Source organism: Pinus tabuliformis, chromosome 7 (assembly GCF_031772625.1).
Source record: "Pinus tabuliformis cultivar Carrire ecotype Pingquan chromosome 7, CPIR1, whole genome shotgun sequence".
Taxonomy (NCBI): Eukaryota; Viridiplantae; Streptophyta; class Pinopsida; order Pinales; family Pinaceae; genus Pinus; species Pinus tabuliformis.
The window spans coordinates 1,042,876,863-1,042,948,951 of NC_142293.1; positions in this window are offsets into that span (position 1 = coordinate 1,042,876,863).

Here is a 72,089-nt window from a genome sequence, read left to right on the forward strand (position 1 = left end):
CATGGTTTGAAGTTACCCTAGATCCTACCTTTCTCAGCCTGAGGTAGATTTAGACCCTAATAGTTGGGATGCTTTGAGATTGTTCCAATTAGTAATTGGTATCAAACATCATATTTTTGGAGATAAGACATTTTGATGAAAAGAGCATGATCACAGGGGGAGAACGCTCAGTTTTCAAGTGCTCAATAATTGGTATTAGTCAAATAAATTAGTTTCATTTATCTCAGAGGTATTAACAGTTGGCATCAAGCCTTATCAATTGGTATTAATTGTCATTAGTTTTTTGTCATAGTGTGGCATTCATGATGTTAGTATGAGATTGTAAGTCAAAGTGATGGTGAAAGAGTCATGATTTATATGTTATTGTTTATGATCAGTCAAATGTATCATGGTGAGTCTTCTATCATTATAAATATATTAAGTCAATTATATGCTGAGTTATTGGTTTAAGCATGCATTGGTGGGAGTTCTTCTATGTTTTTCATATAATCAGTTCTAAATGTTATACCTTATTGTTCATCAGTTGACATGTCAATGGTTTCAATCATGAATAGGATAGGTTTCTATTATTGTCAGTGGTTAGGTGTATGTGTCCAGGGAGGTATTACTATGAATGTAAGCCTAGCAAAGGCTTAGACCAACAAGAATAATTTTTCTCATGGCTCAATTTTACAAGCGTGTGGTTTTTTAGCAAAATATCCCTCTTGACTACTTGAGGCTGAGATTTGGAGTAATTTCTCCTCTCCTTTCGACTCAATATTCTCCATAGGACAGAAAGGAAGCTACTTAGGTCAGATTAGAGATCATTGAAGTTTCCAACATCAGAAGAAGTAGTTGACAGGTTCACAGGATCAACAAGACAAGGGAAGATTGTTGAAAACGAGAGGATGTTGGTATATTTTCCATTAATGTAAAAGGGGGATAAGTATAACAAACAAACAAAAAACAAAATGGAGGGAGTAGTATTGGTGATTAATCAAAAGGAGAATTCCACCTAGAAAATTACACTAGAGTAGCAACACATAAAAGTGAAGCACATCATAAGCGAAGAAAAATCTACAAAGGAGACAATAAAATAAGAGAATTACACTTATCTTTTCTTGTTTCTTTATGATGTTTTTTTGTTTGATCATGGTGTTTCCATCAATTCCAAAGGGGTAGATTGTTGGAAATATGTTGTCATTGATGGCAAGGCAAAGAAGATGAGGAGATATTGTTAGAATATGATTTCAAAGATGGTGCTCATTGATGTCATGTTTTGATGTGTTGTTACTATCAAAGGTGTTGTTTATGTAATAGGTGTCAATGATGGTGTAACTAGATCAAAGTTAATATAATGGAAAACCAGAGAAGATGTAAGGAAAAGGAAGATCAACACATGTATGGAAGAGTTGTTGCAAGGCTCAAATGTTTCCAAGTAGATTGGTGAACTATAATGGTGGAGCTATTTGGTAAAGGTACATGATATTTAGAGCCATTTATTATATGGAAAATCACCTTAAATGTAGTCAAGACCCACTTAGATGGAATGAACTCTAAAATATCTTTCTAGTGGTATGTGGAAGATCAAGAATGTCCTTCTGGATTGAAAGTTATTTCCAGTCAAAGACATAACCCCAAAAGTCAAAGTTTGTAGTGCTATTGTTGCTTAGAGGATCTTTGGAGCATGTTAAGTTTGGAATTTAGCCAAACAATGATCTGGAATTTATCCAGGACAAAGAATTAAAGGTATTAAAGACTCATGTGCATGGATGTGCCTATGTTACTTTATGCAATGGATCGATAAGATTGCAAAATACACAGACACTGAGGTAATTAGAGAAAACATAACAAGAAAATATGTAAGACAACAAGTTTAATAAGGAGTTCACCCAATGCTCCTAGGCTACGTCTCCTAGACCATCTCTCAGTGGTGGCCTCTCTATTATGTTTTCAAGCAGGGTTTTTACAACAGTGAGCTCAATTCAAGTCTCACTAACAGATAAAAGTCAGTAGGAATGGAGTGCACAGACTCTCCTTACTGAAATTCGACCTCTGATGGTCACAGTAGTATGACAGGACTATGCCGAGGAGTTCACTTGAACCTCTCAAGCCTTCTATGGAGTACACAGACTCTCTAAATCTCTCTGGCTCTGTCTGGCTCAACGTTGCCTTCAAGTCAGCTTCGCTTCTACTCTCTATTTTCTACTCTTAGCTATCTACCTTCTTGCATTTTTTTCTACTTCTGTCAGATCATGGCTTTAAATCCAGTCTATTATTTTGACTGTTCATTTCCACTTACCGGCCTTCTAGTTTCCTTACCTCTGTCCATTCGAATTCCTCTGATATGCATCATCATCATTGAGTAACACCTCGCAGGGAGGTGGCCACCTGTTTCCTAACGAACTGGGTGTCAGATTCCTTGAATCATTTTTGAATGGTCATTAATTCCGTTTGCTTCAAGATCGCCCACGAAACATGAATCGTTTGCCAACTCATCGTCCACGTCGGACTTCAAATCCCTTGTAATCTTGCTTTTTGACTTGTTAAATCTGTTCATTTATCAGGACACGCCCCAGTCGTTGATCTAGGCCCCCAAGATCCGACAGTCATCATTTGTATCGAGTAGGCAAGCTGCATGACGTTTACCCGTCTGATGTGGGCGGTTTTCTCTCTCTCCTCCCGGACGCGTGTCACTTGATGTGTGGCATTAGGCGGGACTCAGTCAAAACTGCTTACCGCCTCGAGGCCTTCTGATATCCTGCCAGTTTTTGGAATCCCATGCTGCGGAACTGAACGCATTACTTTTCCGCATTTCGTAGCATTTTCAGGTCCAGGTGCTTCGGGGCTTTCCTTCACTGAGGGAGATGCCCTGTGATACGCGATTAGTGCCTTACCACTAATCGCGTATCAGAAACCACCCTCGTTTCTTGATTTTGCCTCATGTTTTGCCAGTTTGGGCTAGCGCGCACTACCATTGGCCAACGGTCTGTGCACTTGACCAAGGGTCCTCGTTGCTCCGCTCTAGCCACAATTGTAATTGTTATGAGGATTCCTTCTGATAGCTTTGATTTTTCTAAGACTTGAATCTTTTGGCATAATTTGAAATAGTCATGAAAAGTTAGAGAGTGTTTAGGATTCGATTCGGATCACGACCTTCCCACTGAAAAAGATTTTAGACCACCAAAAGTTGGTTTTATTTTAAGCATCAATCAAGTGAGGGTATTGATTCCTCGCTTGCTCAATTTTTATCCATTTCGCACTGCTTGGCTTTGAACTTTTGAGTCCAATCTTGAGGTACTCAACATCTCCTCTATGCGTAGTTCTTACCTTCCTGTCCAGAACTGTATCTTCTTGTAACTCATTAAGATATTCAGGCAACAAATCATCAATAGAAAGCAATTGACTCTGCTCTTCGGGATCTTCAATTAATGAAGGTTCAAATAGTCTCAAGCTGTTTGCATTAACAACTGAGTAGATGTGCATATAAGCTGGTAGATCAAGGCAAAAAGCATTCTCACCAATTTTCTCAAGTATCTTGAAAGGTCTATATCTTATTGGCTTCAGATTCTTACCTTCACCTTGCATTTTTTCTTTGCTGATATAGAATGAGACTTGATCACCAACTTGGAAACTATGCTCCATCTGATGCTTGTCATGCCTTGCCTTGTACTTGTCTTTGATATTTTCCAGTTGTTCCTGTACTGCATGGTGAATCTCTTGGATTTGTTCAATGAACTTGGTTGCCTTGTCCACATCACTGTGTCCATCAAATGCTATGTCTTTACCAAAGACAAAATCCAAGGGAGGCCTTGATGTGAAACCAAAATAGGTCTAAAAGGAGATCTATGTGTAGAAGAATGTTTAACTCGGCTGTAAGCATGTTGCACATAACATAAATGTTCATCCCAAAGTTTGGGATTCTTGTTGTAATAGCCCCTGAGCAACTAGATCACTATCCTATTGACCACTTCTGTTTGGCCATCTGTTTGCGGATAAAAAGTTGTGCTCTTCTTCAGCCTAGTGTCCATCAATTCCCACAAACTTGACCAAAATTTCCCAACAAATCAGGTATCTCGATCAGATATTATGGATGTGGGTAATCCAAAATGAACCCATACATGATAAAAGAACAACTTTGTAGTTTGTTCAACTGTAATCTGTTTGTTACAAGGTATTAAAACACACATTTTTCTGAACCTATCCACAAAAACATACAAATAGTCATGAACTTTCCTAGATTTAGGCAGTCCTCCAACAAAGTCCATGGAAGCACTTTCCCAAGGATGAGAAGGAACTGGTAGTCGAGTGTACAAGCCTAGTTTTCTATTACTGGGCTTGCTTTTAGCACACATGGTACACCCTCTTACATATCTAGAAACTATCTCATTCATTTTTGGCCAATAAAAAAATCATTTCAGCTGTGCAACTATTTTACTTACACCAAAGTGACCTAATATTAGAGAAGTGTGTGCTTCTCGAATTATCTTTACTCTTTCAGTTTGTGGAATGCATAGCTTCCCAAAATGATACAAGAGTTGGTCCTTAACATGATAATCCAATTCCTCTACTCGTTTTCCTTGAATTAAAGTTGCATATACATCCTTAAAATCTATATCTTGAGCATATTGTTCAATGTAGCTCTCATGCAATACTGAATTAAGCTTAAGTATAGTAGATGCATTTATAATTGGTCTAGACAACATATCTACAACTTTATTGTGTATGCCCTTTTTATATCTAATGACTAAATGAAACTGTTGTAGAAAACCCATCCATCTATAGTGTCTTGATTGCTGCAACTTAGTTTGGGAGTGTAGATATTGAAGTGGTTGAGGATTGGTATGTATAACTATCTCTTTGCCCATTAAGTAACATTTCCACTTTTTCACACTCTGTACTAATGCATACAATTCTTTATCATATGTGGGATAGTTAATTACTACAGAATTAAATGTCTCGGAATGATAACATATGGGTTTACTGTGCTACATCAACACTGCTCCCGTGGCATAGTCACTAGCATCTGTTTCAATCTCAAATGGTCTTTGAAGATCAGGCAGTGCTAGTACTGGTGTTGTACTAATATTTTATTTCAAGTTGTCGAAAGCTTTCTGCTATTTTCCTCCCCACTGAAACACCTTGTTCAATCCTGTTAAAGCATGTAAGGGAGATGCAATTAAGGAAAAGTTAGAAATAAGCTTTCTCCAATATTGTGCTGCTCCTAAGAAGATTCTAACTTATGTAGCAGATTTGGGTTTAGGCTAGTTTACAATGACTGCAACCTTAGAGGGATCTATCTTCAATCCACCACCCCCTACAATATGTCCCAAATAATTCAAAGATGTTTTGCCAAATTCACATTTTGAGAGTTTAACATAAAGATTTTCTCTTTGCAAAACATCCAGAGTCTTCTTAACATGCTTTAAATGTTCTTCCCGTGTTTTGATGAATATAAGAATGTCATCCAAATATACAATAACAAAATTATCAAGAAAATGTCTAAGTACATCATTCATTACTCTCATGAAAGTAGCAGGAGCATTAGTTAAGCCAAAACGCATAACCAGCCACTCATACAATCCCTACTTTGTTTTGAAAGTAGTCTTACATGCATCTTGCTCTGCAACTCTGACCTGATGATAGCCACTATGCAAGTCTAACTACGAAAAATAAACAACATTTTTCAACTGATCTAATAGATCAAGTATGAGAGGAAGGGGATAACTATTTTTTATCGTTATCTTAATCAATGCTCGATAATCAATGCACATTCTCCATGAGCCATCTTTCTTTCTCACCAAAACAATTGGAGACCCACATGGTGATGTGCTAGGTCTGATGAACCCCTTCTCGAGAAACTCCTATACCTGCTTCTTGATTTCTGCATTCTCTAAAGCAAACAACCTGTACATTTCGATGTTAGGAAATGGAGCATCTTGCTGCCAATTAATATCATGCACTATTTCCTTTTTGGGTGGCAGATCTTTAGGTTCTTGAAACAATATATCATATTCTGAAACAACTTTTTCTAAATTAGCTTGTTGTTTAGCATCACAGCCCTCAAATACATTGGTTTCATCAGGTTTATTTTCCTTTACAACCATTAGTAAAAATTGTTTTTATGAATTTACAATTCGTTTCATCTGCCCTGAGTTTATGAGAGTATAATTATTCTTGAGCTTATGAGCTCTTACAATATATTTGATTCCATATTTAACGAGTAGATACTTGTTCTCAGCTCTATAGAAAATAGCTTTTCTATCATACAAGTAAGGACTTCCTAAAACAATTCCACATATATCCAAAGGAACTATATCTAACTCAACCTCATCTACAAATGTTGACCCAAAAGAAAAATTAAGTTTACATTGTCTAGTCACTTGTCGCTTTGCTTTATCACATAACCAACCTAATGGACATGGTTTCTTGTGAGGTGTGGTTAGTAATCCCAACTTCTTTACAATTGCTTCAGAAATTAAATTTACTTGTGAGCCACTATCAAACAAAGTATCAATCTTTTGATGATGAAAATAACTCGAATATGGAAAATCTCATGTCTTTTCCTCTCATTTTCTTCATTATGTGTAGAATTACTAGTAGATGCTTCAGAATTTTTACCTTTTATACCTTTGGCTGCGATTGTTGCTTCATCTCTTGAGTCTGATCCCAAATCCTTTTGAATAATTGCAGCAATCTTCTTCTTCTTACCCTCGAACTTCTTAGGTTTCAGCTCCGGATGCAAAATCCAACAATGTTCATCATCTTGCCCATCCTTCTTACAGTGAGTGCATGAAGACTTGCTTTTCTGTACAGTGTTTGTCTTCTTCTCTTTCCATTTCTATTTTCTTTTCTACTTATTTTTGCTTGCAGTGGGTTTGGATGATCCCCCAACTTCTAGGTTCCCATTCTTACCTCTAGCTTCTAGATGCATAGTCTGAATAGATACCTCATCTATGCTAGTGGGATAAAACATGAGGATAGTGTGCCTCATGTAGCTATGTAGACCACCTATATACTTCAACAAAGTCTCAGGTGAGTCTAAAGAAATTCCTAGAATCAAAGCTCCTTTCCTAAATTCTTATGTGTAACCTTGTACACTTTTCCCTTTTAGTTGTCGAAGAGTTTTCCAGCTCATCATGGCTTGCTGCATGTAGGCTAGTGGATAGAATTTCTTTTTAATTACAGAAACAAATTCACTCTAGACAGAAAGAATCTTACCATGTTTCTTCATGTCAACTTATGTCCTACCTTCCCACCATACCAATGCAGTGCCTCCAAGGCATAGGCTGGCCAGCTGAATCTTACTCTTGTCTGAATCAATGCTCTGCACTCTGTAATAAACATCAATCTGTCTGATCCAATTATCTAGCTTTTCTGCATTCAACTCTCCATCATATATTGGTAAATCAAATTTAACATCTAATTTAATCAAATATGTCTTCTTTTTATTTTCAGGGCTATTAGGAGGTGTGATAAATTTTTCTTCTTTCCCTTTGCCTTTTGAGTGGTCATGGAGGAGAGATTCTTCTACTCCTTTATCTTGTTTAGAGTTTGCTGAATATTCATCTCTATTTTTCTTAAATTCCCTATACATTTCCTCCACCATGGATCTCATGGTCATAAAATTATCCATGAACTGGGGGTTTGATTCTAGGGGACTTTCTTCTAACATTTTCCTCTTAGAATAAACTCTTCCAATTTCTGGGTTAGTTTCAACCAACTCTCCTTCTCCTAATTTAAGCTTTGATCTAGTTAGCATTCAACAAAAAAATCCAACACAAGCTTGTCTAACCTTAGTAACCTAGAGATCTGATACCACTTGATTTGGAATTTATCCAGGACAAAGAATTAAAGGTATTACAGACTCATGTGCATGGATGTGCCTATGTTACTTTATGCAATGGATCGATAAGATTGCAAAATAAACAGACACTGAGGCAGTTAGATAAAACATAACAGGAAAATATGTAAGACAACAAATTTAATAAGGAGTTCACCCAATGCTCCTGGGCTACATCTCCTGGTCCAGATCTCAGTGGTGGCCTCTCTATCATGTTTACAAGTAGGGTTTTTACAACAGTGAGCTCAATTCGAGTCTCACTAACAGATAAAAGTCAGTAGGAATGGAATGCATAGACTTTCCTTACTGAAATTCGACCTCTGATGGTCACAGTGGTATGACAGGCCTATGCCAAGGAGTTTGCTTGAACCTCTCAAGCCTTATATGGAGTACACAGACTCTCTGATTCTCTTTGGCTCTGTCTGGCTCGACATTGCCTTCAGGTCAGCTCGGCTTATACTCTATGTTTTCTGCTTTTAGATATCTTCCTTCTTGCATTTTTCTCTGCTTCTGTCAGAAGATGGCTTTAAAGCTAGTCTGTTCTTTTGACTGTTCGTTTCCACTTCCCAGCATTTTGGTTTCCTTACCTCTGTCTGTTCGAATTCCTCTGCTTTGCGTCATCATCACTGGGTAATGCCTCACAGGGAGGTGGCCACCTGTTTCCTAACGAACTGGGTGTCAGATTCCTTGAATCATTTTTGAATGACCATTAATTCTGTTTGTTTCAAGATCGCCCGCGAAACATGAATCGTTTTCCAACTCATCATCCACGTCAAAATTCAAATCCCATGTAATCTTTCTTTTTGACTTGTCAAATCCAGTCATTTATCGGGACGTGCCTCAGCCATTGATATGGGCCCCCCAGATCCGACGGTCGTCATTCGTATCAGGCGGGCAAGCTGCATGATGTTTACCTGTCTGATGCAGGCGGTTTTCTCTCTCTCCCGCCCGACACATGTAGCATCAGGCGGGACTCAGTCAAAATTTCTTACCGCCTTAAGGCCTTCAAATATCCTGCGAGTTTGTGGAATCCGCGCTATAGAACCGAATGCATTACTTTTCTGCATTTCATAGTGTTTTCGGGTCTGGGCACTTTGGGGCTTTCCTTCACTAAGGGGGATGCCCTGCGATATGTGATTAGTGATTTAGCTCTAATCGCGTATCAGAAACTACCCCCGTTTCGTGATTTGGCCTCCAGTTTTTCCAGTTTGCACCAGTGCGTGTTACCATGGGCCAACGGTCTGCGCGCTCGACCAAGGGTCCTCGTTGCTCCACTCTGACCACCACTGCAACTGTTACGAGGATTCCTTCTGATAGCTTTAATTTTTCTAAGGCTTTAATCTTTTGGCATATTTTGAAACAATCATGAAAACTTAGAGAGTGTTTAGGATCCGATTCAGATCAAACAAGGTGAAGAAGTTAGTGGTGCAGTCAAATAGAGAGTTGGGAAGACATGACTCTACCAACAATGGAACAGGAGGGAATTCCATTCGTCTAATGGTGAGGCCCATTAGCACATCATCCCTATGGGTAATACCCCTGAAGGATTAAAGGTGTGAACAATAGGGAAGTGTGGGACGATGTAGCTCTGTGCATAGTCAGTAGAAGTGGAAAGCATTATTATTGGTGCAAGTTTAAAGTGGGGGTATCCCTTGATAAATAAGTCCATGACACTAACACAGGAATGTTAAAGGTATCCCAGAAGTTTAAAGGTGCATGTAGAAGATAGAGGTTTGGGATGGTAAAACAACCTCAAAACGTGGTAGTAGGGAAATGTTAATAAAATGGTTAGGACCCTTATAATAATTTAATAAAGGAAATTGGTGTAGAACCAAGGTTTGGGACCCACTTTTTATCTCCTCTTTGATAAGACGCATGGTAGCATTTTAGTGGTAGTGATGATGTTAACATGATGTCAGTACAAAGGACATATGGTAGGTAGATTCAATGTTTCATTAAACAAATTTTGAGGTAAAAAATGGACCTCCTAATGAATATTGAAAAATAATAATGGAAATGATAAAATAAGATTAGATTACCTCACCAAGTTTTGGAGGGAAAAGATAAAAAAATACTTTTTCAACTTATCTCCCTACGATTTTACTCAAGTTTCAAGCGGGACCACTCGTTGGATGAAAATTTTAATTTAGCGTCCAATGAGTACCCATGTTGCATACTTTCGATGGACCATACTACATGGAAAAAGTGAAATACATGAAAAAACATAATTCCAATCATGTTTTTTCATGTATTTCACATTTTTCATGTAGTAGGGTTCATCAAAAGTATGCAACATGGGAACTCCTTGGATGTAAAATTAAGTTATTCATCCAAGAAGTGCCCCTGTTCGAAATTTGAGAAACATGGTAGGGAGATAAGTTGAAAGTACAAATTCAAAAAGTAATTTTTTATTTTTTTTTATCTTTTTACCTTTTAACCCCAAAAATGAGAATCATCCCCCATGGTTGACATCATGATATTGAATCCTATATGTTCTTATAAAGTTGATTTTTGTTGTACATTTTTATTTTGATGCCCATTTTTGAGCTCACAATTTCTGTAATGTTGGGTGCCCTAGTGCGCTAAATTTGGGTGACATGTGTCACAATTTGGAGACGCCATGTGGTAGAGGTGAATTAAGCATGACATCATTCTATAGGCTTTATCTCGAAAGGATTTAAGTGGTGCACAGAGGAATATCTGTGGGATGAATGGGCATTGAGCGAATGTGGCAATTTTCAAAGACAACACAACTTGACTTGCAGTTGATTTATGCGTAGGTGCAATAGGAAGACCCACCTTGACACATCATCCCTGTATGGATTTCTTGGAGGAAAAATAAAAGGTGCACAAAGAATAATGACGGGCTGACAGAGCACAAGTATGACTCAACAACTGAGAACAACAGAGCATAACCAATGAGAATGGGCGCAAGGCGGCCCCATACAACAAGTAAACCTGCAAGCCAAGTCTCAGAGGGAAAACAAATGCATAAATGAGAAATGGTTAGAATAATAGAGATGGGAGACAAAAATAATTACCAACATCTACTATTTCGTCAAATGACAGAAAGCGCTCTAGGACAGGTTTTGCGGTGATCTTGTGTGTTATTGTGATCAAGATATTTGAGGCTAATTACAATGAAAAATGCCACATGTAAGTTAAAAAGGGCTTAGCGCATTATTCATGAGCAGGCCAATAACTAATCAAAAGAACCATAAATATAGATATAAAGTGCCTAGGCCAAGATTTATATGGTATCAAAGCATATGGCATAGACATTATATTTTGGAACACTTTTATTAGAGCCTTAGGGCTTGCATGAACGGTTCGACAACAAAATGTTGACATATATGTGGCACACATTTAATAAAATTAGTAGAGTTTTATAGGCATTTTGGCTATGGGGCGATGGGCCCGCAATATATATCTATATCTATATCTATATATATATATATATATATATATATATATATATATATATATATATATATATATATATATATATATATATATATATATATATATATATATATATATATATATATATATATATGGCAGTGTTTGTGCATGGAACGAGTTGACAACATATTAAATTCGTGTTATGTGAAATATATAACAACGCACCCCTAAATGCTCAAAAATAGGAATGAATGGGGATAGAGGAATAATTTAGTGGTAAGGAAAGTTAAAAAGGAAGTGCTAGCAGAAATGCTAAGTTTGGAGATTTTCAAGAATTAGATGGAGCACTGATAAATCCTGTAAATATTCAAGGACAACAAATTTATGCAGTTAAGCTTAGTTGTTCTAATAGAAATAGGTAAGGAGAGTTTGATAACTTGGAGAGCACATTCAAAAGACTTAATCGAACAAGGACAAAGACAAAAGTAAAATATTCATGCAAACATTCAAGTGTAAGAGAACTAAAGTTCAATCCAAAAATATCTGTCCAATTTCCTTTATAAGTATAATCAAATTTGCAAGAAGGAAAATTGTGAGTGCAACCGTGTTGGTTGTGAGTGTGTGTTAGAGGTTGTTGGTGCAACTTGATGCATAATGTGAGTATGCATCAAGGGTGAATCAAATATCAAACTTGAAACACGAAGAGGTGAAATTTGTGATATGGCTCAAATAATGTTTTGATGAAGAGGATTTTATGGTGATGATGTTCGTATAGTTGATGATTTGTTCAATAATGAGAGAATTTCTTAAAGTGTTGTAATGATGTTTATGGTGAGAAGTTGAGGTGAGAAATTTACTTGTTTATGAAAAGAAGTGGCCTATCGATTTGAGTTTTAAAATGGATGAAATATGGATGAGTAGGGCTAACAAGTGGTAGCTTTCATTCCAGGGGCAAGAGTCCCTTTCACTAGAGGATTATAATTGAGTATGGAAAAGATTCCCTTTCACTAGTGGATGATAAACAAGAAGGGGAAATAATTTGTTTCAGTAGAGGTTGATAAACGAGTAGGGTAAGTAGTCCCTTTTAGTGAAAGTTGATAAACAAGTAGGGATAGAAGTTCCTTTTAGTAGCAGCTGATAAACCTACAAGTAGTAGCTTGTGGGGAAAATGTGTAATCAAGTTGAAGCTTGTATTTTCCAAAGAAATGAAAGGAATATTTATGTCTTGTGTATGTGTTTCTCATGTTCTTGATGACGGTAATGATGTTATGTTTTACATGATTGAATTGTGTTTCTAATTCATGAGTGATTGCTAAAGTGATTGAAAAGTATAATTTATCAAGAGTTGTATAATTTGGTCAAACTATTGATTCACCCCCCCTCTTAGTAGTGCCTTGGTTTCCATTGTTTCTAACACATTCAGCATCAAATACAAATTTAACAACAATTAGACATATAAAAGCATCACAATATGAAACTTTACATCACAATAAACAAGTGGCAACACATGTGTGCATAACTTCTTCTTTATACATTTAATTTTGAAACTATGCACATTTGAATTGCTACATGGCCTAATCTCATATTACATAGCACAAAAATAGAACACAAGACCCTTGGCTTATTAACTAATTTCCCCCACGTAAACTAACTACAAAAGTCTCATCTCTATTCTAAGTCACCCATGCATAGTTTGGTTGTTTATATCATTATGATCATTCCAAGAACCGTTTTGTATAGTTCAACCATTCTACAAGACACACATGGTTCAGTTGCTCCAAAATACCTTCACATGATTCAATCATTCCAAAGGACCTTCACATGGTTTGGTTGTTCCATAATACCTTCACACGGTTCATTTTTTTCACAAGGGCTTTGCACGGTTTTCTCATTCCATAAGGCCTTCGCATGGTTTATTCATTCCACAAAGCCCTCACAAAATTTGGTCATTCCACAAGGCTTTTGCATGACGCACACAAATCTACACAATTATGCACGACCTTATTGGAAATATTGAGAGGCGAGGTGAATTAGTATTTCTTTTTCAATTTTTAGTTTTATGCTATTTAATATCAATTAATAAATTATAACACAAAAATGTATAATAAAAGAGTAATTTTATTAACAAGAATGGAGAGGACTCCAATCCTATTTTTACAATAAATGAAGTACAATAACACTTTAGGTTCCTAACCCTAGATGAAGTCTCCAATCTTCAATCAAATTAGGCTCCAACTTGGTCTACATGAGGACTCTAATCCTTTAGGGCTCCAACCGTCTTATCTATCTTAGGCTCCAACCTAGTCTTCTTGAGGACTTCAATCCTCTAGGGCTCAAACCCTCTTCTTATATTAATTAAGGTATGTTTAATAATTATTCAAGGATTCCAATATCTTCTACAAAAAACCCTGATAATACGATAATACCTCCAATATTTCCTTCAACAATTCCCTCAAATAATCATGAAAATACTTATTCCGTGAAGTTCAACCTTAGTAATCATAGTAGATGTCTTGAAATATCTTTATCTGCACAAATAATATTCTTCAAAGACTACTTCATAGGGGCTTCAATAATATTACTTCAAGTGATGACATCAGTGGTGCTCTTGAGAGGTGGTCTCCAAAAAGTGCTCCAAACAAGTTTTTTATATCATGTCTAATTTGGATTTGTTGGGTGTGTGTTATATTATTTCCATGACTAGTTGCACGTGCAAACCTGTCGATGGTTTTGTTCATGGATTTCGCACATGGTTTTGGGCATGATGGTTTTCTTCCCATGGTATTTTGAAGATCCGGTCAAGGGAACTACGGTTATGTTCTAACCTATGGTTAATAGATTGAGTTTATGAATGCTTCGACATGTATATATATGTATTGTAACATTGGAAGGAATGTAATGAAAAATCAATCTGGTAGTCCTAGTTTTGGGATCAAGGAGAAAATCTTTGTGTATATCTATTTTATGTTTTATACTCTCACCATTGTTTATTCTATTTTTGGAATTCATATGCAGGTAGTTTATGTACAAGATTAAAACCTTCATTTGGTATCAAAGTTGTTTTGGCTTCAAGGGGACGCCTTTGTTGCTAAGGGGTTTTGCTCGGGCCTGTGGTAGACTCTCTTCAGTGGGAGATCTACGAGATCGATTCTTGCGGTGAAAGAAGATGACAAGCAATGGAAAGATAGAGATCAAGAAATTTAATGGTCAGAGTTTTGCATTGTGGAAACTAAATATGGAGGATATGCTCATGGATAAAGATCAATGGATCACAGTAAATCTGGGTACTAAACTAATGACAATGTCAGATGAAGACTAGGGGAAGTTGGATCAGAAAGAAAAGAGCACAATATAGTTGTGTATCTCAGATTTAGTATTGTTGAATGTATTAGGGGAAGCTATGGCGAAGCATTTGTGGGACAAGTTAGGGACTTTGTACCAATCTAAGTCTCTTGTGAACAAACTGTTACTACGGAAAAATTTGTATAACCTAAAGATGAAGGATGAAGATTCGATATAGAGCATATGAACTCCTTTAATACTATGGTAAGTTAGTTTTTATCTATTGATATTAAAAATTTAGATGAAGATAAGTGCATCAGTTTGTTGTGTTCTCTACCAGATTCATGGGATTGAAGTTTGATGAAATAGGCTCATCCTTTCTATTGGAGGAGATGAGATGGGAAAATGTGGAGAACCAGAATGGAGATATCTTGTTTGTATGAGGACGGTCCTAGAACATAAACAAAAATAAGTCCTCAAGTGGGAGATCTAAATATCTAGGAAAACATGTAAAGGTGTGCTAGAAATGTGCAAAGGAAACACACTTCAAAAAGGATTATAGATGTAAATATCATGAGAAAGGAAAGGGTTCTAATGATGCTCCTTCTGCAGAGGTGAAAACCACCTCATATGAATTTGGAGATGTGCACTTGTCTTCTTATTCAAGTACACATGTAGATCATGAGGCATGGTTGATTGACTCAGGTGCGTCCTTTCACTTCACTCCCCATAGGGAGTGGTCCAACGAATATGAGAAATATGATGTTGGTGATGTCTTCTTAGGGGACGAAAGGAGGGGTAGAATCATTAGACATGGAAAAGTCAAGTTGAAGTTGCAAGTAGGAAGGATTAGAACACTTCTGGGTGTTCTGCATATTCCTGCATTGGCTAGAAATTTGATTTCTATAAGAAAGATGTACGATGCAGGTGTAAAAACAATGTCTAAGAAATATACCTACAAGATGGTTTGGGGAGCATTGGTATTGATGTGGGGAGTTTGGACTAGAAATTTGTTCAAGCTTTTGGGTAGTATTATTATTGATGGGTGTAACAATTATGTGGTTCCTCAAAGTGGAGCCAAAAATATAGTGGTCTTTGGAGAAAATACCATGCTATGGCATCAAAGGCTTGGACATATTGGAGAGAAGGGCATTCAAATACTTCATGGTAGTGGTATGGTATAAGGTATGTTTAATTTCTCTTTGGATTTAGATTTCTGTGAACATTTTGTATATGGGAAGTCAAATCAAGTGAGTTTCCCCTCTGGCTCTAAGAGGGGCAAAGGAATATTAGAGCTTGTGCACAGTGATGTGTTTGGACCTGTGTTGGTTCCATCACTGGGTACGTCTATGTACTATGTATCATTTATGGACTAACTCTAAAGGAATACATGGATATATTTCCTCGGGAAGAAATATAAAGTCCTTGATGGGTTTAAAGAATTTAAAGCTCTGGTGGAAAACCATACAGAAAAGAAGATAAAGGTGTTGAGGGTAGATAATGGTGGAGAGTTTTACAGGAAGGAATTTGAAGAGTTTTGTAAGAAGTGTGGTATAGCACGGCATAAGACTACTCCATAAACACCTCAAAAAAATGGAGTTGTAGAGAGAATGAACAATATGTTGATGGAAAAGGCAAGAAGCATGCTCAGTGGTGTCGGGTTAGGACAAGAATTCTTGGCAGAGGTGTTGGGGATTGCATGTTACCTACTTAACAGATCACCTTCATCAACATTGGAGGTGTTAGTGTTTTCCAATCATGTCAGTCACTAGTGATCAAATATGCTCTTACAAGGTGTTGTTAGGATGTCAAGTCAAATTTTTGTCATTTCAGTGAGTCTTCAAATAAAATTTTGGTCACTGGTTGGATGTCTAGGGTTATTTTCACTTTCTCAAGAATTTTTACATGCCAGTCACTTTCATCGTTCAACTAAGTGTATCATCATTAAGACAATATACTCATCATGTTAGTTATCACCATCATTATTTCAGTCAGTCTAGTGTCTCCATTAGATCATTAGGCTTTTAATGTCACCAACACTTTCATTTCATGCATAAAATCTGACATAGGATGAGTTGTGATAAGCAAGTCTTTTCAATAAATTTTGATTTCAGATGTAATTTCATGTTTCTATATGTAATAAGTACTTCATAGCTGTAGTTTGAAAGTTCCAAAAAGAAGGTACATTGTTCAAAAGAAGATACAAAGTCCAGGGTACAAATGTCCAAGGTTGCCAGGTTCAAAAGAATGAAAGTCATGTTTAAAAAATACATGTGGGGCCCATTATCACTTAAAAGCATATTATGCTATGTCTATAAAAGCCCAAAGGGATTCATACACATTTCATTTACATTCTTATCTTATCTTGTCATCGAGCTAATTCCTCCTTAGGCGAGAAAACATGGGTTTTTCAGTCAAATATGAAAATTTTTCTTAGCATCGTGCTTACAGACAAGGAAATCCGTTATTGGAGGTGGCGTTGCGCACTGGTGAACTGTGTTGCACACGGGATACGTTCTCCTAGAATTGTAACAAATCACTCAAATTCAAGCTTTCAAGCCTCTAAATCCAGTTTTTTATATCCTCTAAGCTTCATAATAGGTAACTATACTCCTTTGCATCCGCTCTTCCTTGGGCAAAACAAACAAAATAATTGTGAGTTTAGTCCTCTAGGGTTTTCTATGAGTTTCATGTTTTGAGCTTGAAAATTATCAGTTGGAGCTTTGAAACCCTAAAATAACTATCCCTATACCTCTATTTGCATGGAACACATCATCCCAATTCACCAACAAACCATTTCCCTTCATTCCACTTCACCTCCCTACAAACCCTAGCCCTAAGCTGTCAAATTGGGTAGTTTCCCTAGCTAAGATTATGTTTAAATTTCCTAGCTTATCTCCCTCATTCATTTCCATTCATTTAACTTCGTAAGGATTCCTAAAACCCTTATCCATCTCCCAAAATTTCCCTACTCCCATCTCCCTTCCCTAACTCCCTCATTTCACCATTTCAATCAATTTTCACTAATTTTTTCCTCTTTCCTATCATCTAGGGTTTTAAAAATGGAAGGAGACTCTCCACCATAAAAGAGAAGGATTCCTAGATCATGGAGCTCCAAGACAATTTGGCAAGGGCCAAATTTCTCATTTCATTCCTTGAGCAAGAAAACAATCAACTCAAGGTCAAACAACTAATGATGGAAAAAGAGAAATTTAGGATGTTGAGGCAAGACGTCAAAGGTAAAGAAGTCCTAGAGAATGATAGGCATGATGAACATGAGAAGTAGGTTGGAAGGAAGAAGCCTAGGACAATGGGTCTCAAAAAGACATTCCATAACAAAAGAAACCAAAACCTACTAGTAAGGGATTTGAGAAGTGAAGAAAAAATTGCTATGGAAATCAATGAAGACAGGGAATATTGGATAGATAAAGTAAATGGCCATATAGAGAAGCTTATTGAAAAGGCTAACAGGGATAACCATATGTTGAGGCACATCGTCCACCATTACCAAACCAGAAACAAGATTTGCAACATCAAGGTCAATCAAATGAAAAATAAGCTGAAGGAAACCCTAAAAGGAAAAGATGAGAATTAAAACATGTAGATGCTTTTTGAGGCATCCATGATAGCATAGTACACCCCATTTGGCACTTCTAGACCAACTTTGGGAGTTTTTTGAGCATTTTTTTTCTTTTGGTGAAAGTTGGTGCGAATTCAAGAAAATGGACTAGTTTCAGAAACACAGTGCCTTAACATTGCACTTTTTCCCCAAAGCTCTATATGAAAAATGGTTTGCAATTTTGGAAATATTATGGTCTCCTCCCAAAACCCATTTCCTCATATTTTTCAAATAGGGTTCAAATTTTGAGAAAAATGAGAAAAATGGGTCAAAAATCAACATTTTGTCCCTCTTTTTGACAAGCGTTGCGCTTTTAGAGACACCTTGGGAGAATGATTTTTGGAGGCTTTCCCATGGGTAATTTTGAAATATTAAAGAGGTTCTTGAAACTATATAGACGGGGCTAGTTTACCATTATTTCATATTTTAATTTTGACTTTAGGAAGGCACATAAAAATGGCCTCAAACTTGATGTTGTGCTTTTGCAATTTTCTGAGATTTTAATTAAAAATTTCATTATGTAATTTATCTGAGTTTCTAGTTCGATTTGGGTAAAGGTAAAATTGGTGAAGTAAATGAATTATAGAGTGAAAGGAAATGTAAATATGATACATTAATGTATGGATAGTCTTTGTTTTGATGTAAATTGAGCATCATTTATGAGGGAAGTTGTAGTCAAAGCTAATTGTAGAATTTGTTTCAACCTCCATAGACATTAGGGTTTGGTTAAAACCACTCATGTAACCACTCATAGAGTCATGTATTCGACCCCTGAGCCTAAGGAGAATTTGTTTCTAGTATTTATATATCATTTTCTCAGTAATTTGATTGGTTGGACTTGAGAGGAGAGAACTATTATAGCTTGTACTTGGACATTTTCTGGAAATCAAAGGATACAATTTGTAGCTATTATTTAGGAATTCATGTGTAGTAAGTTTATGATGTTTTTTTCCCTTTGTTATTAATTTATATGAATGATATTTATCTTCCCTTTCCATGAATCATATCTTCAGTAGTTTTCCTTACATTTTATAAACAAAATTATTTTTACTAAGCTCTATTTTGATGGAAAATGAATTCATGTTTTATGCTCATTAAGACCCTTATGCTTCATCTGAACACCATACGACATCGAAAAAACCTAATATCCATCACAAAAGTGCTGCTACATTGCTCCTTCATATCTTTGTTGTTATAACCCTTTGACCCTCTAACATAGCTACTTGGTTTTTCTCCATTATCTAACAACAAAACTCTAAATTTTCCAAAACCTACCTAAGCCTAGATATCTAGCCTAAAATTCTTTACAACTCAGTCATATGTTGGTTTTTATTTCATAGAGAGATCCCTCTCTAGTTTGGTAGGGCTAGCTACGAAATTAAAATCTTGGTCTATGGTTACCTCCTTCAATTCGTCTCACCCTGGGACATTGTGGGGGATAACAGGAGGATAAGACTCCACATGAGGTATGGACTGGTAATAAACCCTCTCTTTCACATCTGAGGGTATTTTTCTATGATGCATATGTACATTTTCCAAAGGGAAAAATAACCATGTTGGATACTAAATCAGAAAGGTGCATCTTGATTGGGTATGAGGATGGTTTAAAAGGTTATAAGCTTTGGAACCCAGAAACAAGGAAGGTTGTGTACAACTGAGATGTGTTGTTTAGAGAGGTGAAATATGTTATTAAACATGAATTCGTACCAAAGGAAATTGAGAATATAGAGTTTGAGATAGAGGAAGAATTAGACTCTACAACAGAAAAAGAATCTGAATATTAAGGGCCACAAACTCCAGTTGTGAGAAGAGCAGTTCGAGAAAGAAGGCAATTATAAAGGTATAGTCCATCTACTTTCTGTTCAAATTTTTCTTTATATATTACTAATGATGATCCTAGAGTTGTTAGGGAGGCAGTAGATTCAGAGGATGAAAAACTTTGGAAAGAGGCCATGGTTGATGAAATGGCACCTTTGGACAGAAAAGAGGTTTTGGATCTCATGGAGTTGTCGGCTGGAAGGAAACCCATTGGAAGAAAATGGTTGTTTAAGAATAATATGAACTCATAAGGCAAGGTGGAGAAATACAAGTCTCAATTGGTAGAAAAAGGTTATTCCCAGGTGGCGGGAATTGATTTTGGTGATACTTTTTCTCCTGTTGCAAAGGTAGCTTCTATTAGATTACTTTTATCTATTGTTGCTCCTTTTGATTTTGAGGTAGAACAAATGTGAAGACAAGATTTATTCACAAGGATCTAGAAGAAGATATTTACATGAAGCAACCTGAAGGCTTTGCAATGAATGGAAAGAAAGAACCAGTATGCGGGTTAAAAAATTCTCTTTATGGGTTAAAACAATCACCAAGGATGTGGTATCAAAAATTTGGTACATTTATACAGGGACTTGGCTTCACCAAAAGCAAAGAGGATCGTTGTGTGTATTTTAAATTAAATAGTGGCCGTGTTATTTATCTGGTCTTATATGTGGATGATGTGCTGCTAATTGGAAATGACAAAGAAATTATCTAGGATTTGAAGACCCAATTATCCTCCAAATTCGACATGAAGGATCTCAGTGTTGCGAAATATATTTTGGGCACAGAAATTAAATGAGATCTGGAAAATAGGAAGTTCTGGTTAAACCAGAGGAAGTATGTCGAGACAATATTACAGAGCTTTAATATGTAGGATAGTAAACCAGTGAAGGTTCATATTCTTGTAGGTGTACATTTATCTGTTGAACAGTGTCCCAAGACACAAGAAGTGGAAGAGGACATACCACGTGTTCCATACGCAAGTGTAGTCGGTAGCCTGATGTATGCAATGGTCTATACTAGACCTGACATTGCTCATGTAGTGGGAGTATTGACCATGTTTATGTCAAAACCAAGGAAGGAGCATTGGACAGTAGTGAAGCGAGTTTTCAGGTATTTTCATGGCACTAATGATTATGGATGTGCTACCAAGGAAGACCAATATTGGATAGAGTTTTGGACATCTGTGGCTTTGTTGATGTAGACTGGGCTAGACATCTAGATAAAATAGGATCTACAAGTGGGTATTTGTTTAACCTATTTGGAGGTGAAGTTAGCTGGATGAGAAAGAGAGAGTTTGTAGTGGCACTTTCAACTACAGAGGCAGAATACATGGCCACCACTCATGCACTCAAGTAAGAAATTTGGTTACAAAGATTGTGTTAAAGTGTGTGGTTAGTACAACGAGCTATAAGGACAGACTATGAGAGCCAAAGTGAAATTTTCTTGGCAAAGAACCCTTCTTATCATTCAAAGACAAAGCACATTGATGTTCAATATCACTTTGTGAGGGATATGGTTGAGGACAAAAAGGTGTTGCTGGTAAATGTGGACACTTTGAAGAATGATGCAGATGCATTGACGAAGTCTATGAGAACTGAGAAGTTTTCTTGGTGTAGAGAAACAATGGGTGTTACAAGGTTGAACCAATGACTAAGCTCTCTTGTGTCGCCCTGTTTGGAAACAAAACAATAAGTGGGAGAATGTTGGGTGTGTGTTATATTCTTTCCGTGACTAGAAGCACGCACGAATCTACCTATGGTTTTTTGCATGGATTCCGTACATGGTTTTGGGAATGATGGTTTTCTGCCCATGGTATTTTGTAGATCAGGTCAAGGGAACTACAACTATGTTCTAATCCAGAGTTAATGGATTGGGGTTTATGAATGATTCAATATGTATATATATATATATATGTATTGTAACATTGAAAGGAACATAATGAAAAATCAATCTAGTAGTCCCTATTTGGGATCCAAGGGAAAATCTTTATGTATATCTATTTTATGTTTTATTATCTCACAGTTGTTTATTTTTGGTTTTTAGAATTCATATGCAGGTAATTTTTGTACAAGATTAAAAGCCTCAGGATCCTATAAGTGTCTTTGACAAGATATTCTAACCATGTTTTCAACAATGGCTCAAAGATGACTCCTTTAGCATAGATAACTCTTCAAGTCCTGGTCTCTAAGATGTCTTCAAGATGTTTCTATAAGTCTTCTAAAGAGGCTTCAACAATGTTTCCAAAGACTTTAGATCTGTTTTTTCATGGATCACTCCTCAACAACATTCTTTGAAACAACTCAAATTCCACAAGGGAGAGGGGCTCCAAATGACTCCAAATAACTCCAATGTCTACCTCCAAAAGTTATGTTTAACACTTCTTCATATTTCCAACTAAGGTATACTAAACAATGCTTGTTGTCTTCATTGATCAATGCTTCAAGTTCTTCATTTTTAAAGGATCCTTAGCAGTGAAGTCTTAACTATTATTTAAATCTAAGGACTTATATAAATATGTCTCTAAGAATCAAATTTGTCTTCGAAAAAATAGAGTTGCCACCACATGTGACAAATTTTAAAAGTTGCCACTACGTCTCAAATCCCAAGAGCTGTCACTATAGGTATGTATACAAGACTAGACTCCTCGGATCATAAAACAAATAATATCCTTAGGTTTGGAGTATAAACCTTCTTCGTAGATCCAAAATAAGGTATTAACATATGTCGAAAATGTGGCACTACAAATCAGCCACTACAGATCCAAAACATGTCTGAATATAGGTGTGCATTCTTGTCTGAATTCTAGTCTTTCACATTGATCTAGGCTACAGGTCTGAAGTGTAGAGAAAAATGTCACCATAATTACCACATAAACAAATTTTTACTCTCCTTATTTCTTTAGAAATAATAGATTCATTCAGTTAGAGATCTCCACCAATCCGTTGTCGAAACAATGATCCATAGGTTTTGTTTTGCACTTTTTGTTCTCCTATCCAAAATTGGATGCCTAATCAAACTGCACATGGTTTATATAAATATTTATTTTCCATTTGAAGGGGCACTACATTCTACATTAGAGCCAACCAGTAAGTATTGAAGCTACCTTTAGTGGGCTTAACAAATGGTGTTTTCTTGACTTCAAAAACTAATTTCTCTGCAATGATAAAGTGTTTGATGGAATATGAGTAATCATTATAAAGGTCTCGGAACCCTCTATAGGTTGGTGTAATTATATCCCCAAGAAATTGTTGAGTTGTGTTATATTCTTTCCATGACTACGGTAGCCCCTCTCTATGGGGTCTCAGGGAGCGCCCCAAGAATTATTTTTTGGACCTTATATTAGGTGGACAAACCTACCTATGGTTTTGTGCATGGATTTCACACATGGTTTTGGGCACAATGGTTTTCAGTCCATGGTATTTTGTAGATCTGGTCAAGGGAACTACAATTATGTTCTAATCCAGGGTTAATGGATTGGGGTTTATGGATGCTTCGGCATGTGTATATATATATGTATTGTAACATTGAAAGGAACATAATGAAAAATCAATCTGGTAGTCCCGATTTTGGGATCCAGGGGAAAATATCTGTGTATATTTTTTTTATGTCTTATGCTTTCGCCATTGTTTATTTTATGCTTTTAGAATTCGTATGCAGGTAATTTCTGTATGGGGTTAAAACCTACATTTGGTATCAGAGTTGTTTTGGCTTCAAGGGGACGCCTTTTCTACTAAGGGGTTTTTCTCGGGCCTGTGGTAGACCCTATTGAGTGGGAGATCTATGGGATCGATTCTTGTGGTGAAAGAAGATGGTGAATAGTGGAAAGATAGAGATCGAGAAATTTAATGGTCAGAGTTTTTAGTTGTGGAAACTCAAGATAGAGGGTCTTTTGGTGGATAAAGATCAGTGGATCATAGTAGATCCATGTACTAAACCAACATCAATGTCCACTGAAGACTAGAAGAATTTGGATCAAAAGGAAAAAATCACAATACAAATGTGTGCCTCAGATTCAGTATTGTTGAATGTATCATGGGAAGCTATGGTGAAGGCTTTATGGGACAAGTTAGGGACTTTGTACCAATCTAAGTCTCTGGAAAATAAATTGTTCCTACAGAAAAAGTTGTATAACTTGAGGATGAAAGATGGAGACTCGATAACATAGCATCTGAATGCATTTAATACTATGGTAATCCAGTTATTGTTGGGATGGGGTCCCCTGGGTTAGTTTTGGGGTTAAAATAACCCAAGTTTTGATGTATTTCTTGTAAATGATGTAAAGTCTCCATGATTTGTGGATTCAGAGCACGTAGATGTTTAAGAGTCAAAGGGGTTCTAGCCCCTTGTTATGTAAAGGTTTAATCTGCTCTGAGATCCACCCATGGTCTGCAGACCATGGGATTGTATAAACAGGTGTGTCTTAGAGAGTCTAAGGGAGATATCTAAGATAATGATGGATCTAATGGGTCAATAGAAGAGAATTATTAGTGCAATAAAGTGGGTTAGATAGGAGAATAAAGGCTCTACAACTAAGTGTGTAGAGGCCTAGGTAGAGTCCACAACTGAGTGCACGAAACCCTACAGATCAGTGTGCGGGGTAGTTTTGAGTCTACAAATCTGAATTGAAGAAAAATAAAGAAGATTATCGAAGAAATATTGTGTATATCTTTTTATATATGTTTACTTTTGTTTACGATATATGTCATGAATGAATAATGTGTTTATGAAATATTGATCTAATGGTGCGCGATTCTAGTGAATAAATGTTAAATGATGTACGCAAGTATGTTTATGTAATTTCACGAAGACTCTGATGAATTATCTAATGTTTATTAATAACACAATATTATCTATGTGAACACTAATTTAGGATTTTTCTCTAATGCACATAAGTTGATAAATTGATTGTTAAAGGTCCACAAAGGTTGATCGTAGACCTTTGCGAAGGTTTGAAGGCTTCCTTAGTAGAGTTGCAGTACCGAGCCCTTGGGGCTTATAGATCTATGCAGAGGTAGATCTAGGACACTAAAAGACGTCACACTAATATCTAGATGTGGAAACTTGGTTCCAACATCCCCCCATACTGCTTCGGGTGAGACTACAACTTGCTCTATGTGGGTTGTTGCTAAAAGGGCCAGTAGTGTAGGGTTTTTTTGGTTGTCGCAACTAACTCTAGACCTGGTTCAAGATCCCTAAGCCAAAAAATGGTTCCATTGATGGGACCGAGATCTACTTAAAGGGGATGTGTGATGTCACATAATTGGAATATGACCAAGAAAGAAATTGAAAATTGGTTGAATCAAAAGATTCACGAGTTCATGGCAGAAGAAACTAGGAATCTGCGCTTGTCGAAGGAATAGTGGTTGAACATGTACCTGTACATAAAGATACATGAGATCTTCGTCTGAACTTTTTCCATTGAAATGTACGAGTGGTTAGCCAAATTGGCAACTAGCCAAGGAAGGTGGAAGCTTGCTAATTCTATAATGTGGACTCTTGAATTAGTGCGATGATTAGAAGCCTCTGAAAATAAGATCATGTGGGTTGTTTATCACTGGCTCAATTGAATTATAGGAGTATTTGTTACAAAGTTCACAGTTGATACCTTGGTCAGATATAGTGAAGTGGAGAGAAGGTTTTTCAAGGGACCGTGAGGTAAGTATCTAAGATCTTTGAATACCTAGATTAAAATGTTGATGTGTGAAAAATGGGTGATGCCATTAACTTGATGTTCGGATCTATGCGAAGTGGATGATTCTTTAGAGAACAAGAAAGAGAAAGATCAGAGTACAGTCCTCTAATTGGACCTCCCGTAAGTGATGACGAATAGGGAATGGGCTCCGTCGTGAACCTCTATTTAGCTACTAACTTGGGGGTTCCCTCGAATAAGTCATTCATCCACTCCACCTTCGCCTCCACCCCCACTACATACACCTTTGCCCACACCTCCACCTCCACCTCCACCTCCACCACCACCATCTGCCATGGAAAATATGATAAAGCTGCCAATCTTCAAAGGCATTGGGAGTGAAGATACAAAGAAGTTCTGGTTTGTTGCAGATGCTATTTATATTGTGCAATAGATCACTAATGATAATATAAAGAAAGTGCAGCTGGTTACTGCTTTGCAGGATCGTGTGTTGACTTGGTATATCCATTTTTGTTCTGATCAACCTCTTGCATCGATAGCAGATACTAAGGCTACTTTAAACAAGGAATTTAATAAGCCTAAGTCTGACTCAGAGTCAATAGTTGGAGTTAAGGAAATCATGATGAGGGTTGATGAGATGACTTGGGAATTAGATCAAAGGTAGAAATGTTTAATTCGAGAAGCTAACATGCAAACTCATAGATGGTCAACATCACAAGTGGTTTATAGCTTCACTTCTGCCCCACCTGAGGATTGATCTGTCACAACAGAAGATAGGAACATAGGAGGTATCTTTGGAAATCGCGATGAGGTTGCATGCAACACCCATTCAGGATGTAACCTTGTGGGTACAACAGATTCACTCCTAGTTATAGAGCCTCTGCTTAGAATTGTAAAGTTTGAAGAAAGACAATGAGGCTAAACCAGAGGTGCACTCATACGTCTAGTTTTTGAAGTGTAAAAGCTAGGGGAACGATAAAGACCATTGTCTCGTATTCGTGAATTATATCACATGAGGGGGATCAATCCCCTTGAAGCCAGAAGCCCTAGTAGGGCCGAAGATGGGGGCTACACTATGGTGCACTATTTTTCATGTTGTTGGAAAAGATGCAACGGATAATTTTCGTTTGCTTCAAAAGTTCATTCAGACACCCCAATAGTTGTTCTGTGACTTTTGTAAATTTGTGGGCCGTGATGAGTGCCATTGTCGTAGCTATGAGTTGATGATGGAAAGAACACCTAAAAACTATATGAAAATAGAAACTCAGCCTCTAGATCAAGGCACCGGAGGAACGTACGAATGTTATCAGGGAAGAGGACGAGGCCGTGGAGAAGGAGGACCTGGTAGAGGTTGCAGACAGGTTATATGCTACAACTGCATAACACCAGGGCACTACATGTAGGAGTGTCAGAATTAGACATGCCCATCATGTCAATACTACAGTTAGTTTGACCATACCATAGCAGAGTGTCCGATGCTGATAGCTAAGATGTAGGAAAAGAAGGCGCAGCCTTATCAGCCTACACAGAACTTACAAATGATGAGAAATGAGCTCTGCAAAGAGGATCAGAGCATGAATATAGTGCTGAGGAGAAAAATAAATACTGGCAATGACAAGGGAAAATAGCCAAAAGAGAATGGATGGGTCCGAAAGGCCCCAGAAGAGGAAGTTGGTTATGATCTCTAGCACATGAAGGAAACATTTATGGAGGCGAAGAAAGGCTTCGCTGAGGCATCCACCCCAAGAAGTCGGGACAATATGCAAGACACAAGCGTGCTTATAGAGCTTGATCCCTTTGTGCTTACCACGTTCTTGGAGACCTAGATGAAACTATTGCATGACACCAAAGTTGTGAAAGGCCCGCAGGAGTTAATAAACAAATGCACCAAAAAAGAGAATTCCCTTTATGGACACTGCGTAGTTAGAAAAATTGGTGAACACAAGGCAAGAGCAGGGCACGAGATGAGGCTCACTACGCAGATAGGCAATTATGAGATAGACCAAGTCATCTTGTATCTAGGGTCTGATGCAAATGTTTTCCCAAAGAAAACATCAAAAAGAATGGGGAGACATGTGCTACAATGGTCTCCGATTCAGCTCAGAATCAAGAACCAATAGAAGATCATCCCTATGGGATGATTATACGGAGTCATAGTTGATATAGAAGGTGCGAGCGCGATGGCTGACTCTGAAGAGATAGAGATCATTGATGACAGTAATCCATACCCTGCGCTCTTGGGATTCGATTGGGCCATTGACATGAATGGGGTCATCAACTTGAAGAAGAGGACAATGTCGTTTTAATGAAATCGCTATGGGTTGTAGTACTGTTGGACCCTGTAGAACGGGTGTGCTACACTGAACCAGTCCAAAATTATGAGGAAAGTGATGATGCACTGGATCAAATATATAAAATAACAGTGCGAGATCAAGATTGGGTCAATCTGATAGAAGATGGGAGGATCGCATGGGATCGAGAGAGTTCCTACACCTCTGATTTAGATGAAGAGTTGGAACATTGTAGAATCGGTTGCATGAAGTATCTACACTACACTGCAATATGATGTTGAAATTGCAGTGCTATGTTTTTTCGGACGTAAGGAATTTACCCTATTATGATGGTTTAACTAACATAGATAAGTTTTTTGATGCATTTGAACATGAAGTCCCTGAGGATCACTACTTCCAAGCATTCTATTTAGCACTGCCCGCTATGCCCACACGATGGTGGGATATGCACAAGAATAGCTTTGATGTATGGTGGGATTACGGAAGAATGATGAGATTATGGTTTGGATGTCCTAACACTAGATTGGCTAAGAAATATAGCAGGAAGGATGATTCACGTGATCACCTAGAGAAATGGACTAAAGCTTATGGAACAGAGTCGCGGCCGAAGTGGATACACCTATTTTTCCATACTTTGGATACAATTCCCATGAATTGGTATCTAGAAACAGAGCTCTACCATGGCACCATGGAGTGGGATATTTTGAGAGAAGGGTTCTTGTTGACCTTCAGTTTTGAAGACGAATTCACAAGAATCGATGAAGCCCTACAGGAGATTAAGGCAGATATCTTCAGAATGCCGCAAGAACCATTGGAGTGGGTCAAACCAGATTGGAGCACCCAGTTGTGCCATGCACTGGAATGATATAATGTGACCACCAAAGAAGATGATGAGGATATAAGGAACATTAATATCTCAAAAGTAGAATGGTATTGCGAAGTTGAGGACCCACAAATAGAAAACTCGAACATCACTACACCGTTGAAGACAAAGTAGTAAAAATTGGTACTGAAGTAGAACCGAAGTTTGCAAATATTGGGGATCATTGGGACGATGCCACTATGGATAAATTTGTTGAGCTACTCCACGAGTACCGAGATCTCTTTCCTACCAAGTTTTTGGACCTGAAGGGAATAATAGGCAACTTGGGTGTCATGAAGATTACTCTGAAACTAGACGTGAATCCTATTAAACAAAGGCCATATTGTCTTAATCCCAAATACAAGGAAAAGGTTCATCAAGAGTTGGATAAGATGCTAGAGGTGGGCATCATAGAACCTGTAGAGGAATCTAATTGGGTGAACTCAATGGTGGTTCAGGAGAATAAATAGAAGGGTGAGATAAGGATTTGCGTATATCTGAGGAAGATCAATGATGCCTATGTCCATGATCCATTCTTGACACCATTTAACGATGAATTATTAGACAATGTTGGAGGGCAGGAGGCCTACTCATTCATTGACGAGTTTTTAGGGTATCATCAGATCAACATTGCACCAAAGGATAGGAGCAAAAAAACCTTTGCAACAGAATGGGGTTGTCTCCAGTATAGTGTGATGTCATTTGGACTCAAGAATGCACCTGGGATATTCTCTCGCTTAGTTATAGAAATGTTTAAGGAGTTCATCCATAAGTTATTGGAAGTATACTTTGATGATTGGATGATGTTCAGTTTAGTGAAGCACCATGTAGCAAGTTTGCACTTGATGTTGGATAGGTGTCGTAGATATCAGATCGCAGTGAATTTGAAGAAGTGCTTATTATGTGTTCCCTTTGGAATTTTGTTGGGTCACGTGGTGTGCAAGCAAGGGTTGATGGTGGACCCTGAAAAGATTGCAATGATAGTGAATCTAAAGGCCCTAAGAAGTGTTAAGTAGCTACGCGTGACGTTGGGACATACAGGATATTACAGGAAGTTCATCAAAGCTTATGCTCAGATTACTGCACCCATGGATAAACTGCTGAAAAAGGATGCAACATTCTATTGGGATGAAGAATGTCAATGCATCTTAGATGTTTTGAAAGAAAAAATGGTCACTGCACCGATCTTAGTATTCCTGGATTGGAAGAAGAAATTTCATGTACATGTGGATGCCTCTTGAATTGTGTTGGGCGTAGTGTTAATGAAAACCATTGAAGGAGAAATGGACCATCCTATAGCCTTCGTAGGTAGGAAATTATCTAAGGCCAAGAAGAATTACTCAATGATTGAGTGGGAAGGATTGGCCATGGTATACGCGCTGCAAAAATTCAGGCACTATCTGTTAGGAGGGTGTTACACAGTAATTTGTCACTGTCTTCACTCCAGGCTTCCTACTGTGTCATGTGTCCAAGTTGTACATGCTCATGTTAAACAAGTGCTCTCTAATGTTGCCAAATGACCCACTTTTCCAAAGGTTTCTACCTCATCACGTCTATTAGCTAAAGAAAGGCGCTGATGGGCGCTCCAAAATAGTCCAGAAGTGCTGCCATCATGGAAGTACACATGATTCCCGTGATGGTCGAATTTCATGTGACAGCACAACTATCTCCTATATTTTCCCGTGATCACATGACTAGCTACATTATTCAATAGCGATGTCAGCATGGCAGACCAGTTATGTGCCCGCGATGATCCAGATTGGGCTAATTTGTTCCAACAGTCAGCTTTCCAGATGACTCCAGACTTGGTTGTTGGCCTTGTTTATGTCGCCCTCCTTTCTCTAGCATGGTTGTTCCGTCATTTGTGCTACCTTCCTTGGAGATAAGCTCATCCTCCCACCTTTCATGGAGACTCCTTCTCCTATTTAAGCTCTCACTATTGCTATGTGCTGCTACTTTTTGTAGTTTTGGAATTCTTAGTCTTTGGAGTGTTGCTGATAGTATTGTGAGCATGTTAGATAGCTGGTGTGAGTGTGACAAGTGTGGGATTATTTGAGAGCTTGAGGAAGGTTGTGAAGTGCCTTTGATCTTGTGTGAAACTTGTGAGTGAGAGAGACTTGTAATTTGGGAGATCCATCTCCAAGAGTGAATGCTTGAGGAACCTGCTGGCTAGACCCTCCTAAGAAGTCTTGTAATGTCAAGACTTTGGTTGTAAGCTTACTCTTATTTCATAATTAATGCATTCAATGATGTTTTCCTATGTCTTGTATGTAATGTACTAGATAGCTCATGACTTCTTGACTTTATGAGTAAATAGATTATTGTTGTATTCGGTTACGTGCTTTGTTGTATTTCCTTTGCTTTGTTTCAGGTTAATCACTCATTAGGAGAAGGAAGCGGAAGCTGGAGCAGCGCAATGGAACTCCATCAACCACCGGTCGAGGTAGGCCTCCAACTTGACCTATTTGAGGAAAATTATTTTTGATTTGTCATTGTTTGTGACTAGACCCACTCTAGGGCTAGAGGGGTTGCCTCTGTCCGCAGAGGGAACACTTTCCTGCATCACAAATTGGTGACTCCGCTGGGGAGCTGGCCTTTGTTCTTTTCTTGTTCACTCTTGCCTTGAGGTTTTGTTTCGGTCTGTTTTCAAGTTTTTGGGGATTAGTTGTCTGATTTTTGAGCTTTCCTGGTCTGGCCTGGGAAATGCTTTATTTGCCTAAAGATTGATTGTTTTTGATTTGGGTGTTTTTGGTTCGCCTGTTGCTGTTTTTGAACATCATCGCGTTTTTTAACTTAACAGTCGCGCTGTCATCGCGTCACCCTTTTTGTAATTTCCTGTCCATCGCATTATTACACCTAGCAATCGTGACGGTTCTGTAAATCGGACCATCGTGGAAAAGGCGTGTACTTCCGTGCTGTCATCGCTTTGTTGCTGCGTGTTGTTCTTTATCAGCACTTTATTGCCAGTATATTGCCCGCGCTGATTGCTATAGATTGAATTTTTTCAATTCTACCTCCTGAATCCGTCAGTCTTGCTAGTCCTTTATTGTTCTCACTTGGTTGGTGACTTGTTTTTCACTGCTTAGAGGTTGAAGCACTCTCTTGTGAGCTTTGTTGAGCAGATCTTGCCTTTTTGCTTTGCGACCTAGTTTTATTGTTTCAAGCCCTTTGGATCAGTTTTGCTTGGTTGCTTGTTTGCAAGGTTTCCTTTGTTGCTTGCTATTAGTTTGATTTAGCCCTTCCCCTTGGCTTCCTTTTGGTTGATTGTTTAGTGATTGTTATTGGACCAATCTTGGCATTGCTTCAATTTCTCTTCACTACCCAGACATAGATTACAATTGTTTGGATCAACCATTTTTCCACATTTGTTTGTTGCTTATTGGTTTCTTTAGATTAGAGGCATCAAAATAAAAAAGCTTGCATTTCATTTAGCACGTGAAAGTGAAAGTGAATTTGCATTTCAAGTTGCATATTGAAAAGCGAATGATTAAAAACTCTCATTAGTGTATCCGTGCACTTTAGGAATTGATGTCTGCTTGCATTGAGTGACTGTTTTGTTGCCTTGGTTTTCTTGCTTTGGGAATAATCTCCCTACCCTCCCATAGGTAGGTGTTCATCGAAGAAAAAGGATATTTCATTCATTCTAGCTGCATCCTAGGCTTTGATATATACATACGGTAAGGCGTGAAAACTGAAACATAATCCAAGATCAACTTTAAAATGAACTGAATAAATCTAACAACACATTGGAACATAACGCACACATTTAGAGGTTTAGGCTAGAGACTTGCTCCAGCATCGTTAAACCTAGTCACTTTTGTTTCCACTCAAGGTTGGGTGATTCCTCCTTTTGTGACTCAATAGTGGTCTAGTACGGAATTGTGCTCCCACGTACCGTCAAGTATATGGGGATACCCCACTAGGTTATCATCCTTTATCCATAGGAAGCCGTGTCTGCCACCTTACAAGCCGTAACGCACCAAACACAACATTCAGGAAGCTTGACTGCCGTACGGAAAGTCCTTGGTTTTCATATGACTGCCAAGGTGTATATGCAGTTTTACGGATTTGTCTGGTAAACCTTTTTGCCTAGTTCTCCAGAGTAGTCACTTTCGTTCCTTTTCAGACTCCCTAAAAGAAAAGGTCCATCTGAGCACTTGTCACTTCAGGCTCATTAAATATTCAAAGGTGACTAGAGTCATCTTTTTTCCTTTTCTTAACTCTTTAAAGATGAAAAGGTCAAGTTTTGTTCCAGTGTCTTAAAATTTATTCGGCCACGATTCACATTTACCCTATTAGATCTTGTTTGCGTTAGCTTTAGTAGGGTTCTTTCTCGTTCTCAATGGAAAAATTCCCTGAGTCTACCGGTCAAGGCTTTCCCCCAGATGGAAATTCTAGTCCATTTCCCTCATTTGGAAATGCCGGTGCTCCGTATATTGCAACCTTGTCTTTGCCTGGGTTAACCATTGGTTTTCCTGTATGGTTGTTTTCAACTTCGGTGGTCTTGAGTGTCATGACTCCTGTTCCACCGTCTCCTTCGTCTGAACCAAGACATGTTGATTCCAAGGTTGGGTTATGCCTTCTTCCCCTGTTTCTTCCTACTCCTCTCCTCCTTCGCCTGGTGAAAGTTTCACATCTAGTAACCAGGAGACTAAGAAGAAGAAGACGAAGAAGAAGAAGAAGTCTGATAAATGCAAGGCCACCTGTGCAGTTACTACTCCAAGTCCATCCTAGGTCGAACCACCTTCTTCTACTCCGTGGAAGGTTAAGTTTCCTTGTAAATTATGTAAGGATGACCATCTTCTTCGTGATTGTCCTGGCATTCTAAGGATCCTAGAAGTATGGTCTCACGATCTAGCTCGCCCCTCATCATCCTCTGAAGCTCAAGGTGATTCTATTCTAGCAACTGGAAATAGTAAGAAGGAAGGGAAGATTTGATTCCCTTATAGACTGTGTGAAGGCATTCACCCCCTTCACCTTTGTCCGCTCATGGATAAAGCTTCTGTCGTTTTGGAGAGTATTACAGCTTCTTCACCCCAACTTCCCGTTGATTATCAGCAGCTCTCTTCAGACCCTCCCTCCATCGACAAAGAGATTGACTCAGATTCTTCTCTTGTCTGTCCTCCTTCTTCCGAGCCTGGCTGTGCTAAGCCTGTTCCAGACCAACCATTGGTCGGAAAGAGTGTCAACTTGGGTTCACCACTTGTTGATCACTCTGTTCCAGAAGAGCGTCATGCTCATGTTCTTCTCGTCTCATCAGATTCTCTAGCATCCGAAAACGACTCTCCTATCCCAGCTGATCCCGAGAGTCCTTCTTTGGTTCCTGGGGGGCAGGGGGCAATCATACGATTCCCCCACCAAGTAGTTTGGCCATCACCTTCGACTGGAGTCACTTCACTGCTTTCTGTCTTCCATCTTATGTGCCTTTCGAGATTACAGTACACGCCTACAATAAGGCAGTATCTGGCACTATCCTGGATGAGGGTGCGTCTGCCAGTCTTATGCCTTCCACTACTTGGCAAGCTTTAGGTTCCCCATAGCTTGTGCCGATCACACAGAATCTGTTGGCATTTGACGGAGAACCTTGTCAACCTATAGGGATCCTCCCAAAGTTTCCAGTTACTTTGGGGGGAAAAACCGTCTATATAGACGTCATGGTTGTCCAAGGTGCGAATTTTAGTCTTCTCCTTGGCTATGACTATATTTATTCCATGGGGGCCCTCGTCTCATCACTTTTCCATGTGGTTTGTTTTCCACACGATGGAAGAATGGTGACCATAGATCAATTATCATTCTTTAGTCCCCCGGTGCCTCTTGTGCAGCCATCGTTCCCTATCGATTCTTGCTCGCAAGCAGTACCTTCTTTGCCATAGGTCAATTATGTGGCTACTCATTCCGTCTCTGCATCTGATGTTGATCATGCCGATGGTATCGTACATCATGTACCAGGGGCATTGGAACCCGATCTGTCATTGGTGCATCATGACATGTATTCCTCCTAGAGTGCGTTTCTTCCATCCTGCGAAGACCTCTTGGGAGCCATGTTCTCGTGTGGCCCATGAACAAGGGTTACAAGCATAGTTCCTGATCTTGTGTCAAGCTCGTTAAAAAATGAACCAAGGGTTAGAGCATAGTTCCCGATCTTGTGTCAAGCTCATTAAAAAATGAAACAAGGGTTACAAGCATGGTTCCTGATCTTGTGTCAAGCTCATTTAAACATGAAACAAGGGTTATGAGGATAGTTCTTTTATTGTGTCAACCTCATTAAAATGAAACAACCCCTTTTCCAAATCGAGTCTTTGATTAAGATCTCGTAAAATCCAAGTCGAGTCTTTCCAAGATCTCGAATGTGAACCTTCGTTCCATCCACCTCGTTGAATGCAATGAAGCTTAGGGGGCATGTACCTTGATTTGCGTCATTATGCTGGGGCATGCAAACTTATAACAGGCATAGTTTTTCATTTCAAGCTTGTGTAAACATGAAACCGAATCCAAGCAGAGTTCTCCAAGGTTCAAGCTTGTGTAAAAATGAACCCATACTTGATTTACATCTCGTGATTGCCTTTTATCTGCTAAATTCGGCTAGATGAGCCTTGGTTGTTTCATCGCCACCATCTCTTTGGCTGATCATATGCCTTCACTTGGTTGTTTTTCCTTTCTGAGGAACCACAGCAATGAGTGGTTTTATTAGCCAGCCTCTTGACCATTACATGTTTTGAGCAGTTCCACCATTGCCGGAACCAGTTGCCATCCTTTATACCACTCGTTCCTCTAGGACGAGTCTCCTTTAAGCTCTTTTCTGACTCGTAAAAAATGAAAATATTGCTGAGTATTTTTCCTTTCTGACTCGTTAAAGAGAATAAAAATGGAGGTCTACTTTCAGCTCTTTTCCAACCTTTTAAAAACGAAAAGATTGTCGAGTTTTTCCTCTTGAATCGTTAAAGGAAACGAGAGGCGATCGACCGCCTTTAAGCTCTTTTTTGACCGTTTAAACACAAAAAGATTATCGGGCTTTTGTCGTTTCAAGCTCGTTATTGGTTGCGAAACGACGTGCTTCTGACTGCTTTTCTACTTTTTCGGGTCGAAGTCACTACATACGAAAAGTACTCCTCGATCGTAATGGTTGGGCGGTTCTTTCAAGTATTGTTTGATACTTTTTCGGGCTCAAGAGACACAAATCTATGAAAAAGGACCCCCCTAGAGTTTTCTTTTCCATGTCTTTTTCAAACTCCCTAAACATGAAAAAGACTCCGAGTTTTACCTATGTTGGACTTGTTAAACCCTGACGACATTGGACTCGTCACCATGACGAGACTCGAGCTTCTCCTTCCTAGGGCTCGTTAAAATATTACTAGGTTGGACTCAACAACAGGTTTATCATTGATTGTCTATGGCAGCTAGTCACTCTTGAACATCAACACTTTTGTTTCTTGTCAGGTTGGGACATCCATATGTTGTCATTTGGCCTTCCGCGGGTTTGGGTTATCATTTTAGCCTCATTCCATTCGATTCATGCCGTCTCCTTCGAGCCTCTGATCCCTTGGTGCCTGAATGCTGCCACCCCCCTCCGAAGTCATGTTGCCGATATGTTCAAGAGTATAATCCTTCTGCAGTTTACACCCTTGCCTTCTCCTCTAGTACTCTGTTTCACCATCTGCCTCTTGTTCCTTATCTCGTGTCGTCGATGGGGGAAACATTATGGCCCTCCTATGATGGGTTATCTCCTGTCGACTTCAGCTCATTATCCAGGAGATTGATTCTAGAGATCCCCTTTGGTACCTTAGATCTTGCATGCCTCAATGGCAAGTTCTTCACACCTGACAGTCTACTTTCATCATTGGTTGTTGATTAGGTGATTCCACGAGTGTTTGACTTCAGCTCCTTTTTCACACTTCATGGATTGTGCTGGACAGTACCTTGAGAGCCATTGGCATTATTGGTGGTTTCTCTCGCGCTTGTTAATGGTTTTCATCATTGACCGGTAATCAAGCGATGTGCTATCATGCTTGACCTTAGCAGGTCTATTCGCATGTTAGAATTTGTACTATGATCGATGGGTTCAAGACCCCGAACTCAGATTACACATGTTCGGGCTGCGTGGATTGGCTTATGATTACATGGCTCATTGATGGATGGCTACGAACATACCTGAGTCTTCATGGATGGCTGCGACCATACCTTTATCATCATCATCGTCTTATTAGCTGGATGGTTGCGTCCATACCACAAACCTATTTCGTATGTCTTTTGGATGGCTGCGCCCATGCCTAGACTACATGTACTTCATTATGAGAGATATCAGTTGTACTTGCATGCAGGTTCTTCCAGATGGTGTTCCAGCTCAGTCAGTTCATAAAGCATTTCACCCCTCCCTCTCTCTCGGGCTTCATAATTTAGGGGGCATCTGTTACACAGTAATTTTTCACTGTCTTCACTCCAGGCTTCCTACTGTGTCATGTGTCCAAGTTGTACATGCTCATGTTAAACAAGTGTTCTCTGATGTTGCCAAATGACCCACTTTTCGAAAGGTTTCTGCCTCATCACGTCTGTTGGCTAAATAAACGCGCTGATGGGTGCTCCAAAACAGTCCAAAAGTACTGCCATCGTAGAAGTACACGTGATTCCCGCGATGGTCGAATTTCATGTGCCAGGACAACTGTCTCCTGTATTTTCCTGTGATGACATGACTAGCTACGTTATTCAATAGCGATGTCAGCGTGATAGACCAGTTATGTGCCCGCGATGATCCAGATTGGGCGAATTTGTTCCAACAGTCGGCCTTCCAGATGACTCCAAACCTGGTTGTTGGCCTTGTTTATGTCACCCTCCTTTCTCTGGCATGGTTGTTCCGTCATTTGTGCTACCTTCCTTGGAGATAAGCTCATCCTCCCACCTTTCATGGAGACTCCTTCTCTTATTTAAGCTCTCACCATTCCTATGTGCTGCTAGTTTTTGTAGTTTTGGAATTCTTAGTCTTTGGAGTGTTGTTGATAGTATTGTGAGCTTGTTAGATAGCTGGTGTGAGTGTGACAAGTGTGGAGAGCTTGAGGAAGGTTGTGAAGTGCCTTTGATCTTGTGTGAAACTTGTGAATGAGAGAGACTTGTAATTTGGGAGATCCATCTCCAAGAGTGAATGCTTGAGGAACATGCTGGCTAGACCCTCCTAAGAAGGCTTGTAACGTCAAGACTTTGGTTGTAAGCTTACTCTTATTTCATAATTAATGCATTCAATGATGTTTTCCTATGTCTTGTATGTAATGTACTCGATAGCTCATGACTTCTTGACTTTATGAGTAAATAGATTATTGTTGAATCCAGTTACGTGCTTTGTTGTATTTCCTTTGCTTTGTTTCAGGTTAATCACTCATTAGGAGAAGGAAGTGGAAGCTGGAGCAGTGCAATGGAACTCCATCGACCACCGGTCGAGGTAGGCCTCCAACTTGAACTATTTAAGGAAAATTGTTGTTGATTTGTCTGTGTTTGTGACTAGACCCACTCTAGGGCTAGAGAGGTTACCTCTGTCCACAGAGGGAACACTTTCCTACATAACAGAGGGCATTTCAAGATGTACACAAATCATTCTACTTTGAAGTACCTCGTCAATAAGCCTGTGTTGGGGGGAAGATCTTCATATGGTTTCTAATATTCCAGGAGTATGACTTTGAAGTAATTGTGAAGCCAGGAAGGTTCAACGCAAGATATGACCATCTGTCGCAGATCAAAATAGGAGAGGAGCCTACTAATTTGGAGGAAGGGTTTCCATATGCGTAGCTCTTCATGGTGTGTGTAGCGGACAATAATTTTTCAGATATCATTCATTTCTTTACTACAGGGATGGCACCAGAAGGGTATATAAGTCAGCAAAATAAGGAACTCGTAGTGTGCACGGTAGACTTTTCCGTGATTGTGGGACATCTATATAATATGGGTCCAGATGAAATATTGCGAAGATATGTGTCTGATTTTGAGAGAAACAAAATTGTCGCTGAAGCTCATAGAGGGGTTGCAGGAGAACATTATGCGGGAAAGGTGACTGCGCAGAAGATTTTGCATGCAAGTCTCTAGTGGCCTATGTGGGAAAGGCGACTGTGCAGAAGATTTTGCATGCAAGTCTCTAGTGGCCAATGCTGCATAAGGATTATAAATCATATTGTAAGGCATGTGATGCATGTCAAAGAATAGGCAAACCATCGTGAAAGGATGAATTTCCATTACAACCTCAAGTATCGTTGCATCCATTTGAAAAATGGGTGATTGATTTTGTTGGGCCAATTCATCCCCCAGGGAAGAAAATGGGTGCATGCCACATCATCACCATGACGGAATATCTAACCACATGGGCAGAAGCACATACAGTTAAGGACTGTAAAGGGGCCATAGCGGTAAAGTTTTTGTTTGAGTATGTCTTAACCAGATTTGGCTACCCGAAAGCGTTGATGAGCGACAGAGGTACCCACTTTCTGAACAAAATGATCAACACATTGACAGAATAATTTCTGGTCTACCATCAGAAGAGTAAACCATACCACGCACGGGCCAATGGAACTGTTGAAGCATTCAACAATATTTTTTAGAACGCACTCACAAAGATTTGTAATGCACAGCGAAATGACTGGGATGTGCATGTACCTGTAGTACTCTGAGCGAATAGGACTACTTCCAAGAAGCTGACAGAGCAAACAACATTCAGGTTGGTCTATGGGGTAGAAGTTGTAATTCCAATGGAGTATATTTTGCCTAGTCTATGCATAGAAACTCTCATAGTAATGGAAGATTGTGAAGCCTTGGAGGACCGACTCATGCAACTGATGAAGCTTGAAGAGGACCGATTCCTCATTGGATTCCATCAGCAAGTACATAAGGAACATGAAAAAACATGGCATGATCGCCACATCAAGCTTCACACATTTAAGGTAAATGATCTTGTCTTGTTATCTGATAGTAAATTCACTAAGTTTTTGGGGAAATTTCATATGAATTGGCTAGGGCCATATATTATCAAAGAAATTATAGATGGAGGCACAGTTCAGTTTGCAAAGCTGAATGGAGAAACTTTTCCAGGAAGAGTGAATGGAAGTCGATTGAAGTTGTATATAGGGGATCCTACACAATGACTATATGGTGGTAGGAGAGTCTTAGTGCTCCAGGCAGTTGCAAGGGAACATGAGACTATAAACTACACTACCAAGGTTGGAGGACTACACAGCAAGCAGGTTGCACGGAAGATGATAAAGATGTCACCTGTGAAGTTGCGCATAGGAAGTTGTGCTAGGGAGGGAAGTACTGCATAGTACAACAGAAAAATCACTGTTTGAGTCACTGTTCATGACTTGACATCTAGAATAAGGTTAATAGGAGCGGGTTTACAATATTTAAGGAAAAAAATCTTTGAAGATATGCCGCCAAAACATCATTAATTGTCAGAATTTGGGGGGAACGGTTGTATTCAAATTCAAAACCCCCTATAAATTACACATGTCGGTCCAGCAGAGAACACTTTGCGCCATTAGAATTTTTGTTAAGCTTTGTTGTATTTCGCCCATGAATAGATCATATTGGGAGGATTTATAGCCCTGTGTTTGTTAATCTATCTGAGTTGAATCAGAATTTCATTCTTGAAAAGATGCTTGGACCAAGCCCTGCAGAAACCATGAGTACAGGTGGTGACATTGCCTCTGAGGGAGTTGCCCCAAAAGTGGTGAGTATGGAAGCTCTAGTTCCTATGCCTATGACGTCGAGATCTCCTAGGCCGAAGCCTACCCCTGCAAGAGGAACCTAGACAGCTAAACCAAAGAAGGATAAGCATAAAAATCCAGTACCAGTGCGTGAATCCCCCAGGAAGCATTCTGCAGTGCAAAAACAAAAGAAGGACAAGCAACTTGAGAAGGTAGTTGACCTAGAGGCGAAAGAAGGCTAGGGCACAGAGGATATAGATTTTGAGGGAGTGGAGCCCATCACAAAGCTACCCGACTATATCCCTCCATGCAAGGGAAAGGTGAAGTTCACAAAAGACCTAGATTCAGACAACTTTTCCATTTCTACACCCCTGCTACCTAAGCAGGTTCCCTTTGAAGTTCCGCAGCTTGCATAGATCCCATTGCTGAAGATGGAAGATTGGGACCTTGCAGATCATGCTAGGTTTCCAGACTTAGAAACAAATAAATATATGAAGCTCATCTACTACGAGGAGTCAGGTGTTACTGTGCTAGATATGGTGGAATGGATACGTGGTGTGGAGAATTCGAGGTTACTTAATCTATTATGGGTGTCCCATTATCACTGCACCCCTATCAACAAAAAAATTTTGTGCCAATTGCTCACTTTGGTGCATGATGGGTGCTTATGGATAGGATAGCCTATCCCCATCACTGACATGCTCATTCATAGGATCACACACCTATCATACGAGAGATTATATCCATCCAAGGAGTTTTGTAGAAAGGCAGGAGAAAAGGATCTGATATAATGAATGAAGAAAGAACTCGACCTCATGAAGAAGGTGGGAGGATATTCCATCACCTCTATAAACGACCCCGCAGTTCAAATTACCACCCAAATTTTAGCAGGGAAGGTGATGAAAAAGTGTCACACAGATTAAGTTTTAGCATGCCTAGTGTCCCTAGTTGCACAGTGCGCGAAGGGCATGCAGTTCAACTGGTATAGGTATCTCTGTTAGGAGTTCCTGGCAAACTGCCACAAGGCCAAGGATGAAACCAAATCGTTTCATTATGCTTGGTTGCTACTATCTATTGTGTTGTTTACATGGGAACTACCAGATGATAGAGAGTTTCCTCTGCTGGAAGAAAGATTGCCAGAGATAACGCAGTTCACCTCCTTGTGGGCTATAAAGGACCCCGCGCAGATCACAGAGACAAAGATATTTTGGGTCTTGATGGAAATGAGTCTCTGCATGACCACCAATCAGTGGACAAGGTTGTCCCCAACCTTATATACACAACTATCAACCTACAAACCATTCAAGGCTGACTTCCATAGAGTTTACATCCAAGTGCAGAAGGATCCACAGCAAAAATGGCATGATTTGCCATATTTGGTGACAGAGATAGATGTACAGGAGGTGATCACATGATGGCTGGAAGAGTTGTGTGCCCCCTCAGACTTAGGTGCTGGAACCAATAAGGGCATGGGAAGTTTAACAATGCAGGAAAGAAAGGAAGCAACTAAGCAGGCTACACAGAACCTGACTGCACAGAGAAAGAAGGAAGTGGTCGAGAAGGCTCAAATGGAGAAAGAGTGTGCTACTAGGGAGAAATAAGAACAAAAGCAACGTGAGTTATAAAGAAGTGGAACATCACATTCACAAGAGACCAAGGAGGAAGAACTATCTGAAAAAGGTAGTGGAGGAGATGAGGGGCAGAGCACCCCCTTCATTTTGAAGAAGCACGAAAAGGGGTAGCAAGAAGGTCTTAGGAAAAAGCAAAAATCAGAAAAGTCGCAGGGTGATCCAATGATCTTGACGGAGGGCGATCTCGATGAGGTCAAGGATAAAATATGGGAAACCACGACAGAAGTGTTGTAGCAGTTCGGGTAGCAATATATGTAGAAGACGGGGAGCATCCAAAAGGATCTGTGCGAGCTACGAATCCAGACAAATAGGATACAGATGGGCACTGGTCAAGCGAGTGCAGAACAGGCAAGCCTGGCACCTAGGATGAGTCAAGTAGCAGAATTGGTAAGGACCTTAGATCTTAGGACTGTTGCATTGCCAAATGGGTACCTTCACATGAAGTCAACCGATGATCGCATCATCTTAAGCACACTCAAGTACGATGGACTGAACATAGCAATGCTCCCTAACGAGATCCTCCACGCACTACATGCAGGAGTAATAGAGGAATTGAGAGCTCGAGAGCAGCACACTCTCAACCTCATTAGCGAATACAAGGTGAAAAATGAGCATATGTTCACTGAGAAGACATAGGCCTTGAAAGAAAATGAGACATTGCAGACACAGCGTTCCCAACTAGAGTCTATAGTCGCAGAGGCATGTAGAACACTGCTTGAGCTTCACATCCCTGAAGATGCACAACTAGAAGTGAAGATTGGGAGGTTAGTCATTGGTGTGTACGAAGCCAAAGAAGAGGTTGTCCGAGTTCAATTTGAACTCAATATGAAAATTACCAAGCTGCAGTTAAAGTTGCAGCCCACGACTCCGCTTGAGGTCTGAGAGTAGTGCGGAGCTGCAATCAAGGAAGGACTGGCCACACTGGATGCCACAGTTGCAATGGAGTTGGTGAAAACTCTGCAAGAAAATCCAAACCTATAGATACTGAACACAGAGGTTTGGGAGCTACAGAGGCTGTATGACGAAGTCAGGGAAACGATGTGCTCCATTGCACCAGCGCAACACCTAGCCAAATTACAAGAGGGGAAGCAACTCCTCACGTAGGTAGAGGCAGCACATAAGAAGGAGGCCTTTGTATTGGGGGCCTATTGGGATGGGGTCCCCAGGGTTAGTTTTGGGGTTAAAATAACCCAAATTTTGATGTATTTCTTGTAAATGATGTAAAGTCTCCACAATTTGTGGATGCAAAGTCCGTATATGATTAAGAGTCAAAGGGCTTCTAGCCCCTTGTTATGTAAAGGTTGAGTTGGCTTTGAGATCCACCCATGGTCTGCGGACCATGGGATTGTATAAATAGGTGTGTCTTAGAGAGTCTAAGGGAGAGATCTAAGATAATGATGGATGTAATGGGTCAATAGAAGAGAAGTGTTAGCGCAAGAAAGTGGGTGATATAGGAGAAGAAAGGCTCTGTAGCTGAGAGCACAGAGGCCTAGGTAGAGTCTGCATCTGAGTGCGCGGACCCCTGCAGCTTAGTGCGTAGGGAAGTTTTGAGTTTCTAAAGTTGGATTGAAGATAAATAAAGAATATTACCAAATGAATATTGTGTATATCTTTTTATCTATGTTTACTTATATTTACGATATATGTCATGAATGAATAATGTGTTTATGGAATATTGATCTAATGGTGTGCAATTCTAGTGAATAAATGTTAAATCATGTAAGAAAGTATGTTTATGTAATTTAGCGAAGAATCTGATGAATTACTTGATGTTTATTAATAACATAATCTTCTCTGCATGAAAACTAATTTAGCGTTGTTCTCTAATGCGCGTAAGTGGATAAATCGACTGTTCAAGGTCCACAAATGTTGATCATAGGCCTTCATGAAGGTTTGAAGGTTGTCTTAGTAAAGTTGTAGTACCAAGCCCTAGGGGATTATAGATCTATTCATAGGCAAATATAGGGCACTAAAAGACATCACACTGATCTCTAGATGTGGAAAATTGGTTCCAGCTAGGGAAAATTTTAAGAAACCCCCCTAAATTTATAAGTATAATAAATGGGTGAATCTCCATGGTATATAGGAAAAATGGAAGGCGATTTCATCAATAATATAATATGTATATATAATTTTTTGGCGAATCTCTCACCAGGCATGGCGAATATTTTAATTAATTATAAAATTTTATAAGATCTTGGTATTACCATGGGTTATCATAAAGGAGATTAAAAATTACTATTAGTAATTTATAAAAATTATAATATAATATGTATATATAATTTTTTGGCGAATCTCTCACCAGGCATGGCGAATATTTTAATTAATTATAAAATTTTATAAGATCTTGGTATTACCATGGGTTATCATAAAGGAGATTAAAAATTACTATTAGTAATTTATAAAAATTAATAAAATTAATAGTTGATTTTTATTTTATTTTTTATTTTAACCAAGCTAAAATGTTTAACATACATTAAATTACAACATCCAATTTTACTCTTGATCCACCAACTTGAGAGGGATCAAATATTTGTTCACTCTATGCTAGTTTGCATATCACGATATTTGATACCTCTCAGGGGTTAGTAGATCCAGAGTAAAGATGGATCTATGCTAGTTTAATTCCCCCATTTAAATAGGCTACATTCCAGGTGAATACCATGGGTCAATACCATGTGCCATTTTGGTGAATACCATGGGTCAATACCATGTGCCATTTTTATTTTTATTAATACTAATATTAGGGTTAATAATGCTTTTTTTCATGGTATTAATAACAATCTAGTCCATGGTATTTGTCCCATAGTATTTTTCCCATAGGTTTCACCTAAATATAATGCATTTTTTGAGTGTTCGTAAATATAAGGTAACTTATGGAGTAAATATAAAAAAATGTTTTATTTGTTTACCATACCTCTAGTTTATTTATATTTTTATTAATTTACCATAACTATTTTACAAATATGGTATTTGGCCCATGGGATTCACTTAAATAAAACCTCTTTCTTGAGCCTTCATAAATAGAACGAGGGTTATGGACTAAATATAAAAAGAGGTTTTATTTATTTACCATACATCTAGTTTATTTATTTACCATACTTTTGAGTAAGTATAAAATGACATTTTATTTATTTACCATACCTCCACTTTACTTATATTAAGGTGACTTATGGAGTAAATATAAAAAATGTTTTATTTATTTACCATACTTCTCATTTATTTATATTTTTATTAATTTACCATACCTCTTTTATAAATATGGTATTTGGCCCATAAGATTCACTTTAATAAAACCTATTCTTGAAAATGGGCGACTGGATTCACTTAAATAAAACCTATTCTTGAAAATGGGCGAATGGAAGGTTGTAACTCCTAAATTCAAGGGCTAAATTTACCTTTTTTACCCTCTCCCTTAAAATAAGGTGGGCTATTTGAGGTGATTTATAAAAATGTACTATGATACAAAATATTCGCCCACTAAAAATTTAAAACCCCTTAATTTCGCCAAAGGGCGAACATTCGCCCCTAAATTTTTCTATGGTTCCAGCATTCCCCCATACTACTTTTGGTGAGACTGCAGCCTGCACTACATGGGTTGTTGCCGAAAGGGCCAGTAGTGCAGGGTTTTGTTGGTTGGCACAACTAACTGTTAACATGGGTCAGGACCCCCTAAGACAATAGTTATTATATGTTGATATTAATATTTCATATGAAGATAAGTGCATTATTTTCTTATGTTCTCTATCAGATTCATGGGATAGTTTGGTTGTTGCAATAGGTAGCAATGCAACTGCCTTGCAATTTGATGAAATAGTCTCATCCTTGCTGATGGAGGAGATGAGATGGAAAAATATGGAGATCCGGAATGGTGATGACTTGTCTGTATGAGAAAGGTCCTAGAACATAAACAAAAATAAATCCTCGAGTGGGAGATCTAAATCTACAGGCAGATCTAAATCTCTAGGAAAACCTGTAAAGGTGTGCTAGAAATGAGGAAAGGAAGGGCACTACAAAAGGGAATGTAAATCTAAAGCTTTTGAGCAAGGAAAGGCATCTGATGATCCTCCTTCTGTAGAGGTAAAAACCGCCTCAGAAGAAGGTGGGGATGTGTACTTGTCTTATTCTTCAAGTACACATGTAGATCATGAAGCATGGTTGATTGACTCAGGTGCATCCTTTCACTTCACTCCCCATAGAGAGTGGTTCTGCGATTAGGAGAAATATGATGGTGGTGATGTCTTCGTAGGGGATGACAAGAAGGCTAGAATCATTGGTCAAAGAAAATTCAAGTTTAAGTTGCAAGGTGGACGGATTAGAACACTTCCGAGTGTTCTGCATATTTTTGCATTAGCCAGAAATATGATTTATGTAAGCAAGTTGGATGATGCAGGTGTAAAAATAGTGTTCAAGAAAGATACCTACAAGATGGTTCGAGGAGCACTCATATTGATGCAGGGATTTAGGATTGGAACTCTGTACAAGCTACAAAGTAGGACTATTATTGATGGGTGCAATAGTTCTATGGTTCTTGAAAGTGGAGCAGAAAATTTAGTGGTCTCTAGAGAAAATACCATGCTATGGCATCAAAGGCTTGGACATATTGGAGAGAAGCCCCTTCAAATACTTCATGGTAAAGGTATGGTAGAAGGTATGTCTAATAGCTCGCTGGATTTTGATTTCTATGAAAATTGTGTATATAGGAAGTACAATTGGGTGAGTTCCCCTCTGGTGATAAGTGAGCAAAACAGATATTAGAGCTTGTGCACAGTGATGTTTTTCAACCCATGTCGATTCCATCACTGGGTAAGTCTATGTACTATGTATCATTTATAGATGACTTCTCAAGGAATACATGTATTATATTTCCTCAATAAGAAATTTGAAGTTTTTGATAGGTTTAAATAATTTAAGGCTTAGGTGGAAAACCAGACAGAGAAGAAGATAAAGGTCTCAAGGACAGAAAATGATGAAGATTTTTGCAAGAAGGAATTTGAAGAGTTTTGTAAGAAGTGTGGTATAGCATAGAAAAATACTACTTCATCCACACCTAAGCAAAATGGATTTGTAGAAAGAATAAACAAGATGTTGATGGAAAGGGCAAGAAGCATGCTCAGTGGTGTCGGGTTAGGATAGGTATTATGGGAAGTGGCGATGGAGACTACATGTTACCTGATCAACATATCACCTTCATCAGCATTAGAGGATAAGACTTCATAAGAGGTATGTGTTGGAAATAATACTGAGGGGGGGGGGGGTGAATCAGTATTATCACATTAATAAAACTTTTTCATTTCCATAATCAGATTCATATATGCTACTTCCACAACTTCTTATGATTAAGTTAATTGATCTTCAATGAGTGCTTTAGAACATTATCAACCATATTATCAGATAACAGATGCAGTAATAGAGAATAGATCATCACACATAAGGCACACACATGAACACCATGATATAAGGTGGAAACCCAATGCGGGAGAAAAACCACCTACTGCAAGTCATCTCAATCTTCTTCTTAATAAGAAAATCCTTTTACAATATTTGTACTGGTGCAGTCTTATACAAGTACGGGAGCTACAACCCCCTTTGCTCTTGTACTAGCTGATCCATTTACTAGTACGCAGGCTGCTACCTGCTACAATGCTCCAAAGATCTCCCTTAGCTTTTGTACTAGCTTAGATACTAGTACATAGGCGCTGGCCTACAATCTTCTCTCCTCCAGGTACCACGTTTCATCAATTTTCAGACTGGATACACTGAAGCACAACACATAATCTGAAAGGCCACTTTTCATCCAATTTTCATACTGGACCCAACAACAACATTGAAGCTCATAATCAAACAACCTTCTGAATCACCCAATCACCAGATCCATACATATACAATGATATTATGGGAGTTATCAACCAGATCTAGTACATAAAGATAAGTCATTAATCATGCTGTTATCTGAACTCAACACCAGTAACCAAACATCAGTTATGCACCCAAAACCCTGCAGAATAGTCAAAGGCAGTTAAAACAAATTTTAAGCAGGGATCGCAACTTCACTGGTATAGATCTGCGGATATCTTTACTACCTCCGCACCTGCGCCTTCTGTGGCGTCGCGACCACCGCACCTGCGCCTTCTGTGGCGCCTCCGCACTGCGCCTTCTATGGTGCCTTTGTGGCGTCTCCGCACTGCGCCTTCTGTGGCGCCTCCGCACTGCGCCTTCTATGGCGTCTCCGCATTGCGCCTTCTGTGGCGCCTCTGCACTGCGCCTTCTGTGGCGCCTCCGCACTGCGCCTTCTGTGGCGCCTCCACACTTCCGCAGTTGCAGCGCTCGAGAGATCACCCTTCACAGATTCGCTTTCAACTTCACTTTCATAGATCAAACTTTCAAAACAATAACCCAATATTTAAGAACTTAAGATATTCAATTGCAAGGATGAATTAGCCAAGTGATCTCCTTTGCTTTATATAGGCTTAGGCCTTTCACAATACCATGGGCCAAAACCATAGGATCAAAAAACTGTTGGACTAATACCATGAACCAACCATGAAAGTACGTGAGATCAACACTTTTGAAGAAGTACCATGGTCCAAAACCATAGGTTCAAATACCAAGGACTAACTACCATGGACCAAAGGTAAGTTCTCCAACATATATGCACTTTTCCTCATAGGTTCAAATACCAAGGACTAACTACCATGGACCAAAGGTAAGTTCTTCAACATATACATGCTTTTCCTCATAGGTTCAAATACCAAGGACTAACTACCATGGACCAAAGGTAAGTTCTCCAACATATACGCGCTTTTCCTTGCATGAAAGTGCGTGAACTTTTTCTCTACATGAAATAAACTTTTCTCTGCATATAAGTTCGTGAACTTTTCTCTACACTATAATTTATTATCTGAGATGAGTGGGTTGCCATCAAGTATAACATATGTATCATAATGCCAACAATCTCCCCCTTTGGACTTGATGGCAACAACAACCAATCACTCTCCCCCTTTGACATCAAGGGCAAAGGGTTATGCTCCCCCTAAGAGCATGCTCCCCCTGACTATAAACCAAATCTGCAAAGAAGAACCATAATCCATGACCATGAAAGAGATAGAGACGTATTGCAGCAATATTCAGACCAGCATCCATGATCTCATTCTGTACTTCCTCCATAATTCCAACAATGCATTATAAGCGGCCCCTGAGTACCTGTTGAAATCTCTGAATGAGCTCCCCCTTTGTATATGTCATGGTGCACCAATCTGATCATGCTCTTTCTGAGAACAAGCTGAAATGTCTGCTCTGCTATATAGTGTTGTTCATGCTCAGGCTCCCCCTGACTGTAAGCAAGGTCTGTAAAAGGATGTTCTACATCACAAATGACCTTCCTAAACGATTCAATACATACATCCATCACCCAACCAAGTGGGGATATATCAGAAAAATGTAAACCAAATACATTACATCTTCATCCCAGGCATAGTGGGGAAACCAACATAGGTTGTTACATGACCTGAAGAGATGACACTATTACATCATGAGTCTTGATATGACATCACCTAAATAAGATGAACATCAGCAACAACACTTTATGATCTGCTCCATAGTATCTGTCAACAGCAACTAGACCAGCAACTTGTATTAGTGCATGAATCATCAAGGTATGTCCGCATCAACAGAATTTCACATTCTATGTGAGAAACATCATAGCCATCCAAATCTACATGAATCAAGTATCATCAATTGGGAATATATGCATTAATCAACATATGTATGAAACAATCCTATCATCATATAGATAAGAGCTCATTATCATCATGTCTCCAACAATGCAACTTTGAATAATCATCCCTGTATCCAGCCAACAATCCTCATCCATTTGTGCCAAGAATGAAAGGAATCATAACTGTAATATATGATCTTTATGCATATGACGACAGCAGCATATGAGTGACTCAACATCAAGAAGATGTGAATTCAAGCTAAGTGCTTCCCATGCAAGCATCATTAGAGAATAAACCATAAACCATAGCAAGATGAATCATTTATCCATATAAGTATCATCACCAAGGACTAATAACCATAATGCCAATAATGCATTAAGTCCATATGCTCCCTCTAAACCTGTGCCATCTGTCTGATCATGCATATCAATAAGAAGTATCAAGACATCATCAATATCAAGTTAGAACCAAAACACTTCTAACCATCATATCCACACATCATTATTATTAACTAGAGCAAAACTGATCCTTCTCTTGAATCTGTCCCTACTGCCTTTCTTCAAACAATTATATACGCGACTGTGCAGTAACTAACTCACGTATATATGCAACTTTCCTTTATGGAGTTTGCATATGAGATTCAGGACACTGAAGTTTTGTACTTTCGGCTCCCTCTGATTCTGGTATGTCTGTACGTTGTGCAGTGCCGCCTTTTTCTGACTGTACTTCCTTTTTCCTCCATATCTTCAAGCGTGATGATGACATTTTCTCCTTTTGATATGGTGCCCACACTTTGTTCTTGCATTCCTTAGCTATATGTCCAAGCTTGTTACATGCATAACATCTTACATGTTTCATATTCCTCCTGTAACAATCAGCAGCTTTGTGACCAAACATATTGCAAGCAAAGCAATATCCATAAAAGTACCTTGAATGTGATGATCTTTCTGCATAATGGTCTTGAACCCTTCTTCTACATCTAGCTGCAACATGTCCAAGATTATGACATACATAACATTCAACATTATTCATAGGAGGAGTAAAGGATTTTCTTTGAGGAATCTCTTTTCTTGGTTGATGATGAGATTGATCTTTCATTTCTTCGTTGATCACTTTAGATTTCTCTTTAGAGTTCCTTGCCTCACCTTGTGAACTAGATTCACCTTCAACAGATTCATGGAAACCAAGACCAGTCTTTATAGCAGGAGACCTTTGACTACTAAGAATATCATCCAAGACTTTAGAACTATCTTGAAATCGTAAAAGCTTATCCTTTTCTTCTAGTTTACCTTTCAAGATATTTACCTCAACCTGAAGCTGTTCTTCCTTTTCAAGAGATTGCTTTTTCAAATCTTCTTTAGCTTTCCTTCCTTCTTCCATTTGTTCCCTTAGTTTGAGAATCTCCTTTTCTTGTTCTTCATTCAGATCCTGTTGCATTTGATGAACTCAGAAGGCACATTCTAGTTGAGATTTTAAGCTGGTGACTTCGTTTTCTTGTTTTGCAATAGCTTGGAGTAGATCTGTATTCTGCTTCTTTGATTCTTCAAGATCTCCTTTTAGTGAGAGGATTGTATCTTCAAGATTTTCATAGTAGCTGGATCTATCTTTGAGTTTCTTGATGGTTGTGCTTCTTTCGTTGACTTCTTTTCTTAATGATGTCACTTCATGCTGCAATTTTTGACATTGGTCTTCCTTGTCCTTGAGTAGCTTTCTTACCTTGTTTCCTTCTTCTAGTTGGGCCTTTAGTTTTGTAGCTTCTTCTTTGAAATCACATTCCCTTTTGTTCAATAGATCTTGTTGATCTCTAATTTTTTCTGTCAGCCTTTTAAATTCTGCCTCTATTTGATATCTTTCTTGTTCACCCATAAGAGCAAATTCAGTAGTTTCGCTATCACTTTCATCTCTTCCAAAAGGAAAGATAGCTGGAACATCAGAGGATAATATATTCATACCTGATAATGATTCTAAATCTGATTCTGAATCTGAAGAGCTTCTTATACCTAATCCCCAATCGATTCTCCCACTGTCATAGTTCTTCTGAGATGACTTCTTTTTCTTAGGTGCTTTCTTCTTAAGCTTCTTTCCCATTGTTACACGGATCTCCTTCAAGCGATCAAGCTTCTATCAAAGGACCTGCTCTTATACCAATTGTTGGAAATAATACTGAGAGGGGGGGGGTGAATATTAATAAAACTTTTTCATTTCCATAATCAGATTCATATATTCTACTTCCACAACTTCTTATGATTAAGTTAATTGATCTTCAATGAGTGCTTTAGAACATTATCAACCATATTATCAGATAACAGATGCAGTAATAGAGAATAGATCATCACACATAAGGCACACACATGAACACCATGATATAAGGTGGAAACCCAATGCGGGAGAAAAACCACCTGCTGCAAGTCATCTCAATCTTCTTCTTAATAAGAAAATCCTTTTACAATATTTGTACTGGTGCAGTCTTATACCAGTATGGGAGCTACAACCCCCTTTGCTCTTGTACTAGCCGATCCATTTACTAGTACGCAGGCTGCTACCTACTACAATGCTCCAAAGATCTCCCTTAGCTTTTGTACTAGCTTAGATACTAGTACATAGGCGCTGGCCTACAATATTCTCTCCTCCAGATACCACGTTTCATCAATTTTCAGACTAGATACACTGAAGCACAACACATAATTTGAAAGGCCACTTTTCATCCAATTTTCATACTGGACCCAACAACAACATTGAAGCTCATAATCAAACAACCTTCTGAATCACCCAATCACCAGATCCATACATATACAATGATATTATGGGAGTTATCAACCAGATCTAGTACATAAAGATAAGTCATTAATCATGCTGTTATCTGAACTCAACACCAGTAACCAAACATCAGTTATGCACCCAAAACCCTGCAGAATAGTCAAAGGCAGTTAAAACAAATTTTAAGCAGGGATCGCAACTTCACTGGTATAGATCTGCGGATATCTGTACTACCTCCGCACCTGCACCTTCTGTGGCGTCGCGACCACCGCACCTGCGCCTTCTGTGGCGCCTCCGCACTGCGCCTTCTATGGTGCCTTTGTGGCGTCTCTGCACTGCGCCTTCTGTGGCGCCTCCGCACTGCACCTTCTATGGCGTCTCCGCATTGCGCCTTCTGTGGCGCCTCTGCACTGCGCCTTCTGTGGCGCCTCCGCACTGCGCCTTCTGTGGCGTCTCTGCACTGCGCCTTTTGTGGTGCCTCTGCACTGTGCCTTCTGTGGCGCCTCCGCACTGCGCCTTCTGTGGCGCCTCCGCACTGCGCCTTCTATGGCGCCTCTGTGGCGTCTCTGCACTGCGCCTTCTGTGGCGCCTCCGCACTGCGCCTTCTGTGGCACCTCTGTGGCGTCTCCGCACTGCACCTTCTGTGGTGCCTCCGCACAACGCCTTCTGTGTCGCCTCCGCACTTCCACAGCTTCAGCGCTCGAGAGATCACCCTTCACATATTCGCTTTCAACTTCACTTTCATAGATCAAACTTTCAAAACAATAACCCAATATTTCAGATCTTAAGATATTCAATTGCAAGGATGAATTAACCAAGTGATCTCCTTTGCTTTATATAGGCTTAGGCCTTTCACAATACCACGGGCCAAAACCATAGGATCAAAAAACTGTTGGACTAATACCATGAACCAACCATGAAAGTACGTGAGATCAACACTTTTGATGAAGTACCATGGTCCAAAACCATAGGTTCAAATACCAAGGACTAACTACCATGGACCAAAGGTAAGTTCTCCAACATATACGCGCTTTTCCTCATAGGTTCAAATACCAAGGACTAACTACCATGGACCAAAGGTAAGTTCTCCAACATATACGCGCTTTTCCTCATAGGTTCAAATACCAAGGACTAACTACCATGGACCAAAGGTAAGTTCTCCAACATATACGCGCTTTTCCTTGCATGAAAGTGCGTGAACTTTTTCTCTACATGAAATAAACTTTTCTCTGCTTATAAGTGCGTGAACTTTTCTCTACACTATAATTTATTATCTGAGATGAGTGGGTTGCCATCAAGTACAAAATATGTATCATAATGCCAACAGTATGGACTGGAAAGAAACCTTCTCTTTCACATCTGAGGATATTTGGATGTGATGCATATGTACATGTTCCAAATGAGAAAAGAAAAAAGTTGGATAGTAAATCTAAAAAGTGAATATTTATTGGGTATAAGGATGTTTTAAAAGTTTATAAGCTTTGGAACCTAGTAACAAGGAAGGTTGTGTGTAGCCAAGATGTTCTGTTTAGAGAGGTGAAAGATGTTATTAAACATGAAGTCCTACAAAAAGAACTTGAGAAGATAACGTTTGAGATAAAGGAGGAAGAATCAGACTCTACAACAGAAGAGGAATCAAAAGATGAAGAGCCACAAACTCTGGTTGTGAGAAGATCAGTTCAAGAAAGAAGGCAACCAGAAAGGTATAGTCCATATGCTTTCTGTTCAAATTTTTCTTTTTCTATTATTGATGATGATTCTAGAACTGTGAAGGAAGAAGTAGATTCAGAGGATGCAAAACTCTGGAAAGAGGCCATGGTTGATGAAATGGCATCTTTGCACAAAAATTAGGCTTGGGATTTGGTGGAGTTTCCGGCTAGAAGGAAACCCATTGGCAGCAAATGGTTGTTCAAGAAGATTATGAATGCAAAGGGAAAGGTGGAGAAATACAAAGCTAGTTTGGTAGAAAAAGGTTATTCCCAGCTTCCAGGAATTGATTTTGGTGATATTTTTTCTCCTGTTTCCAAGGTAGATTCTATTAGATTACTTTTATCTGTTGCTAATGTTTTTTATTTTGAGGTAGAACCAATGGATGTGAAGACAAAATTTCTTCACAGGGATCTAGAAGGAGAGATCTATATGAAGCAACCTGAAGTATTTGCAGTGAAGTGTACGAAAAAATTGGTATGCAAGTTAAAAAAATATTTGTATGCGTTAAAGCAATCACCAAGGATGTGGTATCAGAAATCTGATACATTTATACGGGGACATGGATTCACCAGAAGCAAAGTAGATCACTGTGTGTATTTTAAATTAATTGGTGACTGTGTTATTTATCTGGTCTTGTATGTGGATGACATGTTTATGGTTGGAAGTGACAAAAAAATTATCCAGGATTTGAAGACCAAATTGTCCTCCAAATTTGACATGAAATATCTTAGTGCTACAAAATATATTTTGGGCATGGAAATTAAACAAGATCAGGAAAAGAGGAAGCTCTGGTTAAACCAGAGGAAGTATGTCGAGGCAATACTTCAAAGGTTTAATATGCAGGATAGTAAACTTGTGAAGGTTCCTATTCCTGTAGCTGTAAATTTATTTGTTGAACAATGTCCCAAGACACAAGAAGAGGAAGAGGACACGTCCCGTGTTCCATATGCAAGTGCAATCGGTAGCCTAATGTATGCGATGGTTTGTACTATACCCAACATTGCACACGTATTGGGAGTATTGGACAAGTTTATGTCAAAACCAGGGAAGGATCATTGGACAACAGTGAAGAGGGTTTTCAGGTATTTTTGTGGCACTAGTGATTATGGTTTATGCTACCAAGGACGAATAGAATTGGACAGAGTTTTGGACATCCATGGATTTGTTGATGCAGACTGGGCTGGAGATCTGGATCAGAGAAGATCTACAAGTGGATATGTTTATAATCTATTTGGAGAGATAACTGGATGAGTAAGAGACCATTTGTAGTGGCACTTTCAACTACAGAGGAAAAATCCATGGCAGCCACTCATGCAAGAAAGGAAGCAATTTGGTTGAAGAGATTGTGTTCAATTATGGGGTTAGTATAGTGAGCTATAAGGATAGATTGTGACAGCTAAAGTGCAATTTTCTTGGCAAAGGACCGTGCTTATCATCCAAAGACAAAGCACATTGATGTTTAGTATCACTTTGTGAGGGATATGGTAGAAGAAAAAAAGGTGTTACTGGTAAAGGTGGACACTTTGAAGAATACTGTAGATGCATTAACAAAGTCTGTGAGCACTGAGAAGTTCTTTTGGTGTAGAGAAACAATGGGCATTGCATATCAATGACTAAGCTCTCTTATGGCCCCCTAAGGATAGAAAACAACAAGTGGGAGAATGTTGGGTTTTGTTATATTCTTTTCACGATTAGCTTGAGTAGTGAAGCCGAGGGGTTAGACGGGTGTTAGGTAGGAGCCCCTTCATTGCATCGGGAGCAACAAGGGGTTCATAGGGGGGTTTGTGGGGGGAGGTAGCCCCCCTCTACGGGGTCCGAGGCAGCGCCCTAGGAATTTTGGGTAGTCCTTGTTTTATGCATGGATTTCGCACATGGTTTTGTGTGTGATGGTTTTTAGTCCATGGTATTTTGTAGATCCGGTCAAGGGAACTACTGTTATGTTCTCATCTAGGGTTAATGTATTGTGTTTTATGGATGCTTTGACATGTATATATATATATATATATATATATATATATATATATATATATATTGTAACATTGAAAGGAACATAATGAAAAATCAATCTGGTAGTCCCAGTTTTGGGATCCAGGGGAAAAACTTTGTGTATAATTGTTTTATGTGTTATGCTCTCGCCATTGTTTATTTTCTATTTTTAGAATTCATATGCAGGTAATTTCTGTATGGGGTTAAAACCTATAGAAATTTTCTCTATAGTTAATGATATTAATTTTTGTTTTTATAAGCGTTTTTTCCATGAAAACCTTGTTTGAGGGTTTCTATCTAGCTAGAGTTTCATTATGTGACTTGAAAAATGCAAGGGAATCTTCTTGATAGGGTGTTTATTATAGATTATGCCATTCATTAGACTTTTCTTAATTCTAGGCCTTGCTAATCTTCTAGGGATGTATGATCCTTCTAGGATTTGCTTCAATTTTCTAATGCTTCAATTTAGGCTTAGGGTATCATTAGGATTAGGAATTTTTCATCATATATATATATATATATATATATATATATATGGGGGTGCTTCAATGATTTAGGGCTAAGGAATTTTTTGTATAGATCTAGGGTTTCTTGCAAATTAGAGTTTCAACCAATATTAGCATATACAGTTAAATGGGAGTGCTTTAATCATTTATTGTTTCATTCATGTATAGGATAGGGTATGCTCCAACAAGGGATATCATCAAACTTCTAGGGAATCATCTAGGGCTAACATCTAGGGCTTCATCATTCTTCATTTAGGGTTCTTGAACACAACTAGGGTTTAACCAAGCTAGAGATATGCTCCAACAAGAGATAGGGTATACTTAGGACCTAGGGTTTCTTCAATACACTTAGGGTTAGGGTTTGCTATCAAAACTTATGTTTTTCACTTAGGATCATACGGTTTCATCTAGGGAATGCTTCAACAATGCACTTAAGTTTCCATCTTATTGACTTCAATGACAACTCATCCAATAAAGCTCAAATGAATCTGCATGACCCTACACAATTTTGAGCAATTGTTCCAAAAAAACTTTGGTTCATTCCTTCTCTTTTGTTTGCACCTCATACTTACTTGCTTCATCCTTGCTTCCTCCTTAGCCTAGTTTCTTTGTTCCTCCATCCATTTGTCACACATATGTATGGAATCATCATGTCAATTGGGTGGTTGTGTGGTTCATTCAAGCTAACACATTGTTCCACCATATCAAATAGGAAACCCTGAATTTGAGGGTGGTTAAATCATTCTAGTTGGGTGTGCTTATTTTGTCTAGGCACGTTGAGTGCGTCGAGCGTCTCATTCCATGTTGGGCCCCATTTGGGTGAGCAAATTCATTCCAACTTGGGCACCACGGGGACACATTTTTGCAATCATTCCAACTCAGGCACTTAGGTAGGTGCACTCCTTGGGCTAACTTGTGCACTATTTATGCCTCTTATTTTGTCTTAGGCTAGTGTGCTTCACTCTTGGGTGCCAAATTTTAGCTCCTCTTCATCTCATAATCTCACAACACCTAAAAAGTCACAAATATCATCACAAAATGTATCATGTCACTCTTTTCTTTTGACTCGTATTATTTAGATCATGTTGCCCATGGGCACTCAAGTTCAAGAGCATGATAGGAAGGCTTTAATCATTCCTTCCAACCACCTAGGGTAACCCCAATTGACACCATGGACTAAATAATATCACTTATACCCAATCTCCTTGCTACATCCTCCATCGAGAAGTTATGGGAAGCATCTCTTTATGCCAAAGTGATTTGCTTCCTCCCATCTACACATATACTAACATAGTTAAATTGATTCTTGCTTTGATCATGCTTTGGAGTAACTTTGTTTGATGAAGCTGCACTCAAATCCTACAACACTCTTTTAGATGGCTTCTCTACCTAATACAACACACATTTTTTTCTTCCATGGAAAATGATTCACCATATGATATTTCTACATAACAAACTTGAAAGTGACTTCTTCTCTTTCCCTAAACTACATTCCTTTGGTCCATCTTCCTTTGAAGACTTCCCTTTCCCTTTAATTGGCTTCTTCTTTCCTTTATTAGAGTGGTGATATTTCCTTTCTTACTTTCCCCCTGTATGGAAAATCCATGATATTATCTACTATGGGATAGCTTCTACAAGCAGTTGAACATTTTTCCTTCTCACTTCTATCTGTTCTAATGGCTACAAACATGCCATCAAGTTAAACAACTTGTCTCCATATTACATATCCTTTATATTCAACATGAGTCCCAAATACTCATGCATGTATCTCTATATGCTACCAATCTTCCTCAAACCTCTCAACTTAGTCCTTGCATTCCAAGTTTAATATCTTAGTCCAAACTGCATGTACAAGGCTTCCTTCATCTATGTTCACGAAATGATGTCATATTGGATATGACTAGCAACAATCTCTTCTTATCTAGTTCTGCACCATAGCTTTAGATTCCTTGTAAAATATGTAGCAACAAATATCACCTTGTCCTCCTCTAGGCATGTACCTAAATGTCTAGGTATTGTTCCACATCCCAACAAAAAATTCCAATCACTTTCGCACATCTCGTACCATCATACATTTATGGTTCCTTTTCCTTAACCTTCATTAAAGCACAAGATGAGCCCTATCCTATTTATTTCTTTAACATAGCAATCATCTATGATTTTTCATGAACTAACAATACATGTTCTCTTACCTGAATCTCCAATTGTTCTTCCATTAGTCTCAACCTCCTCAAGAACTTTATCAATCAAATCAAACAAGGGAGAACCATTGCTCTTAGCTTAAATACTATTCTTGTTAATGCACATAGGTCTGATATTTCTTGAAATCAATTTTAATGTTACGAAAATTGTACCAAACTACCTTTATCTTCTTTCACTATGCTTTAGCCCTAATATCACCTTCTAGTTTTTGAAGAGCTACCCTTTTGTCTTCACAAAATTTTTCTTTGAAGAGCACCAAACTATCTTCACTTTTGCTATGATACCAAGTATGATGCCCCCAAATCATGCACTTGAGTTAAGGCACATCAAGTCCTCTAGACATGAAACACTGACAAGGTTTATCACAAAGGTTGTAACCAAATTAGAACTACTACTCTTTGACTACACCTCTAGCACTTGTACTTATCAATGTGTGAGATATATTATGTTAGCAAAATTAACTTTCAATATTCATCACAATTATAATTCCCAACATTAACATCAACATTCAACATCCAATATAAATGCCACAACAATGTCACATATATTAACATCACAATATGACACTTTACATCACATTAAACAAGTGACAACACATGTTTGCATGACTTTTTATTTATAAAAATCATGAAATTATGTACATTAGAATTGGCCCATGGCCTAATCTCATATTACCTACCACATAACTAGAACACAAGCCCCTTGGCTCATTAATTAAACCCCCCCCCCACCCCCCGGCGCGCATAAAACCAATCACAGAAACCCCATCTCCATTCCACTTCTCCCTTGCACACTTTGATCATTCCATTAGTCGTTTAGTTTAGTTTGGTTGTTTCAAGACCCATCTCACACAATTGGTCATTCCAAAAGACACTCACAATGTATGGTCATTCCAGAAATATTTTCACATGGCTTGGTCATTCCATAAGACATTTGTATGGTTTCATTGTTCCGCAATACCTTTTCATGATTCTATTGTTCCACAAGACCTTAACATGGTTTGATTCTTCGACAAGGCCCTCACATAGTTTGGTTATTACACAAGGCCTTCACATGGTTTGGTTGTTCCACAAGGCCCTCACATGGTTCGATCATTACATAATTCCTTCATATGAATCTACATGACATTGCACAAATCTTCACTACTCACATGACTTCACATAGTTCTCCATGATCCCACATGACTCTGCATGATTATGCATGACCTCACACAACTTTGGGTAGTCATTCCAAAACAAATTTAGTTCCTCCTTGCTCATTTGTGCACACCTCAAACTTTCTTACTTCATCTTTTCTTCCTCCTCAACCTAGTTTCTTTGTTCATTTATCCTATCATTACACATATATATGGCACCATCATCCCAAATGGGTGGTTGTGTGTTTTGTTTAGGCTAATACATCATTCCACCACTTCTTGCATGAAACTACAATTTTGAGGGTGGTTGACTCATAACATCAAGTTGACTCATTTTTCTATCACACTTTTTTTGCTTGGGCACATTGAGCATGCTTGTTCCTTCTTGGAACATTGGGCGTGTCAGGCACCTCATTACATGTTGAGTGCCCCATTTAGGATGGTGCCTTCATTCCAGCTTGGGAGCTATGGGGACACATGGGTGAAGTCATACCAATTTGGGCTCCAAAGTAGGGGCACACCTTGGGTCGAATCATGAACCAATTTTTCCTCTACTCTGATCTCGGGCTAGTATGTTTCACTCTAAGGTGCCAGAATTTGGGCGCTCTTCATATCATTGTGTTGCAACACCCAAAACTTCACATATATTGTTAGGTCCATATACTACTAGTGTAACCCATTATTGTTATTAGTGCAACCCCTTATTGTAGTATTATTCCCATATAGTCTGCGCGTTGTTATTATTTTTCCCCATAGAATCCCAGTATTGTTATTGTTGTGCCCCTACAATATTATTGTTATGTAGGCTCTGATTGTATTAGGACCCCTTAGACTCCTATATATAGAAAGGAGGTCCTGTCATTTGTATCATCCAAGAATTTTTCATTTGTGTAATGTAAAGGAGTTTTCCCCCTCGAAGAGGCTGATTTTGAAGTCATTGATCTATCTTTTCTTCCATTTTGTGAGTTGGTTACATAACATTTGGTATCAGAGCCTTTGGATTCTAGGGTTTCACTGCTCCAAATAGGTTATCATGGAATGTTCACTATCACTATTTTTATACGATGTTTCAAAAGATAAACAAAAAAACCCATTTGAGCCAAAATCTAGATGAATCTCGGGTTCAAATTTCAGATCTTTTCTCCCTATATTTTCAGATATATGATCCAAGGAAGTTAGGATTTTTATAGACTCCTGAGTTATATATCAAATAGGTGATCTAGGGAAAATCATCATAACTTTCGCTCTAAGCATCCAATTGAAATTTCATAAAATGTCACAGAAAGAGGATGGCCTGTAGTTTTTTGTATATCGGTTTTAGATCCTAAGGTAAAATCAATGATACGTGGAACTTCATACAAGTGTGCTCTATTGAACCAATATATAATTAGGTCATCGTGGGAGATTTGGCATAACTCTTCCTTGGAGAATAAAAAATTGATCAGACATGTGGGGTTGGAATGAGGACTCATAGGGCTACCACAAAAAGAAATTTTAGACCTTGGAGATCTGAAATTACATAGATACAACAGATTCAATATCTAGTGCCTACAAAGTGAAAAAAGGTGTGTAGTTCTTTTTAAATTTTGCATAAGTTTGGTTTGAAAAAATAGTTTGAAGGAATTCAAAGGGCATAGTGAAGCATTACTATCATTAATTGATGCCCCAAAGAAATAAAATGGAAAGACATATTAAGCAACCTAAAAGTTGTAGCATGACTCGTGAAGAAGAGGAAGAAATGTAACATGATATATCAAAATTACGAGACCAAGTGCAACAAAATTCACTCTCACAAAAAGTAACAGAAGCTAAGATGGATGGTTTAAAGAAAGGTGTGGAAGCTAATATGGATGGTTTAAAGAAATGTGTGGAAGCTAAGATGAATGACATGGAAGCTAAGATATATGGTATAGAAGAAAAACTTAAGGGCAACATGGAAGATTTAAAGACAGATTTGACAAAGTTGCTACACAAAATGCTTACTAATGGTGAAAGGATAGTAAAGAAGACTCATGATGAGAAAAAAAAAATGTTAATCATGATTTCATAGACTCTAACATTGGATTTAAGACCCACCATGTTCCAAAGATCTATATGAGGAATTTTGATGGCAAGGATCTTGTAACATGGATACTACATATGAAGCAATATTTTGAACTCCATAATGTGCAAAACACACAAAAGGTACACATTGCAACTTTATATTTGGAACCAAATTAGTTTGTATGGTATCAATGGCTTTGCTCTCATAAACAAATTTTCACTTGGGAAATTTTTATGGAAGAAATTATAGCACATTACGAGGATATAAAAAGAAACACTTTTTCTAGCCAATTGATAAATATCAAACAAAATGGTTCAATGATGGAACACATTGAGGACTTCCAAAAATTTAATATAAGGGTAAAATATATTCCAAAGGAGCATAGGATTTATGTGTTCATAGCAAATTTAAAGGATAACATCCAACATGAGGTTCACTTTTGGGAACTTGATTCATTGGAGAAGGCATTCAGGTTGGCAAGAAAAATGGAAAGAAAAATTATGGAAACGAGGAAGCCTACCACTCACAACTATAAAGATGGAAGTGTTGTTTCCCCTAGCCTTGCACAACCTACAAGGTTGACACCACAAAAATTGGAAGAAAAAGGAGAAAAAGGGCTTTGTTACAATTGTTATAGAAAATACACTAAAGGTCATAAGTGTGCTGAGAAGAAATTATTTTACATAGATTGTGAAGAGGTGGAAGAAAAGGAACAAGAAATGTCAAAAGAAGAGGATATACACTAGGAACAAACCCTAGAGAAAGAAAAAATGAATCTGAGCATATCTTGTAATGCATTGGCCAGAATTACCACTCCTCAAACTATCAAGATAGAAGGACATATCAAGAAGAAAAAGGTAATAGTGTTGATTGATTCAGGCAGTACCCATAATTTTATTCATTGTAAGATAGCCAAGGAATTGAATTTCTTCCTATATCCAACACTAGAGTGTCAAGTGATGGTTGTAAGTGGAGGAACCATAAATTGATCTGGAAAGTGCCATAATATCAAGCTATCCATAGGAGAATATGTATTGAATAGCCTAATGCTTTCCATATCAATGGGTGGTGTTGATGTTTTACTATGAGTCCAATGGCTACAATCCTTGGGTACAATAACTTTTAATTTTCAAAAACTTTTCATGAATTTTTTTTTCGGAAGGAAAGGAAGTTGAATTAAGGGGTATTGCAGGGAAATCGGGAAATATAATCGGCTCTAATGGAATGACAAAGCTTCTAAAGAAAGAACAAGACGGCATAATTGCACAATTATGTTCGCTATAGGTTCCCACATCAAAATCATCTATTTCTCCAGATCTCCAAAAAGTCTTGGACAATCATTCCAAGGTATTCAAGACTCCCAAAGGCCTCCCACCTATTCATGATCAAGATTCCAAAAAGTCTTGGACAATCATTCCAAGGTATTCAAGATTCCAAGAAGTTTTCCTTGAAACATCAGGCCTTACAGATATCCCTATGCCCAAAAGAGTGAAATTGAACAGATGGTTGCAGAAATGCTAGAGGCTGGTGTAATTCAGCCTAGTCAAAGTTCTTTCTCTTCCCCATTATTATTGGTGTACAAGAAAGATGGGTCATGGCGCATGTGTCTGGATTATAGGGAGCACAACAAGCTTACTATTAAAGATAAATTTCCTATTCTAGTCATTGATGAATTATTGGATAAATTACATGGAAAAATTTACTTCACCAAGTTGGATCTTCATTCAAGATATCATCAAATCAGAATGAAGACTAAAGACATTCCAAAAACAACATTTAGAACTCATGAGGATCATTATGAATTTTTGGTCATGCCTTTTGACCTTACCAATGCACCTTCTACATTTCAAGATTTTATGAATTCCATTTTCAAACCCTTCCTTAGAAAAATTTTGTTAGTGTTTTTTGATGATATACTAATCTACAACAAGTATTGGAAGGATCATGTTCAACATGTTGACAGGGTGCTCAAACTATTGGAAGAGGTTTCAATGGATTTTATCACAGGTTTACCAAAGTCCGAAGGAAAGAGTGTCATCATGGTGATAGTTGATAGACTTACCAAGTATGCACACTTTTGTGCATTATCTCATCCATTTAAAGCAAGTACAGTTGCTACTGCATTTATGGAAACAATTAAAAAGCTACATGGAAACCAAAAGATTATTGTAAGCAACAAAGATCCCATTTTCACTAGAAAATTTTGGAAAAGATTATTTTCTTGTTTGGGTACTTGGTTAGCTCATAGCTCATCTTATCATCCTCAATCTGATGGTAAAACTGAGATAGTGAAAAAAAAAATTGGAAGGATATATTCATTGCTTTGTATATGATAAATAGACACAATGGGTTAAGTGGTTGTCTCAGGCTAAATCGTGGTATAATACTTCCCTCCATACTGCAGCAAGCCCCATTTATGGAACTTCATGGATATCATCCACCATCCATAACATCATATTTAAAACAAAATTATAAGGTTTAAGTAGTGGAAGATCACATCGAGAATCAACAACAAGTTCTCAAAATCTTAAAGGATAACCTCACTTTGGTGTAGAATAAAATGAAACAATAGGCAAATCAACATCACAGTGAAAGAATTTTGATGTAGGTGACTCGGTATTTCTACGACTACAACCATAAAAAAAAATGTCCCTCAAACAAGCTAAGAAGTATAATAAATTATCACCAAAGAATTATGGTCCATACAAGGTGTTACAAAATATTGGTGCTATCGCATACAAATTCGAGCTTCCTGCATCTTCCCAAGTGCACCCAGTTTTCCATGTTTCATGATTAAAGAAGGTTATAGGTGAGAAGATCCTAGTTCAAACAATATTTCCAGAACTTGAAGAGGAAGGAAAAATCATATTGGAACCTGAAGCAGTCACAGAAACAAGAAATTGACAGCTATGAAATCAAGCAATTTCAAAGTATCTCATCAAGTGGAAGAACTTACCCGTTGAACATTCCACATGGGAGGATGAGAACTTTATACAGAAGTATCCATAACTACTCAAGTTTTGAGGAAAACACTTTTTGAAGGAGAGGGGTAAGTTAGGTCCCTATGCTAGTAGTGTAGCCCCTTATTGTTATTAGTGCAACCCCCTTATTGTATTATTGTGCCCATATAGCCCCCATGTTGTTATTATTGTGCCCCATAGAAGCCAACTATTGTTATTGTTGTGCCCCTACAATATTATTGTTATTTAGGCTCTGATTGTATTGCGACCCCTTAGACTCCTATATATAGAAAGGAGGTCTTGTCATTTGTATCATCCAAGAATTGTTCATTTATGTATTGTAAAGGAGGTTGCCCCCTCAAAGAGGTTGATTTTGAAGTTGTTGATCTCTCTTTTCTTCTATTTTGTGAGCTAGTTACATAACATATATCATCAAAACATGTGTTATTGGACTCTCACCTTGTGTCTCATCTCATCTATCTCACGTCGCTCGTGGGAACTCAAACTCAAGGGAAAGATAGGAGGGTTCCAATCATTCCTCCAAACCACCTTGGATAACCCCAATTGACACCATCTAATGGAATAATATGTGTTAGTGTAGGTTTTAACCCCGTACAAAAATTACCTGCATATGAATTCTAAAACACAGAAAATAAACAATGTGAGAGCATAACACATAAAACACATATAGACAGAAATTTTCCCTTGGATCCCAAAATGGGACTACCAACTTGATTTTTCATTATATTCTTTTTAATGTTACAATACATATTTATATATGCTGAAGCATCCAATACCATGGACCGAAAACCATAGGTAGGTTCGCCCAACCTAATATAGGGTCCAAGAAGAAATTCTCGAGGCGCTGCCCTGGACCTTGTAGAGGGGGGCTACCCACCCCCCTCAAAGCCCCTAGACAGGGGGGGCTGCCACCCCCCTGCTGTGCAATCAACACAATGAAGGGGGGCCTCCACCCCCCCTCTAACCCCCCAGTTCACTACGTAGATTAGTTGTGGAAAAAATATAACATAACCCAACAGTTAGAATAATATGCATACCCAATCTCCTCACATCATCCTTCAAGAAGTTGTGAGAATCACCACTATCTACAAGATGAAACTACTTCCTCCCACATACACATATACTCACATAGTTCAGTTTATTCCTGCTATGATCATGATTTGGAATAGCTTCCTTCAATGAAGTTACACCCAAAATCTGCATCACTCCTACAGATGGCTTCTCTACCTATTGCAACATATATACTTTCTTCTTCCATAAACAATTCTTTGCCATATGATCTTATCTACATAACCAACATGAATTACTTCTCTTTCCCTAAAATTCTCTTCTTCAATCCATCTTCCTTCAAAGACTTACCTTTTGCTTTATTTGGATTCTTCTTACCTTTATTATAATGGTGATATTTCCCTTTGAACCTCCCATCTACATGGAAATCTAAGAGCACTATGTTGCGATAATAGCCTCTACAAGGATCATAACATTTTTCATTCTCACTTCTATTTGTGCCCATGACTACATACTTTCCATGAAGTTAAAAAAATTGTCTCCATTTGAAAAATATTTCATCTCCAACATGAGCCTTGAATACTCATGTATGTAGCTCTGTATTCCACCGGTCTATGCCAAAGCTCTCAACTTAATCCTTGCATTCCAATTTTGATCTCTCGGTCCAAACTTCATGTATAAGGCTTCCTCCATATCTGTTCATGAATTGATGTCATCCTCGATGTGACCAACAAAAATCTCTTCTATTGTAGTCCTCCACCATATATTTTCATTCCCTGTCAAATATGTAGCAACGAATCTCAACTTTCCCATATCTAGGCATGTACCCAACTGTCCAAGATACTACTCCAAATCCCAATAGAAATTTACAATCACTTTCACATATCTCATACCATCGTACATCTCTGGTTCCTTTTCATTAATCTTCACTAAAGCATTGGATAGACCCTGTACTACTAATATCTTCAACACAACAATCATCTCTCACTCCTGATAGACCGACGATACAAGTTCTCCAACCAACATCTCCAATTGATCCATTTTTCTTCCATCAGCCTCAATATTCTCAAGCAGCTAATGAATCAAATCAAATAAGGGAGCCCCACTACTCTCAGCTTGCATACCATTCCTCTTAGCCTTCATATATTTCAGCTATCCTAAAACCACTTGTCATGTGAACATCATTGTACCAAAATACCTTTAAATTCTTTAAACCTGCTTCAGCTCTTGTACCACATTCTAGTTGTTTAATAGACGTACTTTCATCTTTAAAAATGTTTTCTCTGAAACTGCCTGTCACGTTAGGGACAATATGTTGAAGAGTGAAAAAATGTCTTCACTTCAGATTTTATACCCCTATCACAGCCCCATTGTGTACATTCAAGTAAAGGTACATCGAGTCATTTGGTGGTGAAACATAGACAAGGTTTACCACAAATGTCGATGACTACTACTCTCAAACTAAGTCTTTAACACTTATACTTCTTAACTTGTGATATATATTATGTTAGTAGAATTAACTTTAAATATTCATCACAAGAATAATGCACAACATTCACATAAACATTCAACATCCAATATAAATGTTGCAACAATGTCACATATTTAACGTCTCAATATGACACTTTTGATCACATTAAATAAGTGACTACACATGCCTACAAAACTTCTTCTTTATACAAATATTGAAATTATGTACATCAAAATTGTCCCATCACCTAATATTATATCGCACACCATAGAAGAAGAACCCAAGCCCCTCGGCATATCAACCAAGTTCCCCCACAAAAAACCAACCAAAAAATTCCTATCTCTATTCCAAGAGACCCTCACACGGTTTGGTCATTCCACTAGTTGTCCAACTTGGTTCAATTGTTCCAAGACCCATCTTGCATATTTTGTTGTCCTGCGAGATAGTTTCATTGATCAGTCATTCCACAAGACCTTCACATGGTTCAATTATTCCACAACACCTTTTCATGGTTCGATACTTCCATAAGACCTTCACATGGTTTGGTCGTTCCACAAGGCACTTACACAATTCAATCGTTTGACAAGGATTTCACATGGTTTTCTCATTCCACAAGGCCCTCACATGGTTTGGTAATTCTATGAGGCCTTCACACAAATTTTAATGACTCACATGACTTCGAACAATTTTTCATGAATTGACGTGACTCCACATGGGTTTTCCTGACCCTGCATGACTTTAAACAATCATTCCGAAACAATTTCAATTCTTTCCTACTCCTTCATGCTTATTCCTTTGTGCACACCTCAGACTTTCCTCCTTAAACCTTTCTTCCTTCTCAACTTAGTTCCTTCAATCCACCATCTATTTTTCACATGTATATATGGCACTATTGTGCCAAACATGCAGTCATGTGGTCTTCAAATTGATACATCGTTCAACCACTTCATGCATAAACCCTAATTTTTAGGGCATTCAACTTGTTCCATCGAACCAACTCATTTTTACTAGGCACACTCATTCTTGTCGGGTGCATCAAGCGTGCTCATACCATTGGGGCATTTTGTATGCATTGGGTGCCCCCTTTCAAGTGGGTTCCTTTGTTTCCAACTTAGGTGACAAGGTAGGGGTGCACCTTGGGAAACTCTTGTGCCACTTATGCTTCCTCTCTCGTCTTGGGTGGGCACGTTTCACTCTTGGATGCCAAATTTTGAGTGTTCTTCATCTCATTGTGCAACAACACCGAAAATGTCACAAATACCCTTGCAAAATGTGCAATGGCACTCTTGTGTTGTGCCTCATCTCATCTAGCTAGTGTCACTCGTACATGCTCAAGCTGAAGGGCTTGATAGGAGGGTTCCAATCATTCCTCTCAACCACAAGGGATAACCCAATTGATGCCATGGTTTTTCAAATGTATATATGTTTAAATTATATATTAATTATTTTTAAAATTATTAATAAAAATAACAATTTAAAATAAAGTTATAATTTAGTTATTTTTATGATCTTTTAAATTTTAGCAATGTGAGATGTATCATGGACTAAGAGTTTTGATGTTTACTATATATTGATGCCTATAAACATTTACCAACCTTTCGATTTATATGGCTCCGGTATTTTTAGCAATGTGAGATGTATCATGAATTAATTATTTTGATGCTTATCATGGATAGATGCGTATTGATGTTTATCAACCATTTAATTTATATGGATTCCACTTTTAAATTAGCCATATTCCAAAGTATACATGCATATAGACATAATTATTATTATTTTTTCATAGGTCACATTGTCATCTTATTTTTATTCTTTATTATTAGAATCACTACAATAACATTTAAAATAAAAGGAACAAACAAACATTTAAAGCATTTTTCCTTTAAAAAAAACATTTTTCCTTAAAAAAGACAGGAAGAAATCAATTTAAAATGAAATTTAAAAAACAACAAATGAAGAGAAAATTTTTTAAAAAGAAAACTAAAAACAAAAACAAATAAAATAGAATTTTGAAAAAACATAACAAAATTTAAAATAAATACCCTTGCAACCTCTAATGCTTATTAAATGGTCTTTACTAGAATAAAGTGTGTAGTTTTGGTTGAAATGTCTTTATCACAAAATAAAATTGTCTCCTTGATTCCATAAGTAATTCAACACCAATATTCATTGAAATCATTTACCATTTTGATTTTGGTATAGCATGTGGCTCTCTCTCTCTCTCTCTCTCTCTCTCTCTCTCTCTCTCTCTCTCTCTCTCTCTCTCAATATATATATAATGACTATGGGAATCCACAATTGTGCCAATTTGTACTCGTGTAACTACTACCACTATAACCCCTAGGTGCCTAGATACGCCCCTTCCACAAACACAAGTTCAAAGGAATTGAACATGGGTCCCATCACTCACAATACTTCATATTTTCATAGGATTTCCAAGTGAGCTACTCCCATGGGGCTACATCTTACTCAATATTAATTTTATCATTAATCATTTGTTTCTAGAAGAACAAATAATTTTAGGTTTGCATTCATCTTCTTAACTCCTATGTGAGCCATATAAATTGTTTTATGAACTTCTCTTGATATAAAATTGTGAATTTCCTCATTTAGAATTATATATATCCTTCATAAAATTGTAGTGAGCCATTTTCATCGAATGCATATCCATCATATTTCAGAATTTTTATTACTTCTAGACAAATGGATAGGAAAGAAATGAAGGAAAATGCGAAATCATTAGAAATAGGAAATCTATTATTAGAGATAGAGACCAAAATAAGAGTGATAAATAGGAATTGGGAACACTCAATATCCTCTTCTGGAACTCTCATAGTTTTCCATGGTGTAAAAGGTCCTATGTTAAGTTGGATCACAAGCGATATTGATCTTATTTTCTTAGTTGAACATTGGGAGCATGATGAATCTATAAATGGATTCATTATTTGGTCATCCTGGAATGAGAAATCCTCTCGTAAAGGTTTTGGTGGAATAACTTGTTATATAATAAATAACATTTCTCTTCAAATTCAGCTTCATAACATCAATCCACTCAATCAGTACATTTGGAGCGAAATTTCTGACTCTAATGCCAATAAGATTTATCTCACAACTTGTTATTTTTCTCCTATCAACTCAACCTCCTATAAGAAAAACAACTTTGATAACAATTTCCCTTCAATGCCTTATAATAAGATATTCATAGTTTATGGAATGAAGGTAATATCCTCTTGTTAGGAGACTTCAATGATAGAACCACTACCAACCAAGATACTCTCCTAAGTAATAACTCTCACCTTAATCACCTCTGGCTAGATGAGGAATTTGACTTAACTAGTAGATTCAAAAGAAATTATGAAGACATAACCAAGATCTTATTTGGTACTAGACTAATCAAGCTCGATAGTTCCTAAGATCTGATAATTTTTAATGGAATTAATAAGTGGCTAACCTCCAGCTTGATGGCTCATATTCATGGGTTCGACAATAGTGTTTTCGATTATGAGATATCTGATATCCATGTTCTCAACCGTATTGTAAATTTTGACTTCCTAAATGACCCTGAGCCTGATTCTAACTATACACCTCTGCTGGGATAAGCTCCCAAGGGTCAATTTTGGGTTAGTTTAACCGATTTTTGAGAAAGGTTTTGTAAAGAATGTAAAGTCTCCATGAAATGTGGAAGCGGAGCACCCAGCTAAGTAGGTGTCCAAGGGGCTTTAGCCCCTTGTTTGGGTAAGTGATATGTCAGCTTTTGAGACTCACCCACTGTCCACGAACCATGGTATTGTATTGAAAAAGCTATATATAGTTGATTCATAGTGAGTCTAAGTATGAATCTAAGATAGAATATTATTGTTCTTGGTCAAGTTCTAAGGCAGGAAAGCTCAGTTTCCTGTAATCAGGCAAAAGGGAAGGCTCCTACAGATGAGTGTGTGGAGACCTTGGCAAGTCCGTAGCTGAGTGCGCGGGCCCTTGCAGCTAGGTGCGCAGGGTGGAAGAGTCTGTAAATTGAACACTGAACTTACTAAAGACTAGTTTTGGAACAAATACCTTTCCTTTGTATATTACTCTTATTTCTATGCAAGTTATGCATTATGGCATAATAATCTGTTTCCTGAGAAATGAAGTATAATTGTTGCATGAATCTATTGAATCTCTGAGAATTTTTTTTATTTATTTATTTTTTTTTTTGGAGGAAAAATCGTAATTTTATTAATTAAAACAAATTTAAATGTTGTAGAAGCTATGGTGCATTGCATCAGAAGTATATCTGCTGATCAAAGATCATGAAAAGAAACAAGAAATAAATGTACAAAAGGGGGAAAAGTCAAGCTTTTTGCCCTTTTTTCTTCTCAACCTTTCTCCACCCCCCTGAGTCTCTATTGGAGATATAAATGCTAGCATTGTGTTAGCCATAAGTTGGGGGTTTTCTTTATCAGAATCTGATGTGTCTGATAGGTGTTGCCGTTTGGAACCACTGATATCCATTGATTCTGGTACCTTTGTTGTCTGAAAGTCT